General features: G+C 45.6%; 1 protein-coding gene across 1 annotated transcript; it reads right to left on the bottom strand.

Moving 5' to 3' along the window:
* Positions 1–22,097: 22,097 nt before the first annotated feature.
* On the bottom strand, positions 22,098–62,697 carry TRIM66 (tripartite motif containing 66). Its single transcript, XM_056115915.1, has 21 exons — positions 62,627–62,697; positions 62,370–62,404; positions 55,417–55,517; positions 53,949–54,096; positions 52,859–52,991; positions 52,442–52,558; positions 50,622–50,736; positions 49,989–50,135; positions 48,109–48,226; positions 45,442–46,346; positions 43,552–43,713; positions 31,611–32,132; positions 31,289–31,481; positions 30,299–30,359; positions 26,444–26,618; positions 25,856–26,139; positions 25,018–25,144; positions 24,701–24,775; positions 24,072–24,224; positions 23,450–23,668; positions 22,098–22,648 (listed from the first exon to the last, which is right to left on the bottom strand). Exons 3-21 carry the CDS (start codon positions 55,423–55,425, stop codon positions 22,589–22,591), a joined length of 3,723 nt encoding a protein of 1,240 aa, XP_055971890.1. The 5' UTR covers positions 55,426–55,517; positions 62,370–62,404; positions 62,627–62,697; the 3' UTR covers positions 22,098–22,588.
* Positions 62,698–62,920: the final 223 nt, after the last annotated feature.

Raw genomic sequence — 62,920 nt, 5'->3', positions numbered from 1 at the left:
AAATTGCATTTTTTCTAGCAATATTGCTAATTTATTCCATTGAAGTAACTGTATTATAACTTTACATGCATTTCATTGTTTCACTTAGTACACCATTGAAAATCTAGATGTATATGAACTCATTGTTTACCAGTGTATTTTATTTCTATGCTTCACCACATTGTTGTCCCAATTTATCAGTCCCTTCCCTCCTCTCCTCTAATACACACTTTCATTTTATTTTTGGTTTTTGGGGGACCACACCCAGAAATGCTCAGGGATTACTCCTGGCTCTGCACTCAAGAATCACTGCTGGCAGTTCTTGTTGGGACCATACGGAATGCCAGGGATCAAACCTGGGTCGGCCATGTGCAAGGCAAAATGCCTTACCTGCTGTACTATCACTGCAACCCTTAACCACTGTTTTATTGTCCAAAAGTTGATTTTGGTTCTGTTTAGTTCATTTGTTTTCCTCTAGTACCATTGGAATTTCTATATATCACATATCACATATAAATAAAACCATAAACTTTATCTTTCTTGGCTTATTTCACTAAGCAAGATACCCTCTAGGTTCATTCACATGATTGGATAGGACAGGCTTTCATCTTTTTGTTATAGAGCTGAACCATAGTACATTATCTGTAAGGACCACATCTTTCTTACTATTCTTTCGACAGCTGTTGGGCACTTTTGTTATTTCAAGTTTTTATCTATTGTAAATAATGCTGCAATAAGCATGAAAGCACATATATATATTTATATATATATATATTATTGGGGGGAGGGGTTTGGCTTGGTTTGGGTATTTTGGCCACACCTCATAGTATTCAAGGCTTATTCCTAACTTAATGTTCAGGAATCACTCCTGGTGGGGATCAGAGGATCATATGAAGTGCCACTGTTCCCACCCAGGTCAACGAGATGAGAAGCAAGTGCTCCACATGCTGTACTATCTCTAGCCCATGTATTATTTTTGTATTTTGAGTGCTGTGTCCCCAAAGTGGAAGACGTGAAAGTTTTATTCTTAATCTTTAAGAATATACGTACTGTTTTCCATAAACGAGTAAACCAACTTACATTCTTAACAACTTTAGAAGATCATACCCCTGACAATAACCTCAAGGTTGGGATAGTCCCCTGAGCAAAGTAGTTGAGATCTATTAGAATACAATTTAGGCAAGCAAAAATGTGTTCAGGAAAGAATAGATTACAGAACAAGAAAAACTGTCTATGAGAAAGAATAAAAATTTATGTTCTGGGCTGGAGCGATAGTGCAGTGGGTAGGGCATTTGCCTTGCATGCAACAGACCCACGTTCGATCCCTGGCATCCCATATGGTCCCCCAGCACTGCCAGGTGATTCCTGAGTGAAGAGTCAGGAGAAACCCCTGAACATAACTCGGTGTGACCCAAAAAGCAATGTATATGTATATATACATATATATATATACACACACACACATTTATGTTCTTTCAGACGTATAGGACGACAAAGGCAAAAATAGAATAGAAAACTATCACGAATTTATTCTATTTAAAGGGTATCCACTGTTTGGTTATGTGAAGTACTCAAACCTCTGCTCTTCACACACCTATTGAAATATTGTTCTTAATGTTTTTTCAACTTAATCAATGGCACACAAGTTGGGAGCCAGGGGAAGGGAATGACAGTGTATTGATACTGACCAATACTGTATTGGCCAGCCTGTGAGCTCATGATTATTGCACAGGTGACTCTAAAGCTTGGGTAGTTCCTGTTTGTTTGTCTCCTTATCTATTTGTTTGTCTCATTCTCCATGACTGATCCCCCTTGGAGAGAGGTCAAAAGTGCTAATCATATTGGCTTTAAACAACCAATAGTATATAAGGGCTCCTTTCTCTTCACATCTACAACAGTTCTTGCTATCTGTCTTTAGGATAGTAGCCATTGTAATTATTATGAGATGATACTTTATCATTGTTTTGATTTTCATTTCCCTAATTATAAGACATGATAAACATCTTTTAATTTGCTATGGGCCATCTGTATGTCTTCTTTGGAGAATTGACTATTCAGGACCTCTGCCCACTTTTTAATTGGGTTATTTGGTTTTTTATTATTGAGTTTTATGAGTTCTTTGATTATTTTGGATATAAATCCCTCACTGGACATATGATGTAAAGGAATTATATTTTAAATGGCATTTATGACTTCCTGTAGCTGAATCATACCAGATTTCCGAGAACAGGGTTGTTCAAACTTTTGAACCATAATCCACCAGAAAGATTGTTTTACATTATGATCCAATACATATTTAATAACTAAAACATGGCTTAAAATATTGTTCATATTACATGCTATGTGTCCTGATACTTTTTTAAACCTCTTTTTAATGCAAGTTTCAACTCTCAAATGATTTATTGGGATTTAGATGAATTTTAGGTTGCACTTAAATAAATAGTATTGCCAGGTTTTTTCTGGAATCTAGCCCCAGTTCCTTAATACAAGATAACTAGACCATAGCTAAGTGCTCCAATAAAGGTATGTGACTCAATCATATCTCTCTACCAGGATTTGGAGCTAGGATGGAGAGATTTTAGTTTTACTTGAGGAAGCTAATGTAGAAACATAAAACACTAACAGAGAAAACCAGAAGCAGTCCACTGGCATGCTTTCCCACCAGGTGGCATGAATGAATACAGAAAACCAGACTTCAGGAAAAATGAAAATCAGGATAATGTAAATGATCCGCAAAGGAAAAAAGGAGAAACTTTAAAAGATTTGATAGATTTCTACCCTGATCATAGCACTTCCTGAAATAGTTGCATCCTTACAGTGTTGAGTTCCATATAAGATTTCCAAATCTTTATAAAAAAGTGCCTGGTGGAACAGATAGGAGATTGCCATGATCAAAGGGGTAGATATTGAAGAGTAGCATGAAGACAGTGAGAAAATAAAAGTTGCTTTGCATAGACATGAAGGGCTCTGGAAAGCAGAGGAAATTCTTTGGCCCCTTAGAAAGGAGGAAGCAGATTTATATGTACAGAGGACTAAATTACAGATTAATTTATGTAAAACTAATAAACACTATCATTAAGAAAAAAGCACTTAGTTTCGTATGATGTCAGGAATTTGTTAACTTTGCAAGATCACTTGGAGCAGTAAGCAGTAATCTGTAAACTGAGTTTCACAGGGTGCTTTATTTTCATTGTCCTTGTCTGAGACTTTGAGGATTTTACTTTACAAAGATCTCAGGCTGGACAAATTTAACTTTTAAGATTCCAGTTAGGGTGACGGACAGTTGGTAGGGTACTTGCCTCGCACACAGCTGATCAGGGTTCCATCCCCCCACCCCATATGGTACCCTCAACATTGCAGGATCAAATCCCCAGTGCAGAGCCAGAAGTAACCCCTGAACATTGCAGGATGTGCCCCCCACAAAAAAAGACTCCATCATGGATACCCAATAGTACCTTCTTCACTAAGGCTAGGTTAAGTGGTGCAATTTGTTATTACAACCACAATGAATCTAATTAAATTGGTCTTGTATGGATATTGTCATAAATTATCACATACTGTGAGTTAAACAATATAATGCTATTATTTTTCAGGTGAGAAGTCTGACATGGGACTCACTGGACTCAATAAATACCTACATAATTGCTTCTTTCTGGAGTGGAGACTGTTTCCCACCATTTCCAGTTTCCATATGTCTAGATTCCTTAGGAATGTTAAAACCTTGCATATCTCTGACCCTGTTGCTCTGCAGGGGTCATATTGCTATCTGATTCTAGCTAGGAAAGATTCTTGGCTTTTAAAAACCCATGTGACTAGATGAGGACACCCAGAAAATTCAGGATAATCTCTCAATCTCAAAATCAATTTAATCATACCTGCAAAGTGCCTTATGCGCATAAGGGATCATATTAGCATGTTCTAGGCACTAGATCATAAAGATTCATGATGTGGAGATGTCTGCTACATTAATACAACCATTAGGATTTTTTTTTAATTTCCACAGCAACCTTCTCTTCAGTAATTGACCCTCCAGAAGTCAGCATTTGAATTTGGGTTCAGTGATAATATGAAGATCAGTGTTTCAGTCCCCAACTCCAAAAAGAAAAAATGTGGAGATCTTGGCATCCCTTTTCCTTATGAAGCCATGTAAATTATCAGACTTCCCTTCATACCTTGACTCCCAGGAAGACTGGAACCAAATTTGCAGCTCAACTTGAACATTTGTGAGCTCTGTGGCTTACACATTGACTGCCCTTCCAATTTCCCCTGAACCCTAATATCTATTTTCTCTTACTTCCACCTGTTTCTCTTACTTCCAACTGTTTTGTATTTTTTGCAATTTTTATACATTTTATTTTCATAAAGTAGTTCACAATAGTTCATTACAGATAATATTCAAACACCCACCAAGCCAGCCAGCATTTTCTGACCACAATAAGAGGGATGTGTGTAAAGGTTGTTGATTTCATTCTGGGCCCCTTTAGGCCCATATATGAGAATACGAGCAAGTATGTTAAAACCAAACACATGTGTGCTGCTTTAGGTACATCAGTGAGCTAGAGTATAAGAGGTTGCATGGTCTCAAATGTGGCCACACACTACAGGAAAAACTGTGTCCCTCTCTTCCGAGAGCTTTGTTTTACAGTCTCTGGATCTTGGCCATTGATGAGATTACATGGTGCCGGGGGGCTGTTTGTGGGTGTGACTGCCAAGCTACTGGAAAACTGGGAATCTGGGTGGAGGAGGCCCAGTCCCAATCTGAGCAGGCTTAGGGATCTCAGCCACGAGTCTCGTATACCGGGTTCCTCTGCCAGTTCCTTCATGCGTGAGGCTCATCCGAGCATGTGGAAAGTGGCCTTGAGTATGGCTGCGGCTAGGTTCTGGAGGTTTTCTGCTGCCAGGGTTCTGTTTGGGGCAGGGATGAAAACTCAACTTGCCCTCCTCTGAGGGGGCCCTGGTGAAGACAGCATGGTGCAATGTCGGGAGTGTTTTGTATTTTTTTAATCGGATTGATTATTTTAAGCTGCTTCAAATATTTTGCCATTTCCTCTGCTCCCATTTTCCACAAGATTGGTTCCCTTTCACTATTCAGATCCCAGCTCATTTTCCAGCTCCTCAGAGAAGCTTTCCCTTAACCCCTTATTTAATGTAGTTCCAATGTCAGAGAGAGTGAAGAGGTTAAGGCACTTGCCTTGTATACTGCAGGCACCAACCCCACATATGGTCCTGAGCACCATCAGGAGTGATGCCTGAGCACAGAGCCAGGACTAAACTCTGAGAAGAACCAAGTGTGGCCCAAACCTCCCGTGCCAAAATTAATAAAGTAGTTGTACCCCAGAATCTATCACTTTCTTTACTCGGTTGCCTTAGAACACAACATATCTATAGCAATCCTATTTATTTTCTTTTCTCAATATAAATTAGACTCTAAAAGAGTGCTAAACTCTGCTTATTGCTTGTTCCCAATGTTTGGAACGGTTTCTGGTGCTATATAATATAAAAAAAATTATGACATAAGTAAATTAAAGAATGAATGGAACGAAGGAGGAAGAGAGGCTTTGTACAATACGATAAGATGTAAATAGATAAATACGTGGATAGATACTAACACATAAATATTTCTTTCTAGTGTGAAAATGCCACAAACATTTGTAAAGAAGAATTAGAGAAACTACACAAGAAAGTAACACACAATTTCCCAGAATATATATGTACGTTTAAAGGTGGGTATGTTGGTGTAGTGCTCTACAAGTACAAAGTAACAACCTTAATATTATTCTAAACTATGACATATCAATTTAAAAAAAGAATTTTAAGATACTGGGTTTTCTTGGAGAAGCCTTAATAAAAATGTTTTAAACAAAAAATTTTGATGTCTTCAAGTGGCTGAAGGCAGCTACATTAAATATTATGACTAGTTACCATAGCTGAAGCCATCAATTCTCAGTGAGAAAACAAATTGCAACATCATAACCACTAACAGGACAAACTCTTGACATTGCCAAGGGAACTTGACCTATTCCAGGGGTCATACCGACATAACAATCCACTCTCATTCCACTCTGTCATGATTACTTTGCATGGTTTCCTTCAACCTCTATGGCAACGTCATTGTTACACTGCAATCTCAACTTACCTGAAATTGCAGGAAATCAGAAATGACATTTGTCAATATAACAAGACACAGAAGCAATTAGTACAGTAATTTATTTGAGCCAAGGTTTATTTGAGCCTTTTAGTGAAAATATCAGTTTGTGAGGGAATGGATTGAGTTCACTTTCTGAAATCAAGAAGCAGTTGATTTGTACATTAATTTAATGGACTCACCCGCCAGACTCGGAGGGTGAGAGCCCTCCCCATCCCAAGGGACCTAGCTCCAGCAGTCGACCTCCACTGCCCAATCACCGCCATGCTCCAGGCCACTTTCCGGACCAGAAACACATTATAAGACACTTCCTACCCATTTATCCCTCTCGAGATCCCAGAAAGCTACCGAGTATCCCTCCCACCCTGGAAGAGGCTGGAAAGCTCCCCGTGGTGTATTCAATATGCCAAATACAGTAACAATAGGTCTCATTCTCCTAACCCTAAAAGAGCCTCCAACCGTTGGGAAAAGACAAGAAGAGGCTGCTAAAATCTCAAGGCTGGGAGGAATAGAGACGTTACTGGCGCTCGCTGGAGTAAATTGAAGATTAATGGGGTGACAGTGATACAGTGATTTAGTGAAAATATCAGTTTGTGGGGAAAGGGTTGAGTTCACTTTCTGTACATTAATCTAAATGATGTTTTATTTAAAAGACTTTTGCAAAAGAGATAGTTCCAAGGACTGAAGCGATTGCCTGGCATGGCAGGATCCCAGATTCAATCCTGCCACTGCATGGCTTCCTGAACTCTGCCAGGAGGAGTCCTTGTGGGCACAGTACCACTACGGGGCCTGAAACACCAAGCCTTTTAAGAGACTCCAAAGTTCAAAAATGCCACTCTATAGATTTTCTATTCTGTAAGACACATATTTTAAAATATTATAAATTAAGGTTTATTATGTTGGGGACATATCTATGAAACGTGTACAATGCAAAGCAAAACATTTTTCCTATTTTCTTCTTGGTAGTCTTCACCAAATTATACATGTCTCATTTTTCTCTTATCTTGAAAAAGGTCTTATTTTCTCTGCTCAAAATGGAAAAAAAATTATTTGGCAACAAATTCAGTTTGTTTGGTCAGCTATGGAATCTGACCCAGTTTCCTGGTTAGATAAAAGCAATTAGAGTTCTGGTTAGCCTACACCAAAGTTATACTAAGGTTCTACCTATAGAAACACTTGATATTAAGATGGCAATATTCCCTAATTTCCCCCAAATTCAATGCAGTCCTCATCAAAATTTCAGCTGCATTTTTAAAAGAAGTCGACCATCTGTTCCCAAAAGGTACATGGAAATGCAAGAAATTCAGGTCATTCAAAACCATCTTAAAAGAAAAAAAAAGATGGAGGATTCATGCTTCCAGATTTCAAAATTTACAGTAAAACTGTAATAATACAGACTCTCATACTGGCATGTGAAAAGTTTTATAGAATAATAGAAGTGAGAGTGCAGAAAAAAGGCAAATTGAAAAATGTTTTGAGAAAAGCCCAAAAAATAGAATCATCTTTTTTTTTCTTCTTTTTGGGTAACACCCGGCGATGCTCAGGGGTTACTCCTAGTTCATGCACTCCTGGCTGTGCTTGGGGGACCATATGGGATGCTGGAAATCGAACCCAGGTCGACCACGTGCAAGGCAAATGCCCCGCCCGCTAGGCTATCGCTCCAGCCCCTAGAATCATCTTTTCAACCAAAGATACTAGGAAACTTTTTTGTTATTACTATTTGTGCTGGGGGGTGGTATGAGGAGAGAGGGTGTTGGTGCTGGAGATTAAACCTGAGCCACATACGTGTAAGATGTATACTTTCCTGCTGAGCTACATCCCTGACTGATGCTGGGAAAACTGGATATCTACATGCGAGAGAATGAGTTTGGATCTGCATCTCTCTCAACAAACATGCTAACTCAAAAGGATCAAACACAAAAATGTAAGAGCTGAAACTAACGGCCTCTTAGAAAAAAACGATGTTTTAAATCATCATGACCCAGGATTTGGGAATGATCTCTGACCTACAAAGTGTAGAGCCAAAGCAATCAAAGTAAAAAGCTTAATTAGACTATTTATTGGCTGTAGAGGGTAAAAGGGTGGAAGCTTGGGAATTAGGGGCCACACCCAGCCATGCTGAGAAGTTATGCCTGTCTTTGTGCTCAGGGCTGACACCTGGTGGTACTGGAGGGATCGGATCACGTGTGGTTCCAGGCATCCATCCAGGATCTGTTGTGTGCAAGGCAAGTGCCTCTATCTCTTATACTACCTCTCCAGCCTCTGGACTTGAATTAACCTAAATTAAACTTTCTTCCTTCAGAATATAAAACCAGATGGGCCTGATATATATAACTCAAAAGATTGGAGTGTATACCTTGCATGCTCAAGGAACTCTGTTCATCCCCAGTACCACAAGATCCTTCTCAACCACCAACTTGGTGGCCCCAGAACCACTAGCCTGAGGAGCATCGCATCCTTCTCAGGATGAGTCCCAGCAGGCCTGCACAGCCAATACAACTAGCCCCAGGAGCATATCCAGGCAACTGAGCTGTATTGGGAATCCCTTCCAAATAAGAACACAATTTACAAATGAAAAAGAAACTTCACCTAATGGAAGAGATTATTGCAAAGCTTCTGATAGTCAATCTAAAAAGTATTTTTAGCTCCTGAACTCAACCTAAAAGAACAAAAACACATAAAACCAATATGTCAAAGATTTTTAAGAGGTTTTTTTTTTAGATAAAATATAAAACCGGCTAATAATTATGTGAAAAGCTGCTCAGTATCATTAGTGACCCGGGAAATGCAAACAACACCAAGCCATAATGGAACAACAACTCACTCACTAGGATAGCTGCAATCAAAAAGATATTAACAAAGACCAGAGAGACAGAAAAGCAGGAAGAGCATTTGCCTTGCATTTGGTCAACCTGGGTTTGATCTTCAACACTCCATATGGTCCCCTGAGCACCGCCAGGAATGATCTCTGAGTGGAGAGTCAAGAAATAAGCCCTGAGCACTGCTGGGTATAGCCACTAAACAAACCAAAGAAAGATAACAAGTGCTGCTGATGATGTGGAAAAGCTAGGAAGTTTAAAAACTGGTGAGAATACAAAACAGTGCAGCCAGATTGGAAAACAGCCTAGCAGTTCAACATACACTTAAACATAGCTATAATATGATCACTCCTGGGTCTAAAGAACCAAGAGAACATAGATTACAGGTCTGCTAAAAAATCTATACACAAAGTCATAGAAATACTATTCACAATAGTCAAAAATTAAACACCTGAAGGGCCATCATCAAATGTTGAATGGATCAACACAAGATAGAATTACATTTGGCTATTTTTTTAAGAGTGCACACTACAATATGGATAATCCACAAAAAATTATGCTAAGTGAAAAAGGAAAGATATGTCACTTAGTGTATGTAATGTCCAGAACAGGCAAATCTATGTAGGCAAGGGACTGAAGCAATAGCACAGCAGGTAGGGCATTTGCCTTGCACACGGCCAACCCGAGTTCAATTCCCAGCATCCCATATGGTCCCCCTAGCACCATCAGGAGTGTTTCCTGAGTGCAGAGCCAGGAGTAACCCCTGAGCATTGCCAGTGTGACCCAAAAAGGAAAAAAAGAGGTGAATTTTAGGTATATTGTCCATTATTTAATAAAGTTAAACCAATAAAATAATATTTTGTGTTTCACAGATTCTAAAATCCACTTTTTCTTACTTTTTAAACTTATTTAAAATTGAGATGCAATGGATTTCATGTTGCTTTTGCTCTCAGCCTGGTGATATTCCTGTCATGGTATTCAACACACACCCATGGAAACCTTCCTGATAGACCCAGAAAGTATCAGCAACTCTGTCTTCGTTTCATCAAGGTAAAGGTAAGTGACCTAATATCACCACCTCAGTGCCCAGCACTGTCCTAGATGTACCCTAAATATACCTGAGCTCTGTCAGCACAGCACAAGGTAGGCACTGTTACCATCCCTCCTTTATAGATTAAAAAAAAAGAAGTTGTTACTTGCCGAAGTACAAAATTTACAGAGGGGAGTTCCATTCAGGCTGCTCTAGACTGTGCTAAACACTGGAATTCTCTGCTCCCTGACCTCTGATCTGCTGTGAGTGCAAGTCACTCGGTCTTCAAGGCTCCCTAATTCAAAGCTGTCCAAGAATGGTTAGAGTGAATCATCAAGTATTGCCAGGATTTAGTGATGAAAAATGTATCTGGAAGTTTGGTTCATGAAAACACTCTCTGGCTAAGGGATTTCACAATCTCAAATTCCACTTATTGAGTTTTGCTAGGAGGAAGGGGTCTGTTTCTTCTTGACTCACAGGTGAGAAGGACGAGCTGGAGCCTTCGCCCTTACTTGCTTCATTTCCCCCAGCTGACTACAAAGATCAGTCCCCTTACTGTGAGGGCACATTCAGCCAGATGCAAGCATGGGGTGCAGCCCATGAAGTCCCGGAAGTCAACCCAGTAAGTTCTGAGTCATAATGGGACCTCATCTTCCACATCTTTATCACCTGGCCTCCAATTTTGCAGATCTGATGGATATTGCAAGAATTTGTGAGAATTCAAAGGTGTCTAGCATGCCAGACTCAGGAAAAAAAATTGTGTCACTTGCAAGAAACTATAGTGAAAGGGAAAGTATAGCTGAGTATTCCTTGTACCTAAACCACTAAAGCTCTTGTCACACCTATCTTAGTTGGGTCCATCAGGCCCCGAACGACTCTTCAGTGTGTTGAGAAAAATTAACTTGAGCTTGATTGCTTCCAACAAATTATCATAGAGGTACAAACAGAGGTCCTAAAGGGGTGAAAGTGAACCCAGAGCTCTATACTGCCTCTGTCCCCTTAGAGAGGCTCTGAAAGGGATAGAGAGACAGCACAGCGGGTGAGGCACCAATCTTACACACAGGTAACCCTGTCTCAATACCCAGCATCAGATGCTCTCCTGAGCACCATCAGGAAGGATCCCTGAGCACAGAGAGGTCATAATGGAGTTGTCAATCCCTGGACAACACAATCCCACCTCACCCAGTTCTTAGCCAACCACTTGCCACAAGTCAAATGCAATGCTTTCAGTGAGACAAGGAAGGCAGGCAGAACCACAGATCGAAAATGGTCCACAACAGAAATGGGGTGAATGGGCAAGTTGCCACCTGGAACCACCATCCTTCCATTTTTTCCTCTTAACATTCTTTTTTGGAAATAATTTCAAGCAAACAGAAAAACTGCAAAACTAAAATTGGTAAAAATGATACCCATTACCCTTTGACCACGTGTCAAATGGTTGACATTTTATATACCATTTGTTTCACTTATATAACTTTACGGACGTGTGGAGAGTCTCCACACGTCCGGACGAGCCTCATGCATGAAAGAACTGAGGAACCCAGGCATGCAGGTCCCGGGGCTGAGGTCTCCAAGCCTACTCGGGTTGGGACTGGGCCTTCTCCACACAGACCCCCCATCTTCCAGTAGGTAGGCATCACACCCACCAGCTGCCAACAGTGCCAGGTTGGTTCCATCAACGGCCAAGACGCAGAGACTATAAAACCCAGCTCCCGGAAGCAAATGCGGCCACGTGACATCTTATTATCTTTCCTTTGGAGAACCTGGCAGGCTACCAAAAGTATCCTGTCCGCACGGCAGAGTCTGCAAACTTCCCGTGTCATACTCAATATGCCAAATACCAGTAACAATGATGGGTCTCATCCTCCTAATTCTGAAAGAGCATTGAAATGGCTCTTTTTAAATCTCAGGGCTAGGTAGAAGGAGACGTTACTGGTGCCTGCTCGAGACAATCGACGAACAACAGGATGATCGTGATCGGGATCGGGATCTAATTTTACAAATACATGAATATATTTTAAATATATGTACTTTTAAATATATAAATGGTTATATATGTAGTTTTCTTCTGCACTATTGGAGGATAAATTAAATAATAATGGTATTTTATTCCTAAATACTTCAGTATGTACACCCTTAAATACATACATAATAGGATTTTCTATTATATAACCATAGTAATCAATTATATTTCATTAACACAGTAACACTACCTCCACTACCCAGCCACCGCCACGCTCCAGGCTGCTTTCCGAACACATCACGAGACACTTAATACCCATCTTCCAAGATTACCACACCATATTTGATGGGGTTCAAATATGGTTTGAACCATGGGAACACCTGCAAGGGCAATTAGAGGCCGCCCTAAAAGCCTCTATCCCTCTCAGAGAGACTGGCAAGCTACCAAGAGTATCCCGCCTGCATGGCAGAGCCTGGCAAGTTATCTATGGCATATTCAATATGTCAAAATGAGTAAATATAATGGGTCTCATTCCTCTGACTCTGAAAGAGCCACCAATATGGCAGTGTTAAGAAGGATGAGGAAGGAGAGGCTAATAAAATCTCAAGGCTGAACTAGGCTGCCAAAACAAAGAAGGACAAAAATCGATTGTATTTTCAACGCACATATGCTGGCATCAGATGCATCCATTGAGGACCTGACGGTGCGAGTGTGAAAGACCAAATACGACACCACTGGTCTGACTGAGACGAGAAGGCATCAACCAAACCAAATCATGCCATTTTCAACACTGGAGAAGAACTGTTCCTCAGAACATGCGACAAAAGAGGCATCGGTGGTGTTGGTGTCCTTGTCAACATGAACTTTGCCTTGAGCATTGATTCATTTGAATGCCTAACAACCCGAATTGGATGATTACACTTGAATAGATGTGGCTCACAGCCAGCAGTTTCTATCTTTGTTGTCTACACACCAACATCCAATTATGATGAAGAAAAAATTGAGAAGTTCTACATGGAGCTGGAGAAGTTCTATAAAGAAGACCACACCTTCTACAAGATCATTGTCGGTGATTTTAATGCCAAGATAGGACCAAGAAGATCAGCCGAAGAACTCCACATTGGTACCCATGGCCTAGAATGGAACAAACAAGGTGAGAGATTATCCGAGTTCATCATGGCGACCAAGACCATCCATGGGAACTCACAGTTCCGAAAGCTGAATCTAAATGTTAGACATGGGAGTGTCCCGGTAGAGTTTCAAGTTCCACAATGAAATCGTCCACATCATATCCGATCGATGGTTTTGCCTGACCGATGTCGCTGTTGTCCCAAAATTCCAAATGGGATTGGACCAATGTCTCCTTCGTGCAAAATTCTATTTCACCAAGCAGGAAGAAAGGGCTGCAAAGTTCAAGAAGATAACTTCCAGAACGACCACCAACTGAGAGCTCTTTGACACTATTGCAGCAACATGGGAAGCTGCCATCATTTATAACATTGACGAAGATTATATGATCAACTGGTTCAGCGTCTCCATGATTGTGTGAGGAACACCGAGAGATAGCCACAAAAATACGCCTGTCTTCAAAAACTCTTGAGCTCATTCGCCAACATGGCTTGGTACAAGCTTCAGGCAACCACAAGCGAACATCAAGCTCACAAAGCAGTGCAGAGAAGCAATAAAGGAAGACCTCAAAGAGAGAAGAGCAGCAGTGCTGGCAGATGCAGTAGAAGCCGGGAAAAGCATTTGCAGTTCCCACCTGTCCTTTGCCAACAAGACCAAGATGACTGCCCTTTGACGTCCTGATGGATCTATCACATCTTCCAGAAGGGCAATGGAGAAGATTATCCATGACTTCTACTAGGATCTCTTCGATAGCCATGTCCACCTGCCCACATACCAAATTCCGCAGGATGGATGTCATTCCCAACGTTCTCCCTTCCAAAATCCGACATACCATTTCATCAGTAAAGAAGCAAATAGCACCCAGTCCAGACAAGGTCAGACCCGAACACCTGAAGAACCTGCCATCAGTACTCATCAATACACTGGCTCGGCTCTTCACACACTATCTATCTGAATGCAAGGTTCCATCCCAGTGGAAAACCTGCAGGACTGCACTACAGTACAAGAAGGGAGACATCCACGACATTGGCAACTATCAACCGATTTGCCTGTTGTCTGTCGTCTACAAGCTGTTCACTCGAGTTATCCTGAATAGGATTGGCAGAACACTAGATGAAGGACAAAACATGCAAGCAAGCCAGGTTCTGAAAAGGATTCAGCACGATCAACCATATCCACACGATAACCAAGCTCATTGAGGTTTCTCAGGAGTTCAAGATGCCGCTCTGTCTAATGTTCGTGGATTTAAAGAAAGCCTTTGATTCTGTTGAAACTGAAGCAGTCATCGAAGCCCTGGCCAAACAGGACTTTCAAACTCATCAGGATCCTCCATGAGCTCTATTACAGACTCACTACCAGGATCTCACCATTCTACATGGAAGTGAGCATCCATGTCAAGAGAGGGGTTTAGCAGGGTGATACCATTTCACCAAAACTCTTCAGTGCCATCCTCGAGAATGTCATTCAACAACTGGAATGGGAAGGAATGGGAGTGAAGATAGACGGTCGACAACTACACCACCTCCGCTTCGCTGATGACATCATTCTAATAACACCAAACATTAGCCAAGCTGCACAAATGCTGGCCGACTTCAACCCTGAGTGTGGAAAGGTCGGACTACAGCTGAATCTCAAGAAGACAATGTTTATGAGAAACGGTCTCGTTCCTGACTTTCCATTCTCTCTCAACAGAATGAACATCTCCAAATGCAACAGTTATGTGTATCTAGGTCGAGAAGTCAAGATAACAAATGACCTGGCACCTGAGTTGTGCAGGAGGAAGAGAGCGGCTTGGAATGCCTTCAAGAGCATTGAAGAAATAGCTAAGAGGACGAAGAACCTCTGGCTCCAGGCACATCTCTTCGATTCCACTGTTCTACCTGAATTAACATATGCCTCAGAGACCTGGGCCCTACGAAAACAGGATGAGAACGCTATTCAGGTCTCCTATAGAGGAATCAAAAGAACTATGCTTGGAGTATCATGCTTCACTCAAGTGAGAAAGAATCCGGAGTTCCGACCTCCATTAACAATCAAGAATCAGGGACGCTGTCTCATTTGCCAAGGTGTTGAAAATCAGATGGCTGGACATGTAATGCGATTTGGAGATAATCACTGAACTAGAGTCATTATTGACTGGATTCCACGAGATGTCAAAAGATCACATGGCCGCCCACCTACAAGATGGTCAGACTTCTTTGTCAAGACCCTGAATGATCGGTTTGAGGCTCTTTGTGTTCCTTGAGTGAGCAGACGCCATTGGGCTACACTAGCATGCGACAGGGATGAATGGAGACGTTACTGGCACCCGCTCAAGCAAATCAATGAGTAACAGGATGTCAAGTGATCAAGTGATAACACAATAATGTAATCTTTTTTCTATACAATTTTTAAGTTGATTCAATGATGTTCTTTGTACCTTATGCATGCACACACACACATGCCCACACTTACATGCATGCACTCACATGCATACATGCATGCACACACACACATGTGCATAGACACACACACTCATATGCATACACAAACCATGACAGGACCCAATCTAATCCCAGGTATTGCATTTACATATCTCTTTAGCCTTTTAGTCAGGAATGTTTTCATAATCCTTATCTTCAGTTACAAGAACATCTTAAAGTCCAGTGACCCTATCCCAACTTACTCTATTTATGTGCTTCTGTAGGCTGCAGTGTTTGTATAAATGGTGTTGTGTCCTTCTCAGTATATTGTATTGACAATACATCTGTTTGCCCTTCATTGGCATATTATTTTGATCAAAGTGTTGTCTAGTTTACCACTCTAATTACTGCGTATTTTTTGCCACACAACTACAGAACTGTTGGCAGAGGTACAATCTAAGACTGCACACATCACTATCTCCTTATCAAAATGTCACCTTTCCAACTCTTCCTGACTTGCCAGAAAGCTAAACAGGTGCTCCTGGCGCCATCTATAGGAATTTAGAATCATTGCAACAAGAGGATGAAGAATCAATTTGCACTTTCTCCCCCTCTATCTTGGCCTTTTCTTTCTCTTTATTATATTATTTAACATTTTTTATCCTTTATGAGGTTAATTTGGTTTAAAAAGGTATTAAATTTTATATGTTTTAGGATTACAGTGTTACCACACCGTGCAGGAAGGGATGGTGAAGAAGGCTGGGGAAGGTGGAGAAAGTGTCTATTATTGAAATTAAGGGCAATGTACTCCTATAATTGGAAAATGGCCTCTAGGTGTTTATTACAACCTTTCAGTTCCAAAACTACCTCTCATGTTTGATCTATAGGATAAACTCTCACCCCAAAGTTCAAGGAAAAATAACTGAGTGCTGAAAGTAGGTAAATAGTATGGTACCATAGTGCTGAAAGTAGGTATACGCAATGACCTTTTAGTATCTGTATTGCTAACCCTAATGTCCAAAAGGAGGGGGGAAGAGGGGAGAACCAGATGATATGCAGGTTTCATCCTGGGCATTAGAAGTCATTATCTTTCCTTAAAGCACAAACTTCTTTGCCTTCTTTGACATAAGATCCATTTTTCCTTCCTACCTCATTGCAGCTGAGATGAGGAATTTTTGAGGAAGAACCTGTTAAGGATGCTTGTGGATGGCTACTGTGCTATATTATGTGGAAACAACCAAGTCGAGGTGACCATAGACCCAAGGATTTGTCTGGAGCTCAGGCATACGTGCATCACTTGTTCTGGCTTTCTAAGATTCTGCATTAGTTAGGGTGTACTGCAGCAAGTAAATGAGGTCTAGATAATTCAAGGAGAAAGTGAGTCTATTGAAAATTGCTCCAGATAGTTGACAGAATGGATGGCAAGGCCAGAGAATTAAGCTGAGAGCTGGTATACCAGAGAAACTATCCCTGCATCCACAACCTGAGTTGCGAGCCTGTCCATGGGCACACCTCATTTAAAACCAGCACTACTACTAGAGAGACTTTTTCTTCTCTCTTTCTTTTAGTAATACCCCACCTCTACCCTACAAGGGATGCTGGGAAAATTAAGACTTCATAATACTTAACTTTGGGAGTGAGGAGTTGAGTTGTGTATCCTTAAGACTCCTGGGATGGAGAAATCGCCAAAATAGGAAAGAGAGTCAGATTCTACAAGTAAAAATGAATGAGAAATATTCATTACTATGTCCTTGACTTGCAAATGCCTAGAAACCATTAGGCAGAGAGGAGTGCTATGACTAGGTAACTCGGGATGATCATATACCTGGGACATTCCTGAAGTGTTTAGAACCTGGAGATGATGGGTTTCCTAAGACACTTTTCCCAGAAACCTGACATACTTGCTGCCTATATTTTGAAGAATGTTCCACTCATGCATTAAGAATTAGACAGTTGAATTCTTCCCTTGAGAGTTCCCCAGACAATTCTTCCTTACCTTGTGTTCTTAATGATGTTGGAGTCTGAAAGAAAGATGACAAAAGTGTAGTGATCTCAATTGGAAAAAAACACTCCAAGACACAATTATTGGTAAAGAAAAGTACTATTTTTTAATATATTCTTGAGTGTGTAGGTTCTTTTAAAATCAGTGACACTTCCCCTAACACGGTTCCTCCCTCATGCTCCCAAACCACTTTGGATCCAATGACCACTTCTAGAAAAGGCCCAAGAAGAACTCACCCTAGATACCCAAGAAGGGGTGGGACTTGAGAAATGGGCTTATGGTTCACAGAGCAATACCAGCAACCAAAGACTTTTCTTGAAGCAGCTGAGTTTGGCCTGTGAGTCCCTTTGTCCCTCCTTGGCCTAGATTACCCCAACTGTGCCCTATACCCAAAGTACCCTTCTTTTCTGTTTGTCTTAGAGCTTTTCCATCTCTATTGCTGAGATATCACAGTCTTGAATACATCCCCCACCCCCACCCCAGCAACTGTACAGATGGGAAAACTGTACCCAAAGTCACACAGCTCATTAATTGGCAGACCCAAAAATCTGTGTGTTCCACAGCCCAAATCATATATTGTATCTTCCTACTACACCTCCAACTTCCAAGAAAAGAATCTGCCCCCAGCTCTAGCAACAACTGGAGCAAACAAGTGGTGATGACAGGACAATAGGAAAGACCCAGCTGTCAGGGACCAGGCTGAGGGAAGCAAGTGAAGAATCGCAGCTTCTCAGTTACCCACCGTCAGAATGAGCACAGTGACAGACACCTACGCCTGTGCCCAAGATGGCTAGCAGCATGGAACTAAGCTTTTTTATTTTTACCATGATTCAAAGCTCCTGACCAACCGTGGCAGGCTCCAGAAGCTATGGCAATCATGAGATGAGTTGCCCACCAGCCTGGCCATCCAGTGTGCCAAATCTGCTCTTGGTTCACTTTTGACTTGATTCAGATGGGACCTCTTATGCAAAAATTGCTAAAAATCTGTCTCTGTGCTACACTGGAGACACAGAGGAAAGGACTCCCAAAGGTCCCCAGCATTGTTCAGAAACATTCTTGGCATGAGGAGAACTGAGTCCTGAAGAACAGAGACTCAAATAAACAGGCAGACACAGAGAGCAATGAGCAGGAGAATCTGTATGTTCCCCTGCCAACCAATTCCTGGGGGGGCGGGGGGGCAGAGACCACAGTTGGTGCAGGTACATCTCCCCCATGGAGTAAGCTTTAAGGCTGGCTGAGAAAGATGGAAACCCACAGACTGCAGTCTTTCAGACCCACAGAGCAAAGGCAGGTGTTTCAAAGAGAAAGCGGTTAGAGAGTAAAAAAATGCTGTCGCAAGTTCAAGACATTTGAGAACTAGAAGGTTTTTTTTTTAATTTGATTTGGCAACTGAAAGGTCATTGGTGGCTTTTTAAACTACTGAAGTTTGAAGAGTGCCTAAGAGGAATTAATGGAAATTTTTTAAAAAGAAACTTGGGCTGACAAGGGGAAAGTGATAGGAGCGACAGATAATAAGCAATTTGGGGTTCATTTTGAGGAAACCACCTTTGCTTATGTGTAGACTAGTTGTTCAAAAGTAACCCGTGGGGATAAGGGAAACTTGAGAAAGTGGAAGCAGTGGGATAAGTGATGGAGTAAAGTCTTGAAGAATCGGGGAGAGTAAGAAATGGGAGCTGAAGGGGAACTGGGTGCTGGGAGAGGGCAGAGGGAAAGGAGCAAGAGGGTAAGGAAGTGTGTGCTCTGGGGCCTTTCTTCTACGAAGCAGGCAGTGAGTCCAACATTTGCTGGGCGCAAAGAGGATGAGCACGGATGGAAAACAGGGTGAAATCAAAGATATGCCAATCAATACTGAGAACCCCAGAGAGGAGGAACAGGAAAAAAAGGTTGATGGGGGGGGGGGGGGCGGTGCAGGGAGATGAAAATAAATGCAACAAAAGTTGGAGGAGATTTCAATAAAAATTCAGAGGGGATGATGGGATTAAAATGCCTGTGGTGGTGAATCTTGTGTTCAGCTGGGGAGAAGAAACAGTCCAGGAGGAGTTCCCCCAAGCAGAGAGAGAGAGAACTGAGGTTGCGAAATGGGCAAGAGGACAAGAGGAACCCAGCAATTTAGAAAACCAGCAGGGAAGGACAGGGGTGGAGCTCCTGAAGGAATCAAGTCTCGGTTCAGGTTTCCCAGAGAGGAAACAGGACTTGGGGCGGGGGAGGGGGCAGGGGTGGCAGGTGAGAGGAATCCAGGCACAACCGTGGAGGAACCTACATGTGTGGAGCATGGTGAACACCTGTGGCCAGAAATGGGTGGAGAAGCCAGAGTCGCCAAGACTTACGACAGGGCCCGGTGGGGAGCAGAGCCTGTAGACGGTCTGATAGTGCCACCACTCATGGAGCTGCTGCCTGCACAGGCAGGCAGGGGTGATGGTGAAAACTGCTAGAATGCCCTTTCTCTGCACATCTCGCTTCAAGGGTGATAGTGGAAACCGCTAGAATACCCATTCTCTGCACATCTCGCTCCCTTTGCCTCAATAGAAACCATGCCACCATGTTGTTCAGCATGCCCGCGAAGTCCAGCTTTCTCTCTAGAATGGCATTCTCTACCGTGAGGATCCAGAAACACATCCCATGACTCCATCCCAAGGCATAAAGACTGGACTCGCTTCAAGTGGGACCAATACGGGAATAAATCCAAAGAAAGATCAGCTCAAAACGTCAGCCCCTCAAGTCCATCACGTAGCTAGTAGGCATTTTAAAGAATATATCTTTTAAAAAAAAAGTCATATTCTGTTTTTTTTTTGCATGCAAACCCAAAACAAAATCAAGACCTAGAATATTGATATTGAGTACACAGGGAATTCCAGGGAGAAGGAGGTGAGGTGGAACAACCTGTGAAGGGACAGAGAGGTGCCCCAGGGACGTGTTGGGAGGTGAAGATGCTACCCACCCACCCACCCCCAGGACTCTCTAAAGGAAGCCCCTCAGCATGCAGGGACTTGGGTGGAATGGGAGTAGGTGATACTACAGTCTCCTCGCCCAGCAGGATGCCCTGGGACCAGGAGGGATAAAAAGAATTTCCCTCAGGGGTAGAAGGAAATCCCAATTTTTAACCATTTATTTCTGCTGCTTGTTTGTGGCCAATAGATACTCCTGGAAAGGCTCCAAGTCGGGCCTGAGACTGTGACCCCTTCCCTCTCCTGGTTGCCCACACAAAGCACCATGAAGTTCACTCTGAGAAGGTGGGGTGGGGCTGGGGGCATAAAAAAATAAAAAGAGGAACCAAGAGTTGTAATTAGTGAAGTAATTACAGAGGGAGCCTTGCCAAGTCAACTAATGAAAGAAAACCATTCGAAACTGGAAATAGTTGTGGACAGAGCCCAAACCATAAAGTTCCATGAGCCCCAAAGAGAAGAGAACTGACTCCAAAGATTGCTTGAGCCTGGCAAGGACTTAGTGACTGCCTGTTTGCCGAGGGGAGCTTGGCAGGTGCTGGTGAAATCGTGACAAGTCGATGGGACAGGCACAATGTGCTCTGCATCAGGCGGAGAAGGAAACAAGCAAGGCCACCGACTCACACGGAGAGGAAGAAAGTTCTCCCCACTCGAAATCCTCGCCTTCCCAAAAGCTGCATAAATAACCACATCCCTAACCTGCATCTCTGAGCCCAAATGAGGCCAGGACCTTAGGCTCTTAAAATTAGATGAGCCATGGCAGGACAAGGCAGACTTGTGTCTGGGGGCCAGGAGGCTAATAAGCCAGAGGCAAAGCTCCCCCAGGGCCACCACCAACAGGCTCCCTCTCAGCCAAGCCTGTGCTGGGGAGGGCCTGACCCCCAGCATCTGGCCAAGCCTCTTCTTCCCAAGCCTCCTCCAAGAGCCACGAAGATCCATCTGAGATGCAGCCCAGCTCCCATGACTTCTAGAACACTCTTCTCTGCATTCTAGAAACCACATTCTGAAGGCGCATCAGGGCTACCAAAGTATAACACTTCCTTGCCTCCCAATGTCCCTTGCCCAACCTAGCAGAACTTGGCGAATGGATACGTGGGTCCAGCTAGCTTGTCCCTCCTCTGCTTTCTCCATCCTCAACACAGGAAAGCCCCCCTGGAGTCTAGGCTCTCTTAGCCTGGCTGCGGGTGAGTGGGAAGATGCTGCCCTCTGATCTTTGGCTCTGTGTGCATGGAGAGGGTGAGCGCGTGGGTCCCTAAAGCAGGGGGCCAGTCCCACCTCACCCCCAGGGAATGGTGAGCCTAAAGCAGGGGGCAGCTGCTGCCCAGATTCCCTGACCCAACTCAGGACCCGAGCCACAGAATGGAGCTAGCGAAGGGCTGGCTACTGGAAGTCACTTCTAGGAAGGCGGTTCCCACACCAAAGAAGACCTAAGAGCCAAAATAAATCGTAAGTGGCACAGAGGGTGGGCACTGAAGCACGCGTCTTCTTCAGCGGGCAAGGGTAATCCAGCCTGTGCTGCCACCCAGCCCAGCCCACAGCGTCCACGATACTTTCCCAGTGGCAAAAGTGGGAAAGGCAAATACCCTGAAAACCATTATAACCCGAATAGGCACCAGTTGAGACCCACGGCCTCTAGAAGCCTCCTTCATTCCCCTGCCCAGGGCAGGTGACTCTGGGCCCCGCAGGCCAAGCAAAGGCAAACAGTGACAGTCTTTGGCTGCACTGGGCCAGGGATAACAGGCCTGCTCGATGTCAGAACCTCTCTCCCTTCTTTCCCCTCTCTTCTGGCCCAGGAGGAGTCTGGCTAGACACATGCCTCCTGTGCCCTGCACACTGAAAGGTGAGAAAAGTGTTTTCCTCAGGAGGAAGAATTCACCAAGGCAAATGGCTCCTCCCAAGACCGGCCAGCCTGGGGCTTGTCCAGTAGACCCTGCACATCTGACCCTGCCGGGAGCGGAAACACCTCTCTCTTGGCAGTTTATTCCTGAAATCTCTGTCGTGGATGCACGAAGGCTCCCAAATAAATGCTGTAAGATGTGAACGGCAAAGAAGATCACGACACAGCTCGACAAGACTTGTCTCACATCCACAATCTCAAGAGAATGAGCTGAAAGGTGGGGAGAAGCGGGCAACAGGACGGGGTGCCGGTGGCAGGGCAGCTCAGCGTCCTTCCAGCTCTCACACCTGGGAGATGCTGTTGGTCGGGCGGAAGGACATTCTTTTTGCTTTTTCATTCTCCTGCCGAAAAAAAAAAAAAGAGGGCAGGGTTGGAGTGGTTCCCTATGCCGGTGTCAAAGTGGTGTGACTCTGGAGCACAGAGATAAGTACAGTGGACAGGGCACTTATCCAACCTGGGTTCCCAGCACCCCAGATGGTCCCCTGAGGCCCGCCAAGAGTGATCCCTGAGCTCAGGGCCAAGAGTAAGCTCTGAGAACTGCCAGGTGTGGCCCCCAAAACCAAAACAAAACAAGGTGCTCTACCCACAGGTACAACAGTGAAACTCACTGAAGCCACAGCACAGGGGGTCTAAGTGTCATAACCTAAGGAGGAAACTGGTAAGGCCTGGCACACAGAGGCAGGCATCACAGGCCAATGGTCTAAGGTGGTTCTGAATGAACGTCTCTGTACTAGTCATTTGTTTGGGACACCCCACATGTGGACAGGTCACTAGACAAGACACTCACTCCTTCCTCCTCTATTCTGCTACCCTGACCTCTTTCTTTCTCCCAAACCTAAGGGAGGACCTGAAAATGGGTACTTTGCTTCCTGGAGGCATCCTGGTGCAGAGTAAATAACCAGTGCGAAGCTGGGAGTTGGGAGACCTGCCCCTCGCACCAGGCCCGCTGGTCCCTGGCCGGCCTACTCACTGCTCGGGTAAATGAGTTGATGTGTCCACTGCTGCCCACCTTCCTCGAGACCCCAAGGTTGGAAGTGGGAGTGCATGCTGGCCTCACCACTCTCCCAGGCCACTCTGTGCTGCGGTGCCCTTGCGGTCCAGATGCCCCAGGTCCACCCACTCACCCGCCAGCAGTTCTTTACCATATGTCGCCGCCGCCTCTTGGGTTGGATGCCCTCCTGCATGTAAGGGGGCCACGGGAAGCCCTGGGGCGTGGAGCACGCACTCTCACTCGACACCTCCTCTGAGTCCGAGTCCTCCTGCTGGGGCTGGGCAAACTGCTTCTCCGGGTAGATATCTTTCAGCCAGCCCTCGAAGAACACTTCCAGGCAGCGGCCAGCCTCAGCCACCTCCGAGTCAGGCTGTGTATAGAAAAAAAGTGTGATGAGCGAGCCCGATTCCCCAGATCCCCGGCCCTCTAGCCCTCCCCCCACCCCCCCTTACCCCCCAGCCGGAGTGTTACAAAGAGAACAAAGCCTGGCTAGGTGCCTGGGGCATGGAGAATGGGACATTTTCTCAAGATTTAGGATAATCAGCTAGATTCAGCTCTAGACACTGTATGAAGTAACCATGGATGGGCCATCACTAGCGCCCCCTACCTTCCTCCTGAGCCCAGCACTGGGTTTCACATATAAAGGAAACTTTAAACACTCACTATAGAAGGCCCCAGAGGATCTGCTCCCAGGTCCTCATGCCAACTCCTACCCCGCCCTGAAGGTGTTGGCATCACTGGGACATGAGGGAACGGGAAACGGTCAGACATACATAGTTGAACTTAGCGCAGTTCCAGAACATGAGGCGCACGTCGGACACCACCTCCTCCGGGGTGGTGTAGTGAGCTGGGTCTTTCTTCTGCAGCTTCCTCCGAATGATCGACAGGTCCATGGGCCTCTTAATAATCTGGTAATAATGCCGGGCCTGGGGAAGGGGGGCGGGGAAAGGGTCGAGGGGAGGAGGAAAAGCAGGAAGAGTGAAGAAAAAAGCAGGAAGAACGCAGAGGGATGGAGAGGAAGAGGCAGAGAACCAGGTAGAAAAGTGGAAGAGCATAAAGAAAAAGACAACAACAAGAAAAGTCGTGTGGGGAGGAGAAAAGGGACTGGAGAGATGTTCCCCCCCATCAAGGCAGTCCAGATGGGGCATCTGTTACAGGGACCAGGGGCAGGGGGCAACGGTAGCTAAGGCCCCCCAATTCTTGGGCCCTCCCATACTTCCACTAGCCCTGTTCCGAGCCCCTCATGTGCCTGACCCACTTTGGGACCTCTGGTCTCTGCCAGGGTCTCATGGAGGCTTTGGAAAGGGGGGGGCACAGGATGGGGCAGGCATGGAGCGGGGTGCAGAGGGGGAGGCCCAGGGGGCGTGGGGTTCACGGCATGGGGGGTGGCAACCTGCCTTACCAGAGGGCTGACAGGCTCGTGGAAGGGCAGGCTGAGACTGTTGCAGCACAGCGACAGGACCAGCTTCTCACATTTCTGCAGGGACCAGAATTGGCAACAGCGTGGGTCCTGGAGGCCCCTCGGTGAGAAAGGGGCGCCCCAGAGGGACCAGTGGCGGGCTCAGTGTGGAAACGGGGCAGCAGGGAAAGCTGGGCCAGCCTCTACAGAACACACAGCTGGGCACGGACCAGCGAGGCCTCGGTCCCTAGTCACAACACAGGCAGGCCCCACCTCGCCCCCATCCCCGGGCAGGGGCTACACTCCAGGGAGCCCTGTACCTTCTGGTCGAACACGCTCAGGCCCGGAAGGGCCCGCATCCCAGGCTGGCTGTAGCGTGCGTTCTCACAGTCATACTCCATTTCAGGCTGCGTCAGACTGCGGCAGAGGGTGCACACCCAATCTCCCCTGCAGAGGCAGGTGGCATGGTCAAGTGAGGCCTCCGGCCCTGGCTCAAAGTCCCCTGCCCTGCTGCCCTGGGAACAGGGCTGGGCACAGTGGCCTGGGAGTCAGAGTCCCTCTCTCTGCTCTATAAGGAAGGACGCTGAGCCACAAGCTTGAAAGAAATCCAGCGATGAGAAGAAGAAGAAGAAGAAGAAGGAGGAGGAGGAGGAGGAGGAGGAGGAGGGGGGGGAGGAGGAGGAGGAGGGGGGAGGAGGGGGGGGAGGAGGAGGAGGAGGAGGGGGGGGGAGGAGGAGGAGGAGGAGGAGGAGGAGGAGGAAGGAAGAAGGATGAAGGAAGAAGAAGAAGAAGAAGAAAAGAAGAAGAAGAAGAAGAAGAAGAAGAAGAAGAAGAAGAAGAAGAAGAAGAAGAAGAAGGAGGAGGAGGAGGAGGAGGAGGAAGGGGAGGAAGAGGAGGAGGAGGAGGAGGAGGAGGAGGAGGAGACTCAGGAGGATCGAAAGGAAACTTGCAGGAGGGAGCCAGGAACCGGGAGGAGGGGAAATTATCCTGCCCTCACATGTCCACCTGTGCACGGGCAAGAAGGCACATGGTGGTGACTGGACCACTGAGTCACAGGCCTGCCCCTGTCTGATGCTCAGAGCAGGGGGGAAGCTAATCCACGGCGGTGCCCAGCCCCATCTGCTGACCAGGGGAGGGCCTTGAGCTGGCCCCACTCACCCGGGGAAGCTGAGCAGGGCTGGCAAGTGGCAGGAGAGGTGATACACTTTAGGGCAGCGATCACAGCACAGCAACTCTCCCCCGTTGAGACACACAGCACAGAAGTCTTCATTTTCTATTGGTACCGGGGGTCCCTTCTTGGCTCCAGCGGTGCGAGGAAGAGGTCTTGGTTCTTCCGAGGCTGCCCCCTCTACCTCTGGGGGCCGCTGCAGAGAAGTGACAGTGACCTTTCTCCCCCCCAGGCTCGGGGTCTGGATGGCATCTGAGCTGTGATCCTGGCTGACCTGGAGAATGAAGCCTGAGTCAGAGCCCAGTGCAACAAGCCGCTGAGAGGCAGAGGCAGAGGACCCCAACAAGCCCAGGGCACCCACTTATCCCAAGCCCCAAGCCTGCTAGGTCCCTTGAGTGTTGCGACACTGCCCAGGTGCCTCTCAGAAACTCCTGGTTGCAGCAGGCGGGCCAAACCTGGGGAGCTGCAGCCCTAGTGCAGAGAAGCAGGGCGAGGGCTGGGGTTCTTGCAACAGCAGCCAAGAAACAGACCAGCCGAGGCTGGGCCCAGATCCTGGTCACAGCAGCGCAAGGCAGTACCTTAATGGACATGCTGGAGGACTTAGCGCCACACTCGATGATCAGCAGGAAGCTCCCATCCTGGTCGTTCTTCTGGGGTTTCAGCTTGAACACAGGCATCTCCCCTGAAGAAGTGGCGCAAATCTTGAGTCTCTCCAGCCGCACATAGGGGATCTTGGGCTCGCTGGTGAAGGGACTGTGGCAAAAGAGACGCTTCTGGGTTTGGGGTGGCACCAACCCTGTCCGCCAAGATGGGCTCACCCATGACCCCACAACTGAATTAATGCTCAAGAGTTCTGCAGGCCAATCCTCTACAAACCCCAATATTCTGCTCTCCAGTCCAACTGGCCAGGGACTGTCAGCTACTGGGAAACCCTTTAGGGCTGAGTTTCTGAAACTAAGTTGTGACCCCATTTGGGGTTGCATAACTGAATGTGGAGGGGTGGTGTAAGGGAGAGTGTCACAGAAAAACTTGGCAATGGTAAAGGCTTCTGAACATGCCATGACCAAAACTTAATTCAAATCCGTGGGTGTGAGTCTTAAATCCAAGGTGATTTTGGTAGAGGTTCCTCATGCTGCATTTCTCAGGAAGTCACAGGAGAAAGAATTTTATTTTTTGTTGTTATTTTTTTCTTTGGGGGGGTCACTCAGCAATGCTCAGGGGTTACTTCTGGATCTTCACTCAGGAATTAATCCTGGCAGTGCTTGGGGGACCATATGGGATGCCGCTGGAGATTGAACTTGGGTTGGTTGCAAGCAAGGCAAACACCAGACTCATTGTGCTATCACTCCAGCCCCATAAGAAGAAAGAATTTAAACAGTGCTGCTATGACTCTGAAGTTTCAAAGCACATAGGTGGTGCAGAGGTGTGGTATAAAGTGTATATCTAAAACACAAAGCCAACAACACTCTAAGCAGGAGACCCATACCATACCAAACTTTAAAAAATGTGCCTGACTTGCTGCTCGACCCTGAGCATTGCTGAGTGACCTCCCACACACACACACAAATAAATAAATAAATAAATAAATAATTCTTTCTCTTGTGACCTCCTTGCACTTGAGAAATTAAGCATGAGAAACGTCTACCAGAGGTGAGACTGGCCTCCAGCTGATAATCACCAGGCCTATTCCAAATGGCAGGCAGAGCCCTTCCCTACAGGGTGGGTCCTAGCAACTTCCACATCTGACTTAAGTGCCCACACCACAGTTTCTGAAGTCCGTGGCCACACAACAGATCTACTCAACAAATGCTATTCACAGTTATTCTTCCTGTGATTCTGTGAGATCAGGCAGAGAAAACAAAAAGTAACTTCCAGCTTAATCCCTCAGCATCTTCCAGTGGAGGTTAACTACAAAGACTCACCCCCAACAGAGCAAAAACTCTAAAAAACCAATGGGAAGACATGTAGAAGCACACCAAGCACACCAAGCAAAAACAAAATCACTGAAGATGTTAACAACACCAGTAAACCTTCAGTGTCTTTAGTGACACAGCATAGAGTTTCCTGCCTTCACGCCTGGCTGTCCTCACTGGGGCCCCTTGGAGGAGGGCGGGTTGAGTTTCCCTCCCTGACCTGAGCAGAGCCCCGGCAGCTGAAGACCTCCGGTTCCAGCCACAGCCATGCTTAAGACCACCACTCTCCACATGTTCGGACGAGCCTCACGCATGAATGAACCGGCAGAGGAACCCTGGTGTGCAGGACCCAGGGCTTAGATCTCCAAGCCTGCTCGGATCAGGACTGGGCCTCATCCACCCAGATCCCCCATCTTCCAGTATGTAGGCATTACACCCACCAAATGCTCCGGGGTCGTGTAATCCCATCAACGGCCAAGACCCAGAGACTACAAAACCCTGCTCCCGGACATCTTATTACCTAGTTCTTACTCTGGAGAACCTGGCAGGCTACCAAAAGTATCCTGGCCGCATGGCAGAGTCTGGAAAACTCCCTGTGGCATATTCAATATGCCAAAAACCAGTAACAATGATGGGTCTCAGTCTCCTGATCCTGAAAGAGCCTCGAATGTGGCACTTTCTAAAATCTCAGGGCTAGGACAAAGGAGACGTTACTGGTGCCTGCTCGAGGAAATCGATGAACAACAGGATGACAGTGATACAGTGAAGCTAAGTATGTTTAATAAGTCCAAAGAAATGTGTTTAATGAGTCCAAAGAAATGACAGTGCAGATAATCAGCAAAGGAAAAGACAGTATGAGACTGGAAATAAAAAACTACTACAGTCAGAAATTAGAGAAATGAAGAACATGTTAGGTGATATTTAAAAAGTCAATAGAAGCTCCGACAGCTGAATAACAGAGGCTGAGCAAAAGATTAAGAAGCTCCAAGATGAGGAGGAAACCACTAGCAAAGAGCAGAAAGTGGAAAATAGCCTGAAAAGAAATAGATAGCATACTAGAGAATTATGGGAAAGCTCAAAAGGAACAATAAAGAGTCATCAGAGTCCCTGAAGAACAGGAAGGCAAATATTATAAAGAAACAATAGTTAAAGAAATCATCAATAAGAACTTTCCAGAATTGAGGATTATAGGCACCGAGATTCAAAAGGCCAAAAGAGTCCCAGTGAAAATATAACCAATTAGAAAAACGTCAAGACACATTATACTCAAAATGGCAAAATCCAAAGGTAAAGATAATATTGAAAGCAGCAAGGTCAAAAAAGGAACTTACATACAAAGGAAAGCCCAGGATATGTATAGCAGATCTATCAAATGAGACTCTAAGAGCCAGAAGAATATGGAAGGATATAGTACAAAAAACTCAACAAAATGAATACTTCACCAGGAATACTCTATACCGCTAAATTATCATTCAGATTTGAAGGAGCTATACAGAGCTTTATGGACATGCTAACAGCTTGGGCAATTCATAGTCTAGAAACCAGTTTTACAATAAGCATTAAAAGAGCTCCTTTAAAAGGACAGGAGGGCCGGAGTGATAGTACAGAGTAGGGCCTTGCACATGGCCAAACTGGTTCAATACCCGGCATCCTATCCCCCGAGCACCAGCAAGAGTAATTACTGAGTACAGAGCCAGGAGGAACCCCTGAGCATCACTGGGCATGACCCTCCCCCACAAAAAAAAGACAGTATGAGTATGGCACTCACTAAAGGTGCATATGGTCTTCCTCTACTAAATTAAGAAAGGTTAAAATATATAGCAGTTAATCATTACAAATTAACTCTTATTGATTTATTTTCTGATAATTCTGTTTGCCATTCCTTTTAAGTTTCATTGAACCAAATAATATAAAATAAATTCGTTATGTGCCTGTCAAGGGGACAGGCTGGGGGAAAATTGATGGAAGGTGGGAAGGGGATATTGGTGATGCGTGTTGGAACACTGTATGCCTTAAACAACTCCATTATAAACAACTTTGTAAATCACGGTGTAAAAAGGGAAAAGAAAAAGTGCCTGTCAAGGAGGCAAGCTTGGAGGTGGGAGGAAACCTGAGGACATTGGTAGAGGGAAGTTGACACTAGTGGTGGTGGGGTTGGTATTGGAATATCGCATACCTAAAACTTTAGTATGATCAACTTTGTAAATCATAGCATCTTCATTTTAAAAGTGTAAAATAATTTTTAATCTTTAAAAAATGTTTATAAAGAACAAGAGCCCAGGTCTCGGAGCATCCCTGACACACAGAGAGAGTGACAGGTGAGGAGGGGCACATGCCCTGCAGCAGATCACAGGTCTGCATCTCCCTCCACAGTCAGCCCAGACTCCAACCACACACACCCAGCTGGAGGTCAGGTGAAATCTCTGCTTTGAGTCCAGTCACCTGGGATGCTACTTCCTGTGCCAACCACCCAGGGCATGGAGCAAGAGTGGGGTGGGGTGCAGACCAGGAGTCTGTTACCTGATTCTCTGGTTCTCCTTGGTATTCAGCTCCAGGGTTCCTTGGTCAACACTGTCATACTCTAAGGAAAAAGATAAATACCTGTGACATAGACGTAGAGCCACACACTTTGACACCTATACCTGCAGCCATTTGCTCCTCTTACATTCAGTCACACACATGTCCCCAATTGCTACCTGTGTTGTAATCTCCATGGTGTGCCCATAGAGGGGACAGCACAATCACTACAAACTAAACACATCACATCCTGAACTGAAAAGTTTCCGTAGACACACTCAGCAGCTTTCTAGTTTCCCAACAAGTCTTCAACTTCCAGCATGTCTTCACCTTAACCTTCACCTTCCTAAGAGAGGAACCCTCGCTTAGTCCTAGTGAGAATCAGTGTGGACACTGAGAAGAGGATCAGGGCCCATCTCCAAAGGAGCAAACGTCCCCTACCATAGGCACAACAGAGATGTCTGTTCCTGCCAGGTGCAAGGAGAATCCCCAAAGCGAGAGTAAGTCACCAGTAATTTCACTGCAATTAGGTACCCCTGTAGTCTCGGAGGCAGTGATGACCAGCCCCACTTACAAAGAAAGAATTCAGCTCAGGAAGGTTAGGGATCTTGCCAGAAGCATACACAAAAAGAGTTGGCTTACTAGAACTAACTACTTCACAGTCAAGAATGCTGTTTTCCCTAAAATATTTTGCCAAGGTTCACTCTCCTAGACGGAGTTCTTCCTGTTTCCCCCTACCTATAATCCACATATCTGTACATGGGAATGTCAGAGGTCAGGCCCTGGTCATGCCTGGTTCAGTCATACCCATAGTGAGGGAAGCATGACTGGTGTCAATAGATCAGCTCTGGAGAGGAGGAGAAACCGAGATGAGAGAAATTGAAACTGAGCTGCTTGGAATTAGAGCCTATGTGTGGCCTCTGTCTCAATGGAAGCGCAGGGAATCTCTGCTGAGGGCCAGTGTGAAAGGCAGGCCACTGACTCAAGTCTTACCTTTTGGGTTCTGGAACTGTTGCAAAGCCATGGATGTGCTGACCACTGGAACCAGTGGAGATTTTTTCACAGAGAGATTAATTGGCTCCTCTGGCTCTGAGGGAATAATCAAGTCTTTGGAGGCATCCAGACCAGGGGCCACGAGGCCTTGTCCCAGAGAGTCAGTGAAGCGGGTGGAATCCTCACTTTCAATCTTTTAAAAGGTCAACAAGAATCAAATAAATCAGACACTTTGTCACGTGATTCACAGAGCTATTAAACCAAGGCCAGGCTAGGCATCAGTGATGAAGAGAGGACGGTGAATAGGATTCCCAGGACTTACCTTACACAGCGCAGTCCCCAGGGAGGGGTCAGCCCCATCCAGAGGGCACAGGTTGCCAGTACATCGGCCAGAGCTCGAACTGCAGCTGGATCCAGTTTCTGACTGTGTATCAGAAGGTGGAGGCAAGCCTTGATGAGTACAAGCTGCCAGACTCGCCCCAGACTCAGCAGGAGCAGACATCATGTTAGGCCCAGCCTGAGAGCGATCACTTGCCAGGCTTGGGATGGGCAGGGAGGACTCATTCATGGGGTTGGGCATGTGCTGGGGAGCACCACGCATGAGGCTGGGCACGGTCTGCAGGTGGTTGGCTGTCAGACTGGGCAGGGTCTGGCTTTGGTTGCTCGCCAGGCTGGACACAGTTGGTGGGGGGCCACCCAGCAGGCCTGGTACTGCCTGGGGGGCACCGGTTGTCAGGCTGCTCACACTCTGGATCTGTGGCTCTAAGGTCCTCGTAAGCCTGTTGGATGACAGCTCCATCTCCAGCGTGTTGGAAAAGCCCATGATGCTCACTGAGGTGGAGTGCTGCTGGAGCAAAGGCAAGAGCAGGGCACATTAGCCAGAGCCACGGCAAGGCAGAGGAGAGGGGAGAACTGGCCTAGTAGGAAGAATTCCCATGTTCCATTTGGCTCTGGAATAGGAGCCGCAGAAAAAATCGACAGCCCCAGGAAATCTTGTTCCCATCCCCCCATCACGGAAGCTAACCGGCTATGACAGAGAGGCAGGCATGGCTGAGGGCAAGTGTGAGCAGGAAACAGAGAAAGTGGAAGAGTCTACCTGGGTCACCACCGCCACTAGTCACATCCCTGTACCAAACACTGGCTCTCCTAGTTCATGTCCTCTTTTGGCTAAGCCATTATTAATGTTTCCCCTTCACACATGTTCTTAGTTTATGACATATTAGATATTGGGGTTGAAGGCCAGGGAGTGGTAGAGGCTGTGAGTTCAGTTCCCAGCACTGCATGAACATCCACCACTTCTGGGAGTCACTCCAAGCTCTGGTAAGCACTGAACCGCCAGGCCCCCAGTACCAAGCCAAGATCCACTGGCAGTGACTGTGCCAATAAAATATGGGGGGAGATCAGCAGGGTAAAGTTCTGACCTGCCTCGGGCCTTCTTTGAGTCAATACCAAGGCCCAGGAGCTTCTCAAAGGCCTGTGAAGACCCATGTCAGCCCCCAGCAGCAAGAGAGGAAGATTTAAATCAAGAGCTGTGAAGGTCTTTCCTAGTCCTACTACACAAGGACATCCTAAACCAGCAGAAAGCATCAAGAACAGTCAAATCTTAGATGTCCCCCTGTCTGGACAGTCACTGGAGGAGGCAATAATGACCCAACCACAAGAATCCTTTTCTGGGGCTGGGAGACATTTCAGTGATTCAAACATGTCACGGAAGTGTGAGGCATGAATTGGATTTCTGGTGCCACCTGCATGTGCAGAGCATGATCTGAGTTCCCAGCACTCTAAGTGATTTCTAGCTGGAGCTCCACGATGAAAGGACTGAAACATGCGGGAAGCACCACAGTCAAGTGTGGGAGCACCGGGACCTGATGTGGGAATACCACCACCCCATGGTAATCATGAGGACATCCAAAAAAGGATGGGGAAGAGGGAAAGGATCTTTTTCTCGCATCTAACTGCTTGGCGGCAGAAGAAAGGACTTAAAAGGTGGCTAAGAAGTTGAAGGCAACACCGCTTTCTGCCCTGAATCCATCCAACTTTTCATATTGGAGAGACAGATATAAAGGAGGGGAGACTATGGAGAGGAGACAGGCACTACAAGTAACTTTTAAGAATTTATATCTTTGATAACCCTGTCTTTAAAACAAATTAAAAGAATGTAACAGGTTGTCACCATTGAGAGTCAAAGGTGAGACAGGAGTAAATATTTATAAATCTGTATCATCTTCTGTTTGTTTGGGGGCCACACCTGGCTTTGTACTGAGGAATTACTCCTGCTAGGGGACCATATGGGATGCAGGGGGTCAAACCCGAGTCGGCCACATCAAATCGTACAATTGTCCTTATAATAACTAAGGAAATGCTTCACAAATCTCCCCAAACCTGATGGCCTTAAAGCCACCCTCTTCCCGTCCTCAGAGCCCCGGCCACACACCTTTCTTCTGTTTTCGAAACAGGTCAAGTTCTCCCCTTCGGTGTATTTGCTGCCTCCACATAGAGACTTACTTCTGTGCATTCTTTATGATCTCCTGAACTTCATTTACTGGTGATTTTTTCCCTCTAGACCTCCATGTCTCCCATTATACCTTCTTAATTCCTTGTACTTTATTCTCATAGCACAATCTCTGAGAGTAGTTGATTAATGTTTGCTTTCTCTACAAAGTTACAAACCCCATTAGGGTATGGATTTTGTCTGTTTGGTTATCTACTATATCCCTAGACACAGCATGTAGCCTGACTGAATAAATAAATTCGTGAGTTTTTTTTAAAAAATCAAAACAATGTGGGGTCCGGAGATACAGTACAAGGGTAAGGCCTTTCATATACCAACCAGAGTTGAATTCCCAGCACCACATATGATCTCCCAAGCACCACCAGGAGTGATCCCTGAGCAATGCAGAGTGTGCCCTCCATTAAAAAAAATAATATTAATAAAATATGTAAAATAAAATGACATATGTAAAATTAAAATTTAAGCACTGGGTGACTATTGTACAGATATTAAGCCAAATGAATAGCTGTTTAGTTCTTCTACTTACAAGTGAGTCTGACTGACTCTAAAATAATCATCTTTTTTTATATTGCTAAAATGTATTGAGAACTTTAAAGGCACTTTTTAATGTTTTTACATATACTTCCTCACTTAATCCAAAAAACAAATACAAGCTGTGAAGGTTGGAGGAAATAATTCATGTAAACATTTAGAACAATGTCTGTTGCTGCTAGGGCTGCTATTATTATTTATGCTATTGTTGTATCTCTAATTTTCACTTGAGAAGAATGAGGCTCAAAAAGGCATTGGAAAAATTTTTATGTTGTTGAAAACGTAATTTTTTCAACCTGCAATTCTCTTTATTAGAGTTCACATATGGAAATACCAACTGATTTCATAGATTGACCTTGTATCCAGAGATGTTGTTAAAAATCACTTTAAGATTGTCCTTGCAAAAAACAAAAAACAAACCAAAAAACTGTCTTTGCACACAGACCATGCCTTCTGTGACCAATAAGTTTTATTTCTCCCCTTCCTTCCCTATGTTTTTCTCTCACTGACCTCCCAAAGAAGGTTGGGTGCATAAGTACAGTACCCATCCTAGCTCATTCCTGATCTTAAGGGGATCCCTTCAATAGTTCATCACTGTGATATTTGTTGTGGGAGTTTTTGTAGATTTGAATTCAGATCACTGGCAAAGCCCCACTCTTAATACTTCCCTGTCTGCTATTGTCCTTTCCTTAACTCACCCATACTCCGTTCTTCAAATTGTGTCCTTCTAAACCTGCTCTTTCTCTTTTTATATTTTTTAGGGGAGAGGGATGGCAACCCCCGCCTGGACAGCCGAGGGTCCAGACATGACAACGACCTGATCTGAGCCAAATCCCGCTCCTCCCTGAAGCCTGCCAGTTACCCAAGCCCCACGTCCCGGGCTCCCGCACGGGGGACCCCCACCGCCCGCACGGGGGACCCCCACCACCCCGGCACAGCTCAAGACGGGGCTCCCTCTGCCTGCTCTCCATCCGTCGGCTTTGCTTTCTCCTTTCGGTCACTTGGAGGGTGTCAAAAGCAGAGCAGCTGGGCCCAGCAAGCTACTGAGAGTATCTCGCGCACACGGCAGAGCCTGGCAAGCTACCCGTGATGTATTCGATATGCCAAACACAGTAACAACAAGTCTCACGAAGGAGATGTTACTGGGCCCGCTCGAGCAAATTGATGAACAATGGGAGGACCGTGACCGTGACCGTGACCATGACCGTGACCGTGAGGGGAGAGGGAGACACACCCAGAGGCAATTGGGGGCTACTCCTGACTCAGTGCTCGGATTGTTCCAAGTAGTGCTCAGGGGATCATGTAGTGTCAAGAATCAAACCCACATACAAGACAAGTGCTCTACCACTGAGCCACGTTCTCATTTTTCTTACACTTCTTTCTCTTCCCCAATTCCAATTTTACATATATATATATTTATTTATCTCCTTTCCATCCCTCTAGCCCTTTCCTTTGTATTTGCTTAACATATGTAAATTTTAGTAAAGCTTCTATGTTATGTTTTGTTTTGGCTTTTGGGTTACACCAGCTGTGCTCAGGAATTACTCCTAGCTCTGTGCCCAGTGATCAATCCTAGCTCTGTGCCCAGTGATCACTCCAGAAGGGTTCATATGTGGTACTGGGGATCAAACCAAGGTCAGCCATATACAAAACAATCAAGGCAATCAATCACCATACTATCTCTCCAGCTCCAATATAGTGTGTCCTTAAATCTTAATGTTAAAAGCAGATTAACTAAATACCCTTTAACTAACTCTTCAAAGTAAAGTCAGCTTTTTATAGTTCACTGTCTTCAATAAAAATGTTTAAATTTGCCTTATAATCTAGGTCCTTGAATAAGAAAAGAGGAGAAGAGGATGAAGAGGACTGTTCAACCAAATTGGATAAGTAGGGATAGAGACAAGTTTAAGGGACTTTCCTTTCTAGGAAAGACACTCAAACATGCCCTGGGGACTGGAGAGGGAGTACAAGAGGTAGGTTGGCAGCCAATTCAGTTAGCCCTCAGCCCATAGTAGTTCCCTGAATACCTCCAGGAGTGACCCCTAAACAGAGCCAGAAGTGAGCCTTGGGCACAGCTGCTGGGTGTAACAAAAATATATATATTTATATGTGTATACACACATAATAAATTTATATATAATAAAATTTTATATATGTATAATGCTCTGGCCTACATTTTTTTATTCTGCTTATTTATCTTGGTTAGGCACTACCACAACTTTTGAACGTTCTATACTTCCTCATCTATGTATAAAATTAACCAGGTTGAAGAGATGGTATAGTGGGCAGGGCACTTGCTTTGCATGCAGCTAACTCAGGTTTTATCTCTAGCACCGTATATGGTCCCCCCAGCCCACCAGAAGTAATCTCTGAGCACAAAGCCAGGAGTAAGCCCTGAGCACTGCCAGGTGTGGCCCAAAAAACAAAGCAGAAAAAAAACTAATGATATGGCATTTCCTTTTTATAACATGTGACAGTCTAATCCTTAGAGTTGTACTCTTTCACCTTCCCCCTATTTAACCTGTGACTTTAATGCTGATCAACTCCTCTATGGATGTCACAGATGGATCCCAGGAAGATCCTTATTGCCAAGCATTGAGAGCACCAAAGTCCATCTGAGACCATTCCAAATAATAATGGCCTGGAAGATGTATGAGACAGGGACAAGATTAAATTCCCAAAGACAGAACTATCCAGCTTAGAGGCAAAGATCACATTTGCAGGATGCTGACTCCCCTGTTCTGATTACTTATTTACTATCAGGAAATGAGTGTTATTATGATCGAGGGGAGGAAGGTGTACAGACTGAGCCATGGACAAATTAAGAAAACTCCTCTCCCATAGTCACCCCTCCCCTTCCAGCCTGTCTGCTGCATGCCCTCTGCTCTATTACTTGCTTCCCCCCCCCCCCACCAATTTTCCCTATCTTTATTGCCCAGGTATTTTTTATGGACTCCAACATGTTTCCGTAATGACTGCCACAATAATTGCTGTCCAAATCCAGAGAAAACATTGCTGTCTCTTTTGCTCTTATTCAACAGGAAGGGGAAACTGAGACATAGAGTGAGATTCCCCAGGTTTCCCAAGCTTATAAACACCCAAGATTAGGAATCTGAGCCCAGACTTAAAGATTTTCTGTTAAGAAATCAATAAGCAGACACTTAGTGCACATACCCTGAGTTTAATATAAATTTCAGGTTCTTACAGCAAGATGTTGCTGGGGATAAAGTAGTGCAGGTAGGGTGGCGTTCCACAGAAAATCATTTTCCAGATATTTGAAAGCAAACCTCTTTCAATAACAAAATGTGATTGGCTTGAAAATATTCTGAATGGGTGAATTCTATAACACTTTACACATAACCCTTTCTTATTAAACAGAAAACAGAGAACCTAGTGAAACCAGTTCTTGTGCTGAAAGGAACTTCGATGGACCTTGACTGCTGAGTGCGCTGTTTAATGGTGCTTTAAGAAACTTGGAAGAATGCTGAATTGAGCTTGTCCTTTCGCTGAATAACCTTATACTATGGCACTTTTCAGGTGATGTATCTTGCCATTTTCCTTCCTAGTAGCTGCAATTATAGCTGTCCCCACCCAGCTGCTTCTAATTTTACTGATATAATGAAGGAAAATTAAAAATTCCCAAAGAAAACTGTAACTAAGCTTCTTACTAGATCAAAAATACTTACTAGATACCTGAGTGTGCACTTACAAGCCACTAAATAATGAAAAATGTGCTTTGAATATGTTTAGAGATGATATTGATCATTTAGGGAAAAAATACCCATGACAAGAATGCAGGGTTTGCCATGGGGACAATAAATTTGTTGATTAAAAAACAAAGTACTGAAAGTACTGTGTGATACGTTTGTTTGGTGGCTGCTCTGAAGCTCTGGCTGTGCACTCTTTCAATTTATTTCAGTAGTTAAAGTTGTCAGAGTTGACTACCACATAGTGTGCAATTGGAGAAAGAAGCTATATCTTAAAAGTTGTCCTGAAAATATAATGAAGGCTTTCATTTTGGCTGAAAGAAACAGATAAGGAGACTAATGTAGAGGTAAACAGATTAGTGGATTAAGTCCTGGAATATTTGAGTGCTTCAACAGCTTCCTGTTAGGTAGAATAGTTTAGAAGTTGGTCTTGATACCGTTGAGTCAGTTTGTTGAAGAAGATACTAACTTCTCAAGCAAGTGATTTCACAAATTGATTTTGGGAGTTGGTCATAACTGGAGGTGCTCAGGGGCCCATATACAGAACCAGAAACTGAACCTGGGTTGGTTGCATGTAAGGCAAAGTCCTACTCCCTGTACCATCTCTTCGGTCCCCACAAAATGATTTTAAAAAGTGAAGTTATTGCTCTTATTAACAGAGAGTAGTTCACCACCTCAGTGAAAAACTCTGATATGAATTGAGGCTATTCCTGTATTCACTATGTTGTGTATGCTCACGGAAGAGGCATATGGAAAGATATTTGTGGGTAGTGTAGAGAGAAGAACTAAAGAGTACTCAGTGCCCTCATGATCCAGTGAAGACAGAAAAAGCAAAGAGGATCCCAGAGTCGTATTTATAGGAGAGAAAGCCAAGGTATAAGGGAGAGGAATAAGTGAATTTCCATAAATCTCAAGTGAAACCCATACTGAATGAATACTTCAGTACTCAAATCTTGGAGACTCAGAAGAATCAACCTCGAGGCATATTGGTCGCAACAGTATAAGGAAATACAAGGCTGAGAAGCAAGTGTCTGTGTTCTGTTGGACTGGGAGATCTCAACAAAGGCTTGGTTTGTGGTTGTGATCAGGCCTGAACCAAGAAAATTTTCTATATTTGAGGAAGTAAATTCAAAGAAGTAGGCCTAGGGTGTTTGACTTGATTCCTGAGTAGGACAAGGCAGTTATCCTTAAGATTCTGCACACACTGGCCAGGATGTGCCTGAAGAAAGCCTCTTCAGGACATGGGGCTATTCTGCAAAAGCTGTGATCACTGTGGTCAGGGCCAGACTCTGAGCAAATTACTGTTGCAGAGGTTGAGATTCATGATCTAATCCATAGGAGAGGCTTTGGAAAGTGTGAAGAAGGGATGCCTAACATTTTCCTCATGTAGGCAAGGGGTAGAGAATGAGTATAAGAAAAGCATTTCCTATTTCTGCACTTCAATTTCCTCTTTCACTGGTCAACAGAAATTTCACTGTGTTGTGAGAGCATACTAAGAGCTCATGCATCAAAGAGCTATAATTGCAAATAAACATTTATTTTCCTTCACTTTTGGTCAACACTCTTAATTATCTGGCCCACAGTAAAAGTCTGCTGTTTTAGCATCTTAGACTGAAATGCCTCCCAGATTCCTCTCAAGTCACGCCATCTGTTGAAGGTCCAGGGCCACCAGAACAGGCAGATTTGGACTCAGAGAGGGCTCTCCGTATGCCTACGGTCTTGACTCCGTGAGAGCTTTAGGGAGAAGTGTAGTCGTTAGCATTCGATAAGTTCCAAAGCATGAAATGAAGACATCAAAACGCCTTTTCATTCCACTCAGGGTTTCTGTTGTGCAGCTGTCACCACGGTGCTTCAGAGTGACTGAATCAAGATTAGGAAGCTTAGTGCAGACAGATGTCAACAGTTAACATCCTGCTGGGCAAGGGAAGGTGTTGAAGTAAGCAGCTCCTGAGATGGCAAGCTCATCCTAGAATTTCCACATATCACTTCCAGCAGCCATTTGTTTTCACCACCAACTCAAGTCAATGCCAGTGCCTCTGTGCTTGTGCTCTGCTGCAACGTTCTAACAAAGGTCCTCCTTGCGATGCTCGTGTCAGTGAGGAACTCAGAGCAAGAACCAGACCGTGCAGGACACAGTGCACCAAATGCCAGGGGGCATAGTCCTCTAACCTGGGAGCATCCGAAGGACTTCTGATTCTTCAGGCACCACAGGCCAGCTCAGGCTGGCAAGTGGGCAGGAGAACCAATAAAGATTAAAAACAAGCTAAGCTGGGTCTCCCAGGCCTCTCCCCAGCAAGGCCTCGGGTCATTTCAAAGGTTATAAAGACAGGGAAATGTGGCAAGTGAGGAAGGGGTCAAATAAGAGTCCCCCTTCCCACACACACCACAGTGACCAAATAGAGGCCATGTAACCTCATCTCTGAACACAGGCTTGAGTTGGGAATCTGGGCTCTAGCCCCAACATTGCCAGTAGTCAGCCGTATGACTCAGGTGTGTCACTTAACCTCTCTTTGTCTCAGTTTCCACATCTTTCAAAGGGGAATAAGAAAATGGCCTCCTCATAGTTTTTCTAGGGTAAACAAAGAGATAAAATGAAATTCTATGGTAAAATTCTATGGTAAAACATAGGAAAACGCTGTACAAGGTATTATTAATGATAGCATTCTTTGGTATTAAACCTTCCACCATGCTCAGTTCCAGCAATTCAAATTAGCAAATGCCTTCAACAAATGCTTCCTTATTTCAGTAGCTTTGTGTAGAACCAGTACCTCTCTTGGTCAAGTTGAACCAAAGGTTCTTCTGTGCTAGGATGGCAACCTTATGGCTCTTCTGGAAATCCATGCTATAATAGCTGAAATATAAATCACCTGTCCTCCAAATCTCTGCCTGAGCCAGTAGATAGGGTCAGGTATAGTCAAATGAGGAGTTAAGGCCTCCACTAGCCTTACTACTAACCTGCCACACAAAGGGAACTGTTCTGTGCTGTTTGGGTACCCAGTAGAACACCTCCTCTATAGCACAAACTCCATGCTGAGAGGCAGCTCACTGGGTATGGGAACAAACTCAAGACTTATCATACATGCAGCAGTATATTCTGCCCTGCCTCCACTGATTTGAGCGCTGGCAATTTCTCATGTTTCCATTCGAACTACTGGCACCTATCTTCAATGTAACGTCACAGTAGATTCACATCCACTCAAAACTTAACACTCCTCACCCCCCAAGCTGTATGTCTTCCTATTCTCTAGCTCAAAGAATGACAATATCAAGGGTCAAAACAAACCTCAGTGTCTAGACTTGGGATTTTCCTCCCTTTGCATGTTGAACCAGACTCCACATCCAGAAACTCAGTGGAAATCCAGAATCTCTTCAAGTCCTTGCTTCCTTTTTATTCCCATATTACTGGTTTCAGTTTGTACCACTTTGGTCTCCTTTCTAATAATTAACCTAAACTACATTCCTCCCCTCCTAGAGATCTTACAATCACGACTCAAAAAACTCGAGACTTCAAATTTCTACCTCAGAGTATAACTGCCATGCCTCCCATCATGCCCATTTCCCAATATTTCCCACTATTTCCCATGTCCAAACAACTCCAAAAGATCTGAAATCCAAGTGCCCCAAGGTTTCTCCCTTCCAGACCTTCCTACCTGCCATTCACAAATGACTGTTATTCCAGCCCCTCCTCCCTTTACCAGTCTAAATTCCCCTCCTTCAACATGTAGTTCAAAATCCTGTCTGGTAAGGAAGTCTTCTGTGAATAACACTACTTCCTTCCCTGAGGTTAGGTATCCCCACTAACTAACACAGTGACAGTATTTATAACACTTGATTGTTATCCCTCTTTAACTATTTCCCCTTCTATTGTGGAAACGTCACTGTGAAACTGTTTTATTCATAAATATATGCCTAGCACCTAGCAAAATATGACACAGTAGAAAATATATATAAAGAATATTGAAAAAATAAATGCCTAGATGGTTGTAAAGTAGCCCGAGAGCTATTTGTAGCACACTAATGTACTCTGCAGCAAGCCTGTAGAGTTGGGCAGATCAGGCATAACCAAACACCACCTATTTCAAGAATGCCCATTCTCAATAACCATCAGGCATTTCCAAGTTCACGTTTTATTTTTGCCAACTCTTATTTTTCAATACCCCCTTCTCAAATATTAGTAAGAGCAAGTGATCTAACATCAGTTTCAACCACACAGCAGGTAGGGTGTCAGTGAACAGAATAGTAACAGTCCACAGGAGTAGAAAGCTTGATCATACATGACATATGTGGCTTATGTGGCAATGGTGCTTCAGGGGGAAATGTGGGCCAGGCTATACATACAGAGCAACTTCAGGTGCTGGGGCTGTAGGCCACAAGGCTGCTACAGGTTTCAGGGGACAGGCCTGGAGGGGACAGACTCGATAACAGAGATTCAAGTATACACTGCCAAATAGCTGTTGTGAGGAACAGCAAAAAGAGACGTGGAACAGAGCCAAGAGACACAAGAATGCCAAGGGGAGGAAGGGCCAGGTTCCGACTAATTAGAGTGTTAGGGATGGAGGTGAAGGGCAAGAAGGAAGGAGGGCAGATGAGGCGTGGTCCTCTATTGCCAGCATAAAGGGAACATATATGAGCAAACAGAAGACCTCCAATAGCTTATCTCCAAGAAACCCATGTCCCCACAAGCTCGGCTCCCTCTCTGGGCAGGACATCCTTGCAGACCACGCACCCAATAAATGCCACAGATTCACATTCAAATGCCAACCAACTTTGGGTTGTGGGGCCACATGAGATATTTCTCCCAAATCTTTGCAGAGGTCTGGAACTATAACACAGCAGGTAGGGTGTCTGCTTTGTACGTGGCTGACCCGGGTCGATTCTTCCATCCCTGTCAGAGAGCTCGGCAAACTACCAAGAGTATCCCACCTACGCGGCAGCGCCTCGCAAGCTCCCCGTGGCGTACTCAATATGCCAAAAACAGTAACAACAAGTCTCACAATGGAGATGTTACTGGTGCCACTCAAGCAAATTGATGAACAGCGGGACGACAGTGCTATCTTTGCAGAGAAGTAGTAGATCAGGTTTTGGAATCTGACTGACCTTCATCCAAATGAAGCTCGGCCAACTCACCTACTAGCAACAGAGCCCAGGATGTCTATTTGCTTAGGTCTGAAAGGGGGGTACCTATCTCACAGCTGGTTAATCCAGATGATACTTGTGAAGGAAGCACCAAGGACAAAATTTTCAATGGATAGGCTTTTTTCCCTTCCCCCCCTCCACCTTAAAAGCCCGCCCAGTGGGTTCCACTTTCAGTGGGTAGTTGGGAGTGGAGGTGAGGGTGAGGAAGGCCCCACACTTCTGGAGAGTTAGGACAGGATGCATGACTCAGGACTGTGTGACATCCAGGGCTGGATCAGGGACACTCCTCCCCCCACCCAATCATCCTCATCCAGATCTCTGGGGTCTTGGCTGGCAGTGGGTCCCATGTCATCGGGGAGAGTGGGCTCCATCTGTACCTTTCTCACCACATTTGGAGAGGAGTGCTGGATGGTGCTGTCCAGTGGGGGGACACTGTGAGGTGTTTCTTCCCCAGAGGCCTGGGGCAAGGTAGCAGCAGTATTCTTATCAAGAGGGAGAGCTGGCTTGGAGCCTTCAGATGCTGGGTGCTCGTCTGCAGCCTAAAAGAGAAACATAAGGACTTGGGGTGGGTTTCAGGAGAGAGGAGCAGTAGCTAAGACCCACCATATACTAACCACTGTCACCATTCTCTCATCATAAACTGATTTTAAATATTTGTGTGAGAATTTAAAAAAATAAATTTTAGCTAAATTCTTCCTAAAACAGCATCTTAATATGAGTGCTGGGATAGAATTACACTGTAGCACTATAGTGCCATTGTTCATCAATTTGCTCGAGCGGGCACCAGTAATGTCTCCACTGTAAGACTTGTTACTGTTTTTTGGCATATTGAATACACCACGGGGAGCTTGCCAGGCTCTGCCATGCGGGCAGGATAAAATTGAAATAAAGAATTCTGAGCTAACCTCTGTTGTGTTCAATTTAACCTTTATAATCATTTTTAACTTACATTTAGCTGGTGGTCCTTTCTGAACCCTACACCCTTCTCTGCCATCATGGGGATTATTCTATATCCCCTTCAAAGGAACCGAACATCAGTTGAAGCATGATCTGAAGTTATCAGCACAAAGGCACAAATGTGATGCCATGTATTTTGTATACACACACATTATGTAATCAAGCATAAATTCTATCAAGTTGCTTTGAGGCTCTAACTGTGATTACAAATTTAAAGACATTGTAGGAAAGGTGTCAAGGGAGAAAGGGAAGGGTCTGGAACAGAAATATCTAGAACAAAAGAATAGCAAGTGTTAAGAATGAAGATGTGGAATGCAGCAAAGATCCCAGAGGTACACACTGCAGCTGCTTGTGGCTATAAGAGAGAGGAGCAGAATCCATCAGCCGCTTAGGGAGAGAACCACACTGTTCTGTGACTGTCAGAGCAGTGACCCCGATCCATGTCTTGGCTCTACCTCCCAGCTCTGTGATCTCTAGGCAAACTGTTTGCACCTTCTGATCCCTTCCTTTTGCCCCTTTGCACTGATGATAATGCTTCTCTAGCATGCTGTTGAGAGGACAAATGTGTGTGTACACAATAGACCTAACTTACAGGCTTGAAATAAGCTGCATTCAAGCTTATAGATGTAGTATTACAAGATGCTGCCCACTAGCACTGACTGCCCTTCTAAATACCCGCCCCCACTTCTTCCTATTTGGGGTTCACAAGATTCAGCAGGGTAAGTGGAGAGGTTACAAAGGTCAGTGATAGACTCCCATCCTCCATGGTCCAGGAAGGAGTCTAGCCCAGCTCAGAAAGCTCCATTCCAAAATGGAATGCCCTGCCACAAAGGCGGGGCAGGGTGGGAAGATGGGAGGGGAAGTGGGAGGACTACTGGGATCACTGGTGGTGGAGAATGGGCACTGGTAGAGGGATGGGTACTCGATCATTGTATAACTGAAACCCAAGCATGAAAGTTTGTAAGTCTACAACTGTACCTCATGGTGTTTCTCTAATAATAATAATAATTAATTAATAAATACATTAACACAGAGGAAAAAAGAAAGCTCCATTCATGGAGAATGCCCTTTATCACCCCAAAAAGGACAAAGGTGGGTCACTCTGGAGAGCACTGAACCTGGATACAAGTTGGGGCTCAGACATGATGTGCTCTGAAGCTTTCCAACTACGGGCCCAAGAGGGGTCCAGGGTTCATCTCAAGACCAATCAAAAGGAAGAAGCTGTGCGCTCCTGCGATGCCTGTCTGCGCCCCTGTTCCCTGAGTGACCCTAGAACAGGAGAAGGTGTCCCAAGCCAGCCTGAGGCTCACCTGCACGGTGTCCTCCTGGCTCTGGGACTGGACAGGGGCTGGCTGCCTCACAATGTAGTTGATCTGGCCCACGATGGTCTGCTGCAGATGCTGAGGGGACTTGGTCTGGCTCAGCTGCAGGCTGGGCTGCTGGGCCTGAAGGAGCAGCTCCAAGTCCTTCTGCATCTCCTCCAGTTCAAACTTGTGGTGCATTAAGTCCACGTTCTGGGAGCAGGCAGGTCCAGGGGGGCTCTCATGCTGGCCGGAGGCCAGGTGCTGAGACGGAGGTAGAGTTTGGGGGGGCTGCTGCTGGGGTGGTGGCGGCAGAGGGGGTGGGGGCGGCGGCGGCTGCGGTGGCTGCTGCTGAAAGTGACTGAGCTTCAGCTTCTGGTGGTGGCCGAACTGCACCTGGATGGACGGGGCCTGCACGGGGGGCGGGGCGTGGGCTCCTTGCTGCACGTCCTGCGGGGGCACGATGCACACCGGTTGGGAACTCAGGGGCTGCCCCAGTCTCTGGGGGGTGCTCTCTGGCTCCACGGTGGGCGGGGTTTCCAGCCAGGGCTGCAGCAGCTTGGGCGGGTGAGGATTGCAGACCAGCTCCTTCTCCCTGGGTATCAGGCTGGAGCACTGCAGTGGTCCCATGTGTGGGGGCACCATCTCGGAGGGTTGCCGGAAGCCGTGGGTGGGGTGCATGCTGGGTGGGGGCATCGGGCCTTTGAGGGAGGGCGAGACTGGGGAGCAGTGGGAACAGCAGACAGAAGAGGAGCACAGCACTGACGACTGGAACTTGTGTGAGGGGTGGCTAAGAGTCTCTTGCTGGGTCACAGAGGACTGGTGGCTTTGATAGAATGATGATGGTCCCTGGAGGGCGCCATAAGCAGGAGTTTCAGCCCGGGACAGTTGGCCACCTTCAGTGGTTATACAGCCTGGAAATTCAGAAGAGAGAGCGTTTCCTAAGGGAATCTGTAGTTGCTCAGCCTCCTGCTCTTGGGACCCAAGATCATCAATCAACAAATCCATGCAGGATGCAGGTGCAAGAAATCCGACCCCTAGTCTCCAAAACTCAGTTGTCTCACACTGAATCCTCCTAGGGACATATTCCAGGGACTTAGGATCATTAAGACATCAGGGATCCTAACCAGAAAGTGTGTTCTGATTCCATATGAACCATTATGTAATCCCCTGGGCCCCCATTGCTTGTTTGTTTGTTTGTTTGTTTGTTTTTTGGGTCACACCCGGTGATGCACAGAAGTTACTCCTGGATCATGCCCTCAGGAATTACTCCTGGCGGTGGTAGGGGGATCATATGAGATGCTGGGAATCAAACCTGGGTCGGCTGCGTGCAAGGCAAATGCCCTACCGGCTGTGGTATCGCTTCAACTCTCCCCTCCCCCCACCCTTAAACAGAGCCTAAGAGAAACTCAGGACGAAAAAGAAAGCTGAACTCTGGGGACAATGGGGAGAGGCAATGAACCAAAGAAGAAACATCCCAGGAAAATAAGCAGTCTTCAAACAAAGTCTTGGGAACTGTGAGTTGGGCAAGTAAGAGAAACGTGGGGAAGGCCAGCGGCAAGCACGAGCCCTGCTTGGAGGTCTCCGGGCCTTATCCAGGAGGAGATGATCACTAGTGCAGCTGTTTCCTAGCCCCTAGGTTCCTGTAGCTCACCGGGAGATTTTTTGTTTGTTTTGGGCTGTTTTGGGTTTGGGGCCACACCTAGCTGGGCTCAGGGTTTACTCCTGGCTCTGTGCTCATGGATCACTCTTGGTAGACTCAAGAGTGCTGCGAATTAAATCCAGGTTGGATATGTGCAAGGTGAGCATTTAACCCACTGTACTATCTCTCCAGCCCACAGCTCACCGTTTTGATGAGGCTGCCTTAGAAGAAAATGAAGCTCCCGGAGGGCAGGAGGTGTGTTTTACTCACCCTTGGTCCCTGAATACCCAGCATGGGGTCTGACCCAGAGCAGAGGCCCACCCTAGCTCTCCTGAATTAAATGAGAGGGGAGTGGGAGACAGAAAATAGACCTAAAGCTATTCACCATTCTATCAAGTTTAAAAAAAAAAGCATTCAATAAGATACATATCCTAGGTGGAGGCAGAAACTGGCCATGAGTTTTAATGACATCGGGTCACCAACATAGACACTGCTTCAAGTTGACCGCATTCTGCATTTTGAAGACAAAAGGCCAGCAAAATAATGCAATAGGAAACAGAAATGCACCAAATTGTGGATTATCTGTGTACATATAAACTCCAAGGGCTGTATAAGACTTTCTCTCCACTCTCCAACTCCTGAGTTACCTCAGACAGGGGACATAGGCAAGCATGTCCAAGCATACCCTTGCATGAGCTCAGAAACACAGGTTCACCTGCAGCATTCTGGAGACCAGGGCCTCTCTTGTCTCCTCTCCAGCAGTGAAATGAGGTGACGGGACATTTCATGCAGAATGTGAAACTCATTGTCATGGCTCTTCAGATTGCTCATTATCCCCTCACAACCCCACTCCCCACCAAAAGGGATAAAGTCGGGGGGGGGGGGCGCAGAGGGAGGGTTGTGAATGATTCCATGACACCTGCAGTCTGAGAGAGAACCTTCTCGGGCATGTCAACCAATCCAGTAGGTGGAACAGATGCTCTGTATTCACTCAGCAGTTCAAAAGCCCCACCCCCATGTGGGTCCTAGCTCACCGAGGGAAGCCAGCTGCTTGGTCCAAAAGTTCGGTTCCCAGGTGAATCTGATACTCCAGGGGGAGCCAGGATCTGTGTTACAATTTGTCTCTAACAATCGCTGCATCTGAAAAACAATCTGACAAGAGGACTAAGGTCATTTCTTTGAACTTCATAGCCTAAGTGTCAACCCTCTCTCTTGAGGGGCTTCTGCACGTGACTCTTTAATCCCTGGTCCCCTCCCATAAGCACCTTAGTATTTTATTTTACATCCTCTTCCTCCCGTTACACCACACTGATACCCTCTCCCTGTCTTTTTATTTTTGAAACCTTTTGAAACCTCTACATTTTTTCCTTTTTTTTTTTTTTTATTTTTTATTGCCGTGCAGGCGAGATACTCTCAGTAGCTTGCCGGGCTCTCCGAGAGGGGCGGAGGTATTGAACTCGGGTCGGCTATGTTGGCCGCTTGCAAGGCAAATGCCCTACCTCTGTGCTATCGCTCCAGATAGCACAGCGGGTAGGGCATTGGCCTTGCGCACAGCCAGCCTGGCCAAGCCAGGTTCGATTCCTCCTCCCCTCTTCGAGAGCCTGGCAAGCTACTGAGAGTATTCAATATGCCAAACACAGTAACAAGAAGTCTCACAATGGAGACGTTACTGGGCCTGCTAGAGCAAATCAATGAACAACGGGAGGACAGTGACAGTGTGGACAGTAATTTTTTATTAATGAATCACTGTGAGGTATAGTTGCAGACTTACAAACTTTCGTGCTTGCGTTTCAGGCATACAATGGTCAAGTACTCATCCCTCCACCAGTGCCCATTTTTTACCACCTATGGAACCTCTACATTCTTATCGCTTTCAGTTCTCAAATGTACAAGTCTGTGTCCTCTATAACTCTTCTTCAAAATAAGTGTGTGCTAATGTTTTCTATTATTTAAAAATTTTTTAAAGGTCATCAATGTAGCTCAGTGGTGAAGTGCATGTTTTTAATATATGTGAGGCTTTGGGCTCAGTCCTCATCTCACCCCCAAAATATTATCCCTCAGTTCCAGTTTTTGATTTCCAAACTACTTCTTTGTTTTCCTTCTTCTCGTTTCTGCCTCTTCTTCTCAATCCCCACCCTTAGTTGCTTGAGTCAAGTGTCTGAGCCTTCTACCTTTCTAGGATTTCTTTCAAGAGATCCCCAGGGATAGTCTCCTGATCTCTAGATTTCCAGACTTCACGTCATTACTCGTCCTCTCTCACCTATGTGGCAACAATAGCATCCCCCACTTAAAATCTTGGGGGATTTTCTGCTGGCTTCTGCACAATGCTCCTCCTTCTGTTTCGATTTCTGATCATGGATCATGGCTCCACTCCCCTTCACACATTCCCTCCCACTATCTCAACTGAAAACAATGGTGTTTCCCTGGGTTCTCAAATTGTTCTTCTCTTCATCCTTCATTCGCTCTTTCAAGGTGGTACCACTTGAACTGCAGTGATGCCACAGCTCTGTCTCCAGCCACGGCTTTTCTTCTGACACCCTGGCTCTTCTATTAAAACCAGAGAGTGGATTTTTCCCTTTAGAATTCCACATATCCAAATATCAAAACTTTCCATTTCTTTCAATTGCTTGCTCCTCCTGGGCATTAGCTTCCCCAGATGCCCATCACTTTAACTCCTCTCTACAGCTCCTGCTTTCCTCTTCATCCCCTACTTAAACACAAACAACCTTCTGTGGGATGCACAACACACCCCTGGTTGTGCCCAGAATAATCGTCTGAAAAACTATGACCTAAGACAAGAACTACAGAGTTTGTCTTTTCAGCTCATGGGTCCTTTGCACTGTGGGCTTTTGTAAAAGATGACATTCACTTATGAACTCTAAGGCTGTGAGTTAGGATGGGGAATTCTTCTTACCAGCTCTTTGCTGAAAAGAAAGGGGATGCTGGTTTTGCTGCAGACAGCCCAGTTGATGAAATTCTGCACATGTTCGAACTGCCGGTTGAGAACCATGATACTCTGTAACTGCTGCTCCAGTTTCCGCTTTCTCTCGTTTGTAATGCCCTGGGTATGAAGAAAGAGAGAACAAGTGAGTCCCTGCTCCTGCTCCTGGACTGCAGTCCATTCTTTTGGCAAGTCTGGCGGCCTTTGTGCAACAGTATGAATGCCCATGGAAACAAACTGGACGGCAGCCCTACAAGGAAGACAGCAGGACAGAGGGATGAAGGCAAGAGAAAAGGTGGATAGACATATTTTAGGACTGGGGAAATGAATGAATGTTTATTTATATCACTTGGACGTGCAACTCTTCCAAAGCGATGAAACTGCACGGTCCAGGACAACAGCTGAGCTTAGAGCCACAGCACTGATGGGAGCTAGCACTAATTTTCCAGCCCTGGAGAAGTCATCCTCCCAAAGACTAGAACAGGGATCTAAAGAACAGGGATCAGCCAAGAGCTACTGGAATGGCACATTAAATCCTGGAACCAGTTTTGCATGTGCCTGGTTTCTAACCAGGCGAGCCCAGAACCCGTTCAGGTGAACCATTACCTCCAGCTCCTCTATCAGCCCATTGGCCTGTTTGTTTAGCTCATTCATCAGAACCATTTTGGCCATTTTGATCTGGTTTTCCACCTTCCTGTGCTGATGTTTCACCTCAAAAATCCTGTTTAAAAAAATGAGAAGGAAAGAATAGAGCATGGTGAGTCCTTTCCTCCAAGTCTGAAAGAACAAAGTGCCTCAACAGAAGGAAGACTATTAAGCTTAGAGTTGAATGGACACCCATTTCTTTCCACAAAGAAAGGAGAACCTTCATCTGTCACTCCACCCTAATACAACCCAGACCACTAGATCTAATGAGCCACAAGCCCAAAATCCAATTTGATTTTTCCTAAGTAAACTCAAGTACACACACAGGTGAATCCACCAGCTCAGTTTCCTAAGTAAACTCAAGTACACACAGGTGAATCTACCAACTCATACACCACTAGTGGCAGGACAAAGAGTGATAACCTGTGTTATCGTATTTTAAGATGTTATCTTAAAATAATGATGCTACACTTAACATTTAGTGCCAGCTGGTAAAAAGAGCATATATAGAATCAGAAAATGTACTAGCCAAGGGTATAGAATGTGTGCTATGGATTTTAAGGGAATGGGAAGTGACTGATAATAAGTAGAGGGGTTTCTGTCTGTGGTCATGAAATATCCTAAAAGTAGACAGTAACATAATGTCTATATAACTTCTATAAATTTACTAAAAATAACTGAATTATACATTTTTCAAAGATAACATAAGGTCAAACTGTCAGTGATAGAACTCTTGTCTTACATCTAAGAGACCTCGGGCTTAATCCCTGGAACCATAAAATTAAAAAATGAAGTTAATGCTATGTAAATTACAAATCAGTAAAGATGTCTCAAAAAAAAAAAAAGAAGAATGAGCTTTGACATGGGCTGGAGCGATAGCACAGTGGGTAGGGCGTTTGCCGTGCACACGGCCGACCCAGGTTCGATTCCTTCACTCCTCTTGGAGAGCACAGCAAGCTACCGAGAGTATCTCGCCTGCATGGCAAAACCTGGCAAGCTACCTGTGATGTATTCGATATGCCAAAAACAGTGACAAGCCTCACAATGGTGATGTTACTGGGTCCACTCAAGCAAATCAATGATCAACGGGAGGACAGTGACAGTGTGACAGTGACAGAGCTTTGACACACAAACATAACTTCTACTCCTAGTTCAGTCATTAATTAGCTATGTGATCTTAGACAGGTCACCCAAACTCACTGAACCTGTCTCCTCATAACACAGATAATCCCCAACTCAAAGAACTCTAAGAATGGATAAACTAATGAACATATGGTGTCCAACCCAGAGCCTCCCGCATGACTAACTCTATGAATTCTTAACATAAAATGCCAACAATTGCATGTCACTTATAGACAAACACAAAAGACACTGGGAAGCCCCACAGGAGAAACAGTGACAAACTGCAGCCCAGGGCTCGGGAATGGAGAGTATTTTGATGTACTAATTGCCCTCACTGGTGGGCAAATACAGAGCAGACTACCACACCCTCATGATAAGCAACGTTCTACACCCCGTATCTGCTCTGTGGCCTTATTTCTCAAGCACCTAACTCTGACTAGTTTGTAAGCACTTTCAGGAGGCACCTGCTCTGGCTCAGACTCATACTCACTAACTCTAAGGCTTCTAAGGCCAGAGCTATAGGTCTTATATAGGTCTTATAGGATATAGGCCTTCTGGGGCATGTGCCAATGTCTACCTGTCCTCTTCAGACACACTGAGACCCAGGATGGGAGGGAAACGGTCATGTTCAGTACTGATAGGGGCCTCGCCTGTGTTACCTGTCCTCAATTTGCTTAGCAGATGTCTGCAAGCTGGATTTCTTATGCGCCACCTGTGTAGTCACACTTTCCAGAAGCATCCTCTGGTTTTGCAAGACTTCTTCAAGATGTCTACACCTAAAGGAAGAGGTAGAGAAGAGGCTGAAGAGGGCTTACACTAAGCATGACAGCCAAGCAAGAATCCTCACAGTGCACCATCTCAGCTAGGCCACAAGCAAGCTGGAATTATATTGAGGGAAAGTCAGAAATACTGCAGGCTTGGTCCTTCAGGCCTTCTCCAGAGAAGTCCCACAACAGCACTAAATACTTCAGCCCAGGGTCTACCGGCCAGCTTAGCCACAGAGAGGATTTTGATTTCCGACCCCCTCCCCGTCTCCCTCCCCTCGCAAGCACTCTTTGGATAGTCAGCCATCCAACCTGTGTTCTTTATGTTCCACCATGAGGCAGCTATGGCACGTAAGCACGTCACAGGTCTCGCAGAAAAGTTTCAGCACTTCCTGAGTGTGTAGAGGACAGTACAAGGCATAGTCCCCAGCACCACCATTCACTCCTGCCAGAGAAGATGGAGAAAGTGGATTTCTTTTGCCCTGGAAGATCTTACGCTCAACTGAGCAGCCCTCAGCCCTCAGCTCTCAGTGGGCACAGGTCAGACACGGGCTTGGAAGAAAGACATGGCCTGTAGCCCTCAATGCAAGCAGAAAACACCCCCATGTAGGCTCAAGCCAACTGAATATGCCCACATGCCAGAACCACCAACTATCAAGTCCCAGGTGTCCCATGTGCCAGAGGCTGAGTAATAACTTGCTACTGCTGCACAAGGATCTCCTTCAGAATGTCTCCTGCCAGTTTCAGACTTAAACGCTTCCTTAACCAGGATTCTGTGAAAATGCACCTAAAACCAGCTACTCAAACTTGCCAAGATCCTGACTAGAGCATATGGATTGTGATATCTAACTCCTGTGGGGCTGACCAAAGAAAACTCCCTCTTCCCATGGTCCAGGACCTTGGGAAAATACTTTGAGGAAGAATTGTCATTTGAAACAAATTGGGGGAGGGTGTCAGGATGCAATACAGTGATAGACTACTTGACTTGCATGTGCATGGGCCTTGGATATGGCCTCCAGAGCCACAAAAAAGTAAATAAAATAGATGGTTCTGGATAAACAAATGGGTAAAACCCTAATCCAGGTTCTTAAATTAAATCAAGTAACTAATTCTAAGTGAGGCATGGTTACTCTGCTTGAGATGAACTCAGCCTGCTTTCCACAGTAACTCAATTCAACAGTAATTCCCTGTACCATCTCTCACCATCTCCCACCCCACCACTGGGAACTGTAAAATAAACTATGTGCTAGAGGAAAACTTTCTTTGTTTAATTTTTGAGACCACCCTTGACTCACAGGAAAACAAGGTCCCAAAGTTCTTCTCCAGGGAATCTGTAGGGTTCAGCACTGTGTAAGAGCGTGTAAGCTGGTGGAACGGGGAGGGAGGGGTTGGGAGTTGATACCTGAAGATCCCTTCTGGGAACGGGGAAAGAGAGGGCCTCCTGGGGAAGGGCCATGCCGGTGCTCCTCGGTGCAGGAGCTGCACAGCCAGCGGTTGCAGTAGGTACAGAGGATGTGTGCCGCCCTCTTCTCCTTACACTCTGAGCAATTCTGGAAGCAGAGGGTGGGACATTATTCTCCTGGGGACTTACCTCTTTATGAGGGGTAAGTGCTGTAGCGGTCCTGCAGGGCTGTTTCTCCACTCTCTAAGAATACAATTATGGGGGGCTTCTAGCGGTGAAGCAGGTAAAGGGGCTCACACAAGCATCCTTTGTGGTTAAAAGAACAATGGCCTCAGGTGCTATTTATGTAAGTTCTGTGCTGAAACCATTGAGGATGTTACATGAATAAGATGAAGATCAGATCAGCTCTCAAGGCTCGAGGAGAAGAATATCCAGTGGAGAACACTCTCAGAGATGCAAGAATGCTAAGTACTAAAAAAGCAAGGGGGGTTTCCAGGAGCTCTCTAGGGGGTTCCAGGAAAGGCTTCATAAAGAGGCAACATATGGGGGGGGTGGATATTGAATGACAAATAAAAGTTCACCGAGGAGTAAGGAGGGAGGAAACTGGAAAATCACAGCAAAACAGAAAGTTCAGTGTGGCAGAAGAGAGGAAGCCACAGCAGTGGGAGTCCCCAGAAGGTGACCCCAGCATCCAGGAAAGAGTAAGCACAGATCAGCTTTCGGAGATGTTTCCACCACCAGGACTTGCAAGGCCCAAGAATGCTGTATCCTTTCCTAGTTCAAATTCATTTGGTCAGCAAATACTTTGCAGGGCTGATGTAAAACATCTGGTGGTAAAGAGATAGGGGAAAAATTCATCTGTCTGTGCCTGAATAATAACTGGCAACCAGACTAGTCTGCATTCCAACAGCTCTGTCCTCAGACTGCCATCTGACAAACCAATCGTGGGCACGAGAAAAGAGAAATCCAAGTTTTACTAATTCAACTATGAATTCCTTGAGGCTAGAGAGAAGATGGGTCTCTGTCTCCCTTGTACCCACCATAGGCCCCGGCACTTAGTGGACATTAAAAAATGGTGGACTAAGGCTCAATTAAGTAAATTAGCAATAAAATGTAGTGACAAGGATATAGGTGGATGGATGCATGGGCAGGTGGATGGATGGATGGAGGATTTACAAGAAAACTGATGAAAGTATTATCTCATAAGGAATGATAGAAATATAGACTTATGCTTAGCACCATAGTTTAATAATTTTTATATTTTGGTTTTTGGGCCACACTCAGTGATACTCAAGGGTTACTCTTGGTTCTACACTCAGAAATTACTCCTGGTGATGCTCAGGGGATCATATGTAATGCTGGGGATTGAACCTAGATCAGCCACGTGCAAGGCAAACCTGTATATCTCTCCGACCCCAATTTAACAAGTTTTGAAGGATCAGTTGATTCTTTGCTTGTCCTAACTTACCCTGGCCATATCGGATTGCCCAGTAGAAAAGCACTGTAGAAAAAAATGTTCAGTTACATCGCTGGTGAGGCATACTCCATTACATCCAGGACAGATGAGCTCTAGAGAAATAAAGACAGAAGAATCAGGGCAACATGGAAGACTGCATACTCTAAGGCTATATGAAGCCCCAAAGGTATGTGCCAATACCACTCATGCCAAAATGTCACAGCTTTCACTTTCTGTCCAGGTACCAAGAACAAAGTCTTGTCTCTGCCTCTCCCTCCCACACACTATGCAAGGCCCAGCCTTGCTCTGGCTCTGGTAACTGAGTATCTTCCTGCTACTCCCCCTCCTTATTTCACAGTCATGAGATCCCATCTCCCATTGCTGGTTAAGCTCCAGAGGGTAGATTTAGGCCAGGCCTCAGCCAGTCATTAAGATTACAGCACAGTGCTGGGGCGAGACCCAAGAGGTAGAACACATGCCTTGTATATGAGGTCTTAGGTTTGATCCCCAGCATTATATGCCACTCATTAAACATGGCTGAAGTGCTGCCCAAATAAAACGATTACCACAGAAATACATTAATTAGTAATTCCCTTACTAATTCCAATTCTAATTTGGAATTAGTAATTCCAAATTAGAATTGGAAATTACATTATGTAGGAGGAGTTTGGACCACACCCAGCTGTGGTCTCAGGGGTCACTCCTAGTGGTGCTTTCAGGGACCAATTGAGGTGCCAGGGATTCAAACTAGAGTCCACTGTATGCAAGGCAAGTGCCTTACCTCCTATAGTATCCCTCCAGCCCAGAAAATTACTTTCAAGATCTCAAAGTAAGAGCTTCCAAAATGCTTTCAGAGAAGAGGAAGATTTTAGGCCCAGGGGACAGTACAGTGGTTGAATGGGACCAGTTGTAGTTACTGGTTTTGGCATATCGAATACACAGCGGATAGCTTGCCAGGCTCTTCCGTGCGGGCGGAATACTCTCGGTAGCTTGCCAGTCTTTCCGAGAGGTATAGAGGCTTTTGGGGTGACCTCTAATCACCCTTGTAGGTGTTACCATATTTGAACCCTATCAAATATGGTACGACAGTGGTTAGGACGTATGTTCAAAATGGCACCATGTGGTCCTCGGAGCATGGCCAGGTACCGCCTGGTGACCCCTAGTCATCACCAGGTGTTACCTTGGAGGCCCCCAATGTCACCAGGGTGACCCAGCTACCCCCAACACCACAGAGTCAGAGTAGCATCACATCGGGCTTTGCATTGGGCCCTTGCAGGGATTGTCCAGAAATCACTGGTGGGGCCCTCAGACCTCCTAAATACTTCTTGGGAGGCCCCCACAAAAGAAAATAATTTTATTCCTTAATAAACCTGCCTCTCATCTAGAAGGTACATATCCCTTGGTGCAGCCAATACCAATCAGTCTACCCCTGAGGCTTCACCTAGTCCATGTGGGATTCACCAGCCCATATTTGAATGCTTCACCCATGAACATCTTTCTCCCAGGAAATGCAACCATCTCCAACACATTTCAGCACAGCAGGCTCCTGCAGTAGGGGCATGAGACTACTGTCTGGAAACCAAAGGCTCTTCAATCTCTCCCAAAAGGGTCAAGAAGAGCCTCCAGATCTGTGCCAAAAGATGAGGGTGACCTAGAAAGAGACTGGCAATGGCAATGGCGGTGAACACATAGGACCACTTCAGTCTTCCCCACCTCAATTTAGCAACTCGCTATAATGGCACCTGCTCTGAATTTGCAATCAGACAAATCTAAGTCCAAACACCAAGTTTTCCAGTCAGAACCCTTGGGCAAGGCCCTTCATCTCACTTAACTCCCCCTACCCCAATTTCTTCATATGTTTAAAAAAAAAGGAGATGCTGGAATATTAACTGAAATAATACTCAAGAAAGTACATGATCCTGCATGAATGCTGACTTTGAATTCAAAAGATTCCTCGTATCCCAATTATCATCTCTCACTGACCAATTTTCTTTGATGAAAATCAAATAATCTAAGAAAAAGACTGAAAAAGAAAAGGACATAAATCCTTTCCCTGTCTGCAGGCCTTTGCAAACCTATTTGAAAGGTAAAGGATAAAGTGTACTTAAAAAACAATTTTTAATGAGTTTGCTAAGAGGTAGAATGGGGAGGGAAAGGGAAACTTTGGTCATTGGTGGAAGGACACGACTATGACAGTAGATTTGGAGTTAATACACTAAATACCCAAAACTCTGCTATTAGTAAAGCCTTATAAATTAGTGTGCCTAAGTAAAATAAACAAAACAAAATATTTTAAACAAATAAGAAAAGGAAAAGTGGAGTTGAGGGCCAGAGTGATAATACAGCAGGTAGAGCACTTGCCTTGCATGCAGCTGACCCAAGTTTGATTCTGCACTATACATGGTGAAACCTCCAGGAATGATCCCTGAGCACAGAGCCAGGAGCAAGCCCTGAGCACTGCTGGGTGTGGCCAGAAAACAAACTAAAAAGGTGGAGTCAATTCTCTACCTTTAGAAGCAAGACTGTTCTCATCCCCTGCTTTGGCTTAGATTTGTCTGATTGCAAATTTTGAGCAGCCAAAGCTTCGGTGAACAAGTTCTAACCATAGACCTCAAATAACTTTGTATGATCCTGCTCTCACTTTAAGACATAAACTACTCCAAGTGGGATTCTGGCAGGTGAGAGACCACTTTCGAGAGAAGCCCCAGCTGTTCGACACCCAACCTGAGGCCTATATAAAGTTGTCTGCCCCCGTGGACTCAGGGCAACCAGAATAGGCAAGATTAGCCCGGCCCAGCACAAAAGCAGGGCAGAAGCAGTGAGTTCCAAACCAAATTAACAACTAGTAATCATAAACTAAATAAAGTGTGGCTGTTGTCTTAACCACTAAATTACTGAGTGGCGTATTGTGCAGCCAAAGTTAATGCTGGAAAAATATAAACCCACAAGTACAAAATAACTGTTAGTATACTTCTTCCCCCAAGATTTCACACAGCCACAGGTTTCAAGGACAGAACTGAATCTGAATCTCAAATATTCCCCAGGCAGTCAAGAACAAGGACGATAGGTGTTCCCTCTCCACAGGTGGCACCATCCAGGAGTACCAGGTGACTGTCCCTCCTTTCTACTTGACTCGCCCTGGAGAGATCCTCTTCATCTCCCACCAGGACATAAATGCTGTTGTAACTGTTGAAAAGTTCCCATACTGCATTCATCTCTCCTACACCAGATGCCCAAACATTACTTTCATGCAGTAACACAGTAACACAGCCTTATCAGCATAATGGAAGGGAAAAAAAGAGAAATTATTGAAATTACTGTGACAAGGTCTCTCCAGTGGGGCCTTAAAGGCCAGAATCCTCAGTTAGGCATTAAAACCCTTTCTAAGTTGGCCTCATTTCTCTCTCATCTCACCTCTCACTCTATCGACCATGTTCTCTGCACTTTTTGTCCTTGTCAAGTCCAGTATGTCTGTTATCTCCCCAATATAACAGGCTTTTGCAAAACTCTGGTATGTAAAAAAAGTATTTCCTCTCCCTAAAATACTCCCTCTTTGATCCCCTCCTTTACAGATAAACTCCTATTCATCCCTTCAAACCTGTTCAAATGTTCCTCCTTTGAGAAGTCGGGCTGATTTCCCTCAGGATAAGTTAATTATTCCCGCTTCTGGGTTCCTACAGCATCCTTCTAGTATAACAAATATACCATTGCACCTTAAATGTCTGTTCATATGTCTGCAGACAAAAATAATCCATAGTTTGCACAAAAGAATTTTTAGCAGGTTGGACCATCTGAAAAACTGACCATTTTCGGATCAGGTATTTTGTGTGTGCAATTTGCACTCACGGCCACTGAAAGTAGTAAAAAGCCATATGGAAATGTTCAGGATGTGGGGAAAAGCCAGGCCAAGATGTTAAAAGCATCCTGTGTAATCAAGAACAGAGGTGTGGGACTTCAGAAAGACCATGACTGCGAGATGTGAGATCCAGTGCTGGAATTATTTTTGTAACCTTAGGTAAGTCAGCCCCTTTCTCTGAATCTTACTTTCTACCTGTTTAACATGAGGGGACTGGGAATAATAGGAAGTAGGGATCAGCTGGCCCTCTGCCCCTGCCAACTGCAGTCAGGCTTTAAAAAACATTCCTCCCAGGCAAGAAGAAAGATGCCAAACTGCAACCTGGCTCTCCCATTCAGAAGGAAGTTTCAGGGCAGGCTTGTTGCTGAGGGGAGCCCTGGGTCTTAGAGCTCAGCCTGTCTGAAGAGGGACTTCTGCAGCAGAGAGTCACGTGGCTGCAGTGCCAATAGGTGCCAGGGCGGCTGCAGGCCCTGAGTGGACACAGGGGACATGTGGTCTCTGTGCCACACACCTTCACTGGGAATTGCTTCTCTTCCCCTGAGGAGGTTCCTCACCCCTACCAAGCTGTGTCAACCTTGAGCTTTATTTAATTACTACCTTGATTCCCGGCACCCCATAGGGTTCCCGAGTACCTCCAGGAGTGACCACTGAGCAGGAAATAAACCCTGCACACCACTAGGTGTGGCCCCCAAATTCAAAAACATTAAATAAAATGAAAAGAGAATTTCCTGGCCAGAAGATAGAATAACGGGATGCTTAAGGCCTTGACCTCTGGAATTACACAGCACTCTGAGCACTGCTGGGGTGGGCTGGGCCAAGTATTGCTGGGCCCCCAAGAATCTCTGGGGAAACACTTAATAAAAATAGAGGAGCCCCATTTTTTTTATTGTGGATATCAGTTATGTTAGGCAACCAGAACACTTAAACTCTTAGGGCTGTGGGTATATATAAAATGACAAGACACCTACAGACATTAACATTATTAATATTTAACATTAACTTAATCATTGAATACATATTTAAACCACACTGTGTACAAATTATTAATATTATAGGCTTTTTTCTATTTGAATTATCCGAACAACAGCTTCAAACTTGTATTCCAAACACAATAGGTACCACCAGTTTTGAGAAATGTAGAACTGGGGTCAAAGGCCACAGGACCATCCCCCAGGGAGTTGGGGCTGTTGCTTCCAGCAGAGAGAAAGCACAGGTACCAGAGGGCCTCCTGGGACCGTGGGGCCCTGGAGAACGGCTCTCGAAGTCAAGGCTAGTCAGCCTGTCTGTCACAGAGTCAGCACTTCGACTCCTTGGGAGACTTTTTCTCCTGGGAAAATTTTCTTTTACCATCAGTCCCCTCCGTGCCCCAGGCACTTCACATGAATTGGCTCAATTAACTTTCATCCCACCCCGAGAGCTAGGCACCGTTCCCACCGTGCCCTGCTGAAGCGACGGTGGCTGCAGTAAATCACCATCAAAGTTGGTCCCAAGCAGAACTCTGTCAAACACCACCACCGTCTGTCAGCCTCTGGCACCCAGCCCTGCCTCCTCTGCAATATTCCCCCCTCATTCATTCCTCCAGACCAGTGCATTTTATTTTGATTCACTAAATAAGGTGATTAGAAGTAAATATTCCGTACTAGTGATCAAACTATCACTGAAGTTGGCTGCTCTGGGAATCCAGAAGGTGGCGAGAGCCAGTCCCATCTGTGCTGCAAGATTTGAGAAAGGGGAATTTTGAAAGAACCAGAGATTTTTCTATCTGGAGAAAATTAACTCGAGGGAGGGGGGTGCAGTTTTGGCCTATAGCCCAGTGGTTCTCAAACTTTGTTTACAATTTCTAACCAGACAGAGCACCTATAACCAGACTGCTGGCCAGTTTACACTGTGTACCATTTAAATGAGCATTATAGAGACTGGGAGGAATCTGCAATTAAAAAAAAAAACACCCAGGTGGGTACAATGTACTACCAAGTTTGAGGACCTGCACCTCAGAGCAAGTGTCCCTGTCCCCACAGCTGAACCTAACTGCTACAGATGAGAAAGACAGGCTCACTCAGCTTAAAAGCACCATCAAGAAGTGAAGTACAATGCGACAGACCAGCCAGCCATTTGTTTCCCTGACAGAGGGCAGGTACCTGACAGACAATGGTCTCCTGCATCCAGGTATGAGGGTGGAGGTGGCAGTGAGTTGAAGGACACAGTTTGTCTCTCATAACTCGCCACTCCACTAAAGGACTCAGGAACAGGTTTAGGGTCCAGGCTGAGGTCTGCTCCACAACGACCACTGCAAGGGTGTGGAAAGTGTGCGGAGCCCAGGCAGCAAGGAGTGGGCTTGAGGCATGAACTGCAGAGGCAGGTAAACTGGACACCAGCGGGGCTGGGAGCGGGAGAGAAATCTGAAGAAGGTGTCAGAAGGGGGTCCACTCATCACACCAGTACACACACCACAGCCTGAGGCCAGGCCTAAGCAACCCTCTGAGGGTTTTAGAGGCCCTTCCTCCCATAGCTCTGGTCCAGGGCCCTGGTGCTGACTCCAACAGGGCATGCATTCTCTAAAATGGCCTGACACGCCCCTGCCAGCGCTCACCTGTAGAACCAAACCCGAACAGCCTAAGCTTGCAGATTTAGCTTTTTCAGCAGTTCACCTAGCTAATTCCTTCACCATACAGCTGGTGACTGAGAGATCCAGAGGACAACATAGGGGGTTAGCTAAAAAATTACAGCATCCTTATAAAAATACAGATGGCACTTAGCACCATGGAGCAGTTCGATTATCGCTGCACAAAGTCAGAAGTCCTACCTCCATCTGCCTGCCAGTCACTACACAGAAGAAAAACTCCAGCAGTATCCTTAGGCAGGCTGGCCATCTCACTCACTGCTCCTTCCCTCCCAGCTTAGGGCAGCCCCCCAGTATTGGCATCAGCAAAGACCCCCACCACCACCACCACACATACCACTGAAACCTTCCCCTAGCCTGGAGTTCAGAGGCACAACCACCTGCACCAGAAACACACTGCACCCACTCCCCAGATGCCTCCCTGGCTAGCAAAGCAGAGTTGGAGCCTAAAAGGACAGATGCTCCTGCCCTGGCTGCCAGCAGGCTTACCTGTGACCCCTGATGCCCTGAGATTAGAGCAACACCTGGGAGAGAAGTCAGAAGAGCGACAGGTGAGACCACCACAGGTCCCCCAGGACGGTGCTTCCCCGGCACCCAGAAACACCCACCCCACATGCAGGAGCCAGCCAGGCTGCAGGGCCTAAGCCTCAGGGAGCTGGGTCCTGGGTAGGGTCTGAGGAACAGCCTGGAGCCTCTCCTCCCTTCTCTGGTGCATCCTCAACCAGGGCTGCATTTCTCCAGCTCACCTGAGACGCTCTTGCAAGAAAGGGCTTGGATGACTCCTCCTGTTCCTGTTTATCTCGAAGGCTCTGCAGCAGTTTTCCCAAACTGAACAGCAAGAGGGGAGACCTCAAAGAGGCGACTCTCTTCCTAGCTGCATCTCCTTCCTAATCCTCTGGGTGCCTTGGAACAGAAGCTCAGAAGGAAGAAAACGAGATTTTCAACTTTCAGGAACTAGCTCTGTCGCCCTCTGCACAGCTCGGGAGGCCATCACTCTCTGCCTTTTAGGACTCGATCCAAAAATCCTTCAGCCCTCCATG

The sequence above is a fragment of the Sorex fumeus genome, unplaced genomic scaffold (assembly GCF_029834395.1).
Source record: "Sorex fumeus unplaced genomic scaffold, SorFum_2.1 ptg000030l, whole genome shotgun sequence".
Taxonomy (NCBI): domain Eukaryota; kingdom Metazoa; phylum Chordata; class Mammalia; order Eulipotyphla; family Soricidae; genus Sorex; species Sorex fumeus.
This window is presented reverse-complemented; position numbering and strand designations above follow the sequence as displayed.

Coding starts and splice junctions, on each gene's coding strand:
- TRIM66 (XM_056115915.1), bottom strand. Junction 26,140..26,443: donor CCTCCAGCATGTCCATTAAG/GTACTGCCTTGC, acceptor TTCATTCTCCAG/GTCAGCCAGGATCACAGCTC. Junction 22,649..23,449: donor AGAGGCGGCGGCGACATATG/GTAAAGAACTGC, acceptor TTTTTTCGGCAG/GAGAATGAAAAAGCAAAAAG.